We start from the raw sequence: 72,089 nt of genomic DNA on the forward strand, positions 1-72,089 counted from the left end.
AGAATATGAATTCGACCCTCCAATCAAATCGACCTTTACCAATAACCTTTAACTCTCACAAATTTCTTCAGTAATGATCCAATCTCCAACTCCAACAATAATAACCAATTTTTCCCACTAAAGAAGTGTCTTCCAAATAACCTACAATTGAAGCACAAATGGAAAACTTGTGTGATTTTCCTACAATTCCAACTAGGTTGGCAATGATGTCCACCAAAATTGGTGATTACCATCTAGGGTAGCAATGATTTCCACCGAAACTAGTGTGAGAATCTCGCCTAAAACCCTCGAGAGAAAATCACCCGAGCTCCCAATCAATCATCAAGAAATAATCATAAATCGAAATGATTAATAAATGGCCTTTTCTCCCTTTTTATAATCTTTCACTAATTCTTCTCCAATATTCTAGAAGTCTCCCATTATTATTTTGTTAATAATCCACCTAGTGCATTTTCCTCCTTTTCTCCAAGTAGCTTTTGCCCCTTTTTATTTACCCATTAGATAAAAACTTTTTTTCTCCTCTTATTTAATAAGTGACTTTTTAGTATCAATTAAAGTCATTTCTATCTCCATAAAATACTTAAACTGGCATCCTAAAACCCCTTTTCATCATATTTTCTTGTAGATCTTTCCATCCCAATTCCTTTGAGCTATTACACTAACATGTTTCTCTAAGTAATCAGCCTGAAACAACACCTTAAACATGATTAATTAAAATATGCTCGTTAATAACTTTGTTTTATGGAAATCGTCAAAATGTAGCGGAACCAAGATCAAACTATGGAGAAATGATCTTGATGATGAAAAATGGAAAGTGATCCCAGTCGAACCATGTAAAACTCCTCAAAAACCTCCAGGCCCACCAATAATGAAATCCAACTCCCGTGACCTGGCTAACCTAAGTTCTAGAAATATCTATTAATCGCATCATAATGTAATGCAAAAATTGGGGACATTACAATCTCTCGTCCCCAAAATTGCTTGTCCTCAAGCAATGTCGTCATACACTACCACTCCACAAGATGGTTCAAACGAATACCATGTGTTATAGACATTTTTGGGCACTTCAACCCCAAGAATAAATGTCCATAAACCAAGGGCTCCTAAGTCCCTAAAAGTGTTGTTCCAACCCCTAAAAGCACAAGGTCAACTGATTACAGCATCTCCCAGAAGTTCTCCATGAAAAACTACACAGAACTGGTCAAAACTAGACCATTTCACCTGCTCCATAGGCAAAGTGCGTTGCATACCACCTGAATACACACAGTAGGTGTGATGCATGTCAAAAAGCCCTTCTATGGGGTGCGATGGGCGAGAAGGGACAAATGGCAGGGTCAATTCGCAAGGTGGAGAAGCATGGAATCTTCCATAAACTTCTCCTGTGACACTTGCCTCTCTGAATTCGACCAGGGATGAGTAAGAGATCATCAATCTCCAAGTGGAATCAAGAACTATCAGAGGGAAGACACTAATCAAATCTCAAAAGCTAACTCACCTCCCTTGCAGACATCTATATATGGATCCCTCATCCCAGAGATCCAGAGGTTGGAATTTTGTATCTTGTAAGGAAGTGATGTTGGTTTCTTGGTGCAATATCATAGTGTTGGGTGATCTAAGCTTTTCATGAGGTGAAGAAGGGCTTACTTGCTTAGAGGATGATGCTGGGTCAGAACAATCGGTTTTAATCCTCTTTGCTTTTTCTTGATTATCAATAAAGCTATTCAAGTTTTCCTCCATATTCTTGTATGATTGATGATTTATGCATTTGTGTGGTCAATGTACATCTGATCCTATATTGTTTATGATAATAGATATATGTTCTTGGATAGTGTTATGCTGCTTTGATTCTACAGGTACTCTTTGAAGCTGGGTAGACAAGGAAGCGAGTGGCAAAGACCTACCAGAAGAGAGAGGAATCGAGCAAGGAACCAAGCGCAAGACAGAGGTTGGTCTCCTTATTCTTCTCTTATCTATTTCTCATAAAGGAAAACGAAAGTAGTTTTTAGTGTGTTTGTTTCTAAGGTAGCTACCAGCCTTAGTGGGATTAGCAGCTCTGCATAGACACTATTCCCGATAACAAAATGGCGACTCCACTGGGGAGCGAGTAGATTGTTTGTTCATCTACATTTGTTTACTTTATAAACTTGCAGACGGAGCCTGAAGTCAAGCCAGCTAGCCTTCAAACTGCATTTGTTATGCAAGTGAAAATTAGATCAACGCTGCTTCAGTCAATCTCCGGGTTTTGTTTATGAATTAAACGATTGATTTACAAGCTTTCTAATTGCCCTCGTGGTGGCTCTAGTAACCTCCTTAGATCTACCCCTGTGATTGATTTACTGATTACCACTTGCTCGGCCTAAATCCCTGAACTGAACTACAAACTGTGACCTGGAACCCAATCAAAGTCTCGTCCCTGGTCCAGCGCACTGTCTGTTCTGTGAACTTCAAATGCAGCGCACTTCCCAAGTGTAGTAGGTGCGTTGCATTTCAGTTTCACTGTGTTACAAGTGCGCTGATCAGACAAGGCCTTGTTCCTAAATTTTGGTTTCTATGTTCACTCTTTTCAGCTCTATTCAGGAGTTTTGTTGCCTGTAGTAAGTACACCTCTGTTTGAAACCCATTTCCTTGCTGTTATTCTGCCTCTATTGCGCAAAGAACTGTAAATTTTTTTATGAATTTTTGAGTCATTTTCAGTTCTCCTTTACAAATAAGTAGCGTAATTGTACTGTCGTTTCTTGATTTGAAAGTGTCGCAAGTTTCATTTTCAGTCATAGAAGAGAATCTAATTGTTCTTGATAGTCGATTACACTGTTACTCTTGTATTTGATCTGAATTAGTAGTTTTTCTAGTGTCGAAAACAAGTTTTCAATTCCAAATCGCAAAGTGTTGTCATTGTCCTCATTTTGTTTTGAAAAGAAACTTGTTAGTAATTGTCGCTTTGGAAAATAATTTAGATTTGCGCTTAGCTTTCTTTTTATCATTCACACATTAAGAAGGCTGAAAACAAATACATGCATGTGCATTTGCATTTAGACTGTTTGTTGGTTTGATTTAGGACAGTGCATATAGTGTGTGCTCTCTGCTCTTTGTTGAAAGAACGTTATCTCTCTTTCCTTAGTAGCTAGGATTTTCATTGCAAAAAGAAGATTAAACGACTGTTTATCATCTTAGATTGCATTTTAGGAATTGTACATCTACATCACACGGTGAACCTAAAAGGCAAATTTCTTAAGCAAGATCAACTATAAAATAAATTTAATGAATCTAAAAACGCTTTGGAACCTAACGCACAACATCTAGAAGTCTAGGCTAGATACGTATTCCGGCGTCGTAAAGCTTGGCAACTGTTGTTTTCACTGTTGGTTGGGTGATTCCTCCACTTTGAGACGATAAGTGCCAGTACAGACTTGTGCTCCCACGTACCGTCAAGTATATTTTGGGAGACCACAATAGGCTTTATCCTTTATCCATAGGAAGCCGTGTCTATCACCCTATCGATTGTAATGCACTGAACACAGCATTCGGGAAGATTGACTGTCGTACCGTAAAAAGTATTCTGCAATTTTGTGATTGGTTTGGTAATCCCTCTGTCTAGATTTCCAGAGCAGTCCCTTTCATTCCTTTTCAGACTCCTTAACAGAAAAGGTCCATCTGAGCACTTGTCACTTCAGGGTCATTAAAAATCGAAGGCGACTAGAGTCATCTTCTGTTTTTTCTCGACTCTTAAAATTTGAAAAAACAAGTTGTGTCAAAGCGTCTAAAATTTATTTTAAACAGAATAATCATCACCTTTCCTACATTGATCTTAAGTTGAGAAAAATGGAGTCCACCAACCAAGGAGTTCCCCTTGGAGGAAATCCTAGTCCCTTCTCCTCTTGGGGAGATGTTGGTGCACCCCATATGGCCACATTGTCTCTTCCAGGATTGACAATCGGCTTGCCCGTATGGCTCTTCTCAACTTCTGTCGTTCAGAACACCGTAATTCCTGAACAATCAAGTCAGCAACTAAACGATATTAGAGTTACCCCCCAACCCTCTACTTCGTCCAATTCTTCCTCTCCTCCTTCCTCTTCGCTTGATGAAGCTGGTAAAGCCCAAAATCAAGTAACTGAGAAGAAGAAGGAGCCAAAGGCGAAAAGGGGCAACCAAGCATCGTCTAGTGAAAATCCACACACTGCATCGACCAGGCCTAAATCGCCATGTGTCATTTGCAAAGGAGACCACTATCATCGAGATTGTCCTTGCATCCCTCGGATCTTAAGGGACTGGTCTCCTCGTTTGCACAATCCAGTGTCATCAACCTCTGACGATCATGTTGAGCATACACCGTCAACTAGGGAAAGTGACGCCCCTGTACAAAAAGGAAAGTATAAATTTCCTTGTAAATTGTGTGAAGGCGATCACGCCGTCCACCGTTGTCCCTTCTTAGACGAAGCTAAAAGAGTCTTGGACGACCGTCTGGTTTCACCGTTACGGCTTCCTCCTGGATACAAGAAACTCTTGTCGAGTCCGTCACTAGTTGAAAATCCAGCTAACATGCCCTTGTGGTCGGCCGAAGCATCTATCATTGAAGATAAACCATCTGAATCCATACCAGACGAAAGTCAAAAGGTCGAGGCGACAGTTGACCCGGTCGTGCCTTCAGAGGATCAATCTTCAAATGATACAGTCACCGAAGAGAACAAGAATGACACCGTTCAAATTCTCTTCGTAAACACAGACTCCGATGAACATGGGGGCAGTCTACCCGTTCCTTTACCGCAAGAAGGAAGTTCATCAGAGTCATACCCGGCCGTCTATTCGGTCCCACCTCCAAGCAACCTGGTTGTTTCCTTTGACTGGAATCTACTAGGCAGACCCCGTTTACCGGCTAGTGTACCATTCTGAATCATCGCTCAAGTATATAGAATGGTTATGGCCGGTACCATCATAGATGAGGGGGCTTCTGTGAGTATCCTTTCCTCAACTTCTTGGAAAGCACTTGGTTCGCCATCGCTTTTGCCTGAGATGAGAAATCTAACAAGCTTTGACAAAGGAACCAGTCGACCGTTAGGGATCCTTCCCGATGTGCCGATAACATTGAGAAGGAAAACCGTTCACATGAACGTAATGGTAGTCCAAGGACCCCTGGATTATAATCTACTCCTTGGATGAGACTATATTTATTGCTTGGGAGCCATTGTCTCCTCACTCTTTAGAGTAATGTGTTTTCCACAGGAAGGAAGAGTGGTCAAGCTCGTAGACCAGCTTTCATTCCCCGGTTCACACATAGAAAATAGTCGTATACCAACCCTGAATGGTCTTTTCACTCAAGGAATGTCTCATCAATCCCCAGTCCGTCCTCCTAATGAGCGCGAGTGATTTGGAGGGCATGACTAAAACCTAGGGGGCATGCACCCTGGCCTGTTTCGACAGGAAAACTTCAGGTATAGGGTAGGTTTTCGTGAAGAATATCTGACTAGTCTGACACACCCGTCCGTTTAGGAAAAGGGGATTAGGCTGGAATAAGATTCCCTCATCAAAGTTATGTGAGTGGAGGCGTTTGTGCCACTCACCTTTGTCTATTTCGGTAGACATCGCCGAAGAAGTGTTTTGTTTGTGGCACAAATAGAACAATCTTTGGTAACCTGAAAAAGGTAGGCCTTTCCCAATAAAACAAATGTTTTGTCTGCAAATTGAGGGGTAACCTGAAAAGGTAGGCCTTTCTCGATAAAACAAATGTTTTTTCTGCAAATTGAGGGGTAACCTTGAAACTCTATTTCACTATACCTGGGGGCATGCAAACCTTTTGGCATGCAAGCGAAGAGTGACCATTTATTTTTTAAATTTATAGGCCCTCTAACCCTTTAAACTCGTAGGATTGGTCGTTTCCTAACTTGCATAAAGAAAGGATGTGGGGCAAAGCTTTGAAATAATGTCATTTTTACATATGAGACATCCTTATTATACGACTGGATTAATCGAGCAATTTTAACGCGGAATTCAAGCTCGTTAAAAAATAAACATAAGCAATGAGCAAGTGTTTCCCCCAGCGTTTAAGCTCATTAAAAAATGAACCAATTTCCGGTAAATAACCATCGTGAATGTAGTACTTCAGCCTTTGAAGCCTTGGTCGTGTTCTCATCATCACCTCCACTCTGTATTGGCCGATCATTCACCTCCACTTGATTGTTTACCCCTTTTGAGGAACAGCTGCGAAGAGTGATCTTGTTAGCCATCCTTGTGACACTGTCGTGATTGGAAAATTCCAAACCTTACCTGGAATCAGCTGCTACCCGAATCTATCACTCGTTCCTCAAAAACGAGTCTCCTTTAAGCTCTTTTCAACTGACTCGTAAAATATGAAAATATTGCCGAGCCATTGGCCTCTCCAGCTCGTTAAAGTGACCGGAAGTGCTATCCCTCCTTTAGATTTTAATCTTTTTGGACCTGAGGGATTATTACACAAAAAGATTGAGTGCTTGTTTTGTTCGGCTCGTTAAAAGTACCGAAAATTCATCCCTTTTGTATTATTTTATACTTTTTCGGACTTAAGGGATTAGATGACGAAAAAGGAATTTTTGGAGTTTCCTTTACGTCCCTTTTCAGACTCTCTAAAAATGAAAAGGACCGAGTTATCTTTGTCGTTAAACTCGTTAAAACCTAATAGCGACAAACTTGTCCATAACAGACAAGAACGAGTTTCATTATCGCTAGGCTCGTTAAAACATAGTGATGGGTTTGCCCGAAGGGAAAATTATAGAACAAACATATGTTATCCTCCTCAAGCTTGACAAAAATAAAGAGGTACTGGTTCCTAGATTGACATCAGCTCATTATCCAAGAAGTCGATCTAGGAACAACCCTTTCAGTACTTTGAAGCTTGCATGCCTCAATGGCAAGTTTCTCACTTCCGACGACAGGTTTACATCAATGGCCTTCGACCGAAAGATTTTGCGTGGTGTTCGACGCCAAGTCCCTTATTCACACCACGTGAATTGTACTGCAGTACCTTGAGGATCATTATCATTATCGGTGATTCCTCTCGTGCCTATTAACAGCTTACATCATTGGCTGGTAATCAAGCGATGTCTTTCCATGTTCGACTCCAGAACATCTCTCACATGGATCGACTTGTACTTAGAGTGAAGATCGAACGAGATTGAAGACCCCAGATCTAGTTTCATCCATTCGGGCTGCGATATATATTCAGGAAAATAAAGACATCAAATGTACATCATTGCTGCACAGATAATCATCCAATCTAAGGGATGATGGCTCTACCAGAATCATCAGTCTACACTCAGACGATTGTCTGTCCTATGTACATGAACATGAATTTATAAAGTTGAGCATGGGAATGCCCGCCTCAGCTAGATCATGAAAATAAAATGAAGATAATGTATTGTATTGTATCTTATTACAGGTCGCCTTACAGCTCGAAAAAACTTTGGATCCTCATGATAACGCATTTCACCCGACATCAAAAATATTAACAACCTCATGCTTTAGGGGGCAACTGTTATAGACATTTTTGGGCACTTCAACCCCAAGCATAAATGTCCATAAACCAAGGGCTCCTAAGTCCCTAAAGGTGTTGTTCCAACCCCTAAAAGAACAAGGTCAACTGATTACAACATCTCCCAGAAGTTCTCCATGAAAAACTACACAGAACTGGTCAAAACTAGACCATTTCACCTGCTCCATAGGCAAAGTGCGTTGCATCCCACCTGAATACACACAGTAGGTGTGATGCATGTCAAAAATCCCTTCTATGGGGTGCGATGGGCGAGAAGGGACAAATGGCAGAGTCAATCCGCAAGGTGGAGAAGCATGGAATCTTCCAGAAACTTCTCCTGTGACACTTGCCTCTTTGAATTCGACCAAGGATTAGTAAGAGATCATCAATCTCCAAGTGGAATCAAGAACTATCAGAGGGAAGACACTAATCAAATCTCAAAAGCTGACTCACCTCCCTTGCAGACATCTATATATGGATCCCTCATCCCAGAGATCCAGAGGCTGGAATTTTGTATCTTGTAAGGAAGTGATGTTGGTTTCTTGGTGCAATATCATAGTGTTAGGTGATCTAAGCTTTTCATGAGGTGAAGAAGGGCTTACTTGCTGAGAGGATGATGTTGGGTCATAACAATCGGTTGTAATCCTCTTTGATTTTTCTTGATTATCAATAAAGCTATTCAAGTTTTCCTCCATATTCTTGTATGGTTGATGATTTATGCATTTGTGTGGTCAATGTACATCTGATCCTATATTGTTTATGATAATAGATCTATGTTCTTGGATAGTGTTATGCTTCTTTGATTCTACAGGTACTCTTTGAAGCTGGGTAGACAAGGAAGCGAGTGGCAAAGACCTACCAGAAGAGAGAGGAATCGAGCAAGGAACCAAGCGCAAGACAGAGGTTGGTCTCCTTATTCTTCTCTTATCTATTTCTCATAAAGGAAAACGAAAGTAGTTTTTAGTGTGTTTGTTCCTAAGGTAGCTACCAGCCTTAGTGGGATTAGCAGCTCTGCATAGACACTATTCCCGATAACACCATGGTCCCAAATGTGCCATCAATCCACTCTATACCACTGTACTACCTCATCACAAATGGATCTCATGATACTGGGGTCCCAAACCATATTGATCCTGGTGAAGCATTCCTTGCTCCACTCACTCCCCATCACGTCATAGATGCCAGAGGCCCTCTGCATGCTACCAATAAGTATATCATATCAATAATACAAAATCCCGATCAACTCCTTGAGAAATTGCTCTACTGGAAAACCAATCCCATGTACCTTAATAGCGAAATCTTAGAGGAAAAATCCAACTCCTGCTGAAAAGAGTCCTCATCCACATGAATTGACCACAACCTCCTCTTGTTGATCACATTACCATGCTAGTGAGGCATAGTTGCATAATATCAACAAATCACTGAGAAGTAAAAAACTCTCCATTAAACTGAGGTCCAATGGAATATCTAAGTGATCCTCCCATGTAAATACCAACTCATCCATAATGGTAAGTTGAATTGTCAAGCCCTATAATCCCAAGGTACCATGCAAGTCTCCAAGAGTAACCAACATGTACTACTCTAACCATAACCATCTATATGGTGTGCCCATACTAAACCATCTTCTCATGCAACTCAACCTTGTCAAAGCCTACCAATCCATGGCTGGTATTGATCTTAAGAAACAAAAAGGGAAGCCTGCCTCACCATATGGTGAAGGCCTTAAAAATTTCCTATGTGTCAACCCAAGAATGAAGTAGATCATTCTCTGCCATAATAATTCTTAATAAAAAGTAGGGTGATCCATCAATCAATTGGACGCCTAGATCCCATAGCCAAATATGTTGTTTCATAGTACTGATAATTGTTGGAACCCATCCATGCCTCATCTCTAATCCCTACATGTAATCAATATATGGACACCAAGCTTCAACAATCAAACCGGTGCATTTGAAATTTCCCTTATCTTGCAAAATCACAGAACGAACTTTGCTATCCCGTCTCCTGATGATGCACCCAAATATTGCATGGAGCCTACATGTCCTCATGTAAATGAGGTATACCATTTTTTGTGCCTCATGCTCATGAAATGCCTCAAAATTTCCTACTGAAGGTATGTCACGCAACTCCCTCATGATCATCTCCCCAAGTGTGTACTTAGGGGAAGAACATATGCTACCTCTACAGTAGACCATGCCATTCCTAATCTTGCACCTGCAAACTCACGCATTGACAATAAAGATCAACTGGAAAGCCTCTCTCCTATCTATGATTCTCTATATATCATCTAATTGTCTCAGGTGAGCCTCTTGCATCCTGCTACTCATGATGAGAGCATCAAGGGGTGACAACCAAATCCTTTGTGATAGTAAACAACACTAGAAAGTGATAGGTGTGTGAATCCCCAAGGGTATGATCGAGAGCCCATATGGATATCCAAGGGAAATCATGTGAATCCTCCTCTATCTATCTCTAATATGATGATATCTTGATCAAAGACATGATTCTACCAGATGCGCATCCATCTCCTCACTAATTCTGGGGAAAATTGAGTGGCATAACTCCTCACATGCTAATGGGGATGTCACTGCTATGTTGATCCTCGATGGCTCCTGTGCCCAATACATCAATGGAAAAGTATCGTCTCCATACAATGCCCTGCCTGGTGGCATACCAATCTCATCCCATATGAATGACTCCTGCTAGAGCACATTGATCATCCTACAATCTCATACACAGACAATGTGCCAAGACATCTCCTTGAGTATGCTTATTCGCATGTCAAATAAACTAGCCACTAGTGCTAACTAGAACTCCATGAATGAATGTGTGCGCTTAGTCATTAGGTCAACCATTTTGCCATAGTCATCCTGAACTTGTGGCATATGATGGAAAACCCCACCTGGATCCCAGTGTCAACTTGGGTTTCCAATTTCCACTCCACTTGTGTGAACTAAACCTAGATCCTAGATGGATGTACTCTCGTCTAAAATATACCTGTCTCCACATCCCATGGATGCATAATCAGAACCCTCTGGGACATACCTCTCTACAAGTGCCTATTCATCTAGGTGCTCCTCATGCTCAAATATCATAGGAGGTTCCTCTATCAAATCATGAGTGTCCCTAACATCCTCTTGTGTGATGGTTTCCATAGTTAACTAACTGTTTGCCATGGGGGATGAAGAATGTCCACAACTCAACCCCATACAAAGCTGCTCAACCTACAACTCTGATTCTTGAAGGGCCATCTGAGTGCTCTTCAAGGACTCCTAGGTAGTCTCAAGCTCATGGGTAAGCCTATCAAATTCCTCCTCTTTCCTTTTTAGCACATCATGATATATCTCAACAAGCATGAGTAAGTGATCTCTATCCAAAAGAAGGTGAAGGTAGTTAGATTTCATCTCTACCAATGCCTCTTTGAGTGTTTGAAAATCTGCTAGTGAAGGCTCTCCTCCCAAACTGTCATGTATCACTACATTTCTCCAACAATAATTTGCCACTAATGCTTATGTATCATCATAATGCCTCGTGGCTGCCATAATCTGGTCAGCGCTTACCTTCAATTGGTTTTCCAAATTATGGGCACAAGTAAGCGTATGAGCAACATCTTCTTCATAAAATAAATCATCTGATGGGTCTGAGTTCACATCACTGACTACCTGTGTGTTATCATCTTTGCACACCTCTTGGGAATCATCATCAATTGTCGTAGCCTCATGATTTTCCTCAACAATATCGTTAAATGACGATAGAAATTCTGCATCATTATCTAATTCTCCTTCATCCCAAACCCTTGTACCAACCTGCTAGAGTGAATCTGGGCTAGCTTCATCTTCAACAGGTATGACTTCTCCCAATTCATCCTATGAGGTTTTATCATAGTCCTCATTTCCAATCAGCATTCTCCTCCACTCACAACATTATGACTGGGATTTTGTTCAATCGTTGTGCTCCTTTTACCTTCATCATCTATAGATCTACAATTTTTTTCTTCTTTCACTACCCTTGATGATGCCCATGCTTTGAACTTCTCTACCAATCTTGTGAAATTCATCTTATATTCTTCAAAAAATTTAACAAATCTTTCTTACTACAACTAACTTAGAGGAATTTTCCCTTCCGATTCTAGTCTTGAAGAGCTTCTTCTTGATATCAACTTGATTTTGACCCACAACTAGCCAAAATCATGCTATGATACCATTGTAATATTCAGTGGCTAAAATATGCTAGAACAACTTGCAAATATATTAATTTTCTCTTTTAGGACTTTTGACAAACACTTTGTGTGCAAGCTTTTCTTCGAACAATGTGTATGCAAAACAAATAAACACTTACATTAGAAATATTTTAAGGCATAACCATAGTTTTATTAATTTGATCAAGATATTTACATGGAGAATATTAATATGAGAACCTGTAATAAAACTCCAACAAATGCGTCACTTATATTGTCAACAACTCTACCCTCCTATAATGATGAATTTGACCTCAACAAATAATCTCAACTCTAACAAATAATATCAGCCCCAACAAATAAGACCTCTAGAAAATATGTTTAATATGAAAACTTAATCAATGCATCATTCCTATTCTCGGCAACTTGACCCTCCTATAATGATGAATTCGACCTCAACAAATAATCTCAGCCCCAACAAATAAGATCTCTGACAAATAATATCGGCCCAAGAAAATAAAAATATTCAATAAATAATCTTGATCCTAACAAATAAATATCTCCAACAAATAATCTCAGTCCCAACAAATAAAGATCTCCAGCAAATAATCTCGGCACCAAGTAAATTTCTCTGGCAAATAATCTTGTCCCCAACTAATAAATTCAAACCCAACAAATAAACTAGGCTCCAACAGATAAACTCAACCTAACAAATAAACTCAACCCCAGTAGATAAATTCATCCCCAACAAATAAGCTCAATCCCAACAAATAAACTAGGTTGCAGCTAAAAAACTTGGCCCAACAAATAAACTCAGCCCCAACAGATAAATTCGGCTCTATAGAATATGAATTTGGCCCTCTAATCAACTTGACCTCAACCAACCTTCAGCTCCCGCAAATGTCTTCAATGAAGATCCAATCTCCAACTCCGGTGATAATAACCAATTCATCCCATTGAAGAAGTGTCTCCCAAATAACCTAAAAATGAAGCACAAACGAAAAACCTATGATATTTTTCCACAATGTCAACTAGGGTGGCAATGATGTCCACAAAAATTGTTGAATACCAACTAGGGTGGAAATGATGTCCACCGAAGCTAATGTGATTATAGTCTCACTTCAAACCCTCGAGAGAAACTCGCTTGAGCTACTGATCAATCAACAAGAAATAATCATAAACCAGAATGATTGAGAAATGGTATTTTATCCCTTTTTATAAGCTTTGGATGAATTACCTGATTAAGAATATTAGATTTTTGTGCTAAGATCCTCCTTAGATTAGCAATAAAATGCTTTCATTGTGCTTAAGGATTCATGAGTTTTGCAAGTGTAAAATGATTTTTTATGTTAATTTTATGAGAAATTTTAACATAAATAAGAGACTGAACAACAGCATAAAAATGTACAGAACATCACCAAAAACACATCACAACAGGAACATGATGAAGGATTTCACCCCTCCTGGGCTATGTCTCCTTGGTTCAACTTCCAATGGCTTGGGCCTCTCTATTATTCTCAAAAGTGTAAAAATATGTGTTTACAATGCTCAAATTCTTCTGAAACCTACTCCAATGAGTCCAGAATGTCCAAAAATGGCTACCTAGCCTCTTTTTGCATCCAATTTGGTCGAAAACTGGAGAAGTTATGACCTCTCCTAGTTTCTCCACTATTCGCTCTACAATTTGCACAAATCCGGCATCATCCTTCAAATTCTGCCCCATTTTCCACCCCAAATTAACTGTTTGATGCTAGCAAATGGTGTTCACATGGGGGGCGGTTAAGTCTGCCCGACCCCCCAACCTTCACGACATTAAACTTTAACATTAACCCAGAACCATAGTAGGTTAAGAAACATAGTGTGGGCACAATGGTAAGTCATTGCATTTGTGATTGGGAGGTCACAGGGTCTAGCCCGACCTCCGCCTTGTCTGCCATACAAAATGTTAAAGTGCCACTTGGAGGACACGTGGTGGCCTCAGGCTTAGCCATGTGTCACCTCCTCATTGGCCCAAACAAAAACACATGGAACAATAGGACAATGCCAATGAAACATAATATTTCAAGAATATTTTAGGAATATTCCCCTTGCCACCTAGGCGGTACAGATGCCCAGTCAACACCCCTGTCAGCCACCTGCAAATTTTTTAACTATTTGACAAAGTGAACACATCACGTTTCTGGGAGCATATGGTGTCTGTTTTGCGCAAAGCAAGTTGTGATGGATTCAAGATGACGAGCACTACGCAGTCATTCAGGTTCCACACCATTCTGATGACTTTGATTTTTTAGCATAATTTTGAGCACCTGGTCACTCCTCCTCTCTGGAAGCCTTTTGGACCCCAAAAGATCACTTTCAGTTGTCTAGCAGGTGAGAGTATAGTTCCCTCACCTTTCCAATCTCTATCCATTTTGCTTTTGAAGGATTTGTACCCTTGAGCCCCACTCGAAGATAATCGACACTTCCCCTTTTCGATGTTATTGTTCTTCTGTCATGTATAGTGTCTTGTTGAAGCTCATCAAGGAATTCTGGAGAAAATTCTTCAATAGATGGAATTTGAACATTCTCTCCTTGATCTTCAATCAAAGGAGGCTCATACAACCTTAAATTCTCAACATTAACAACAACATAAATTTTCATATATGAAGGCAAATCCAACCTAAAAGTATTGTTACCAATATTTTCCAAAATTCTGAATGGATCATATCTAATTGGTTTTAGATTTTTACCTTCTCCTTGGAGCCTCTCTTTGCTAATGTGAAGCCAAACTTCATCACCGAATTAGAACTTGTGATCTTCACGATGCTTGTCATGCCTTGCTTTGTACTTTCCTTGGCTCTTTTCAAGTTGTTCTTGAACTTTTTGGTGTACCAATTGGATTTGTTCAATGAAATTTCTTGCTTTGTCTATGTCGCTATGACCATCAATAGCAACATCTTTGCCAAAAATGAAATCCAAAGGAGATTTAGGCAAGTATCCCAAACATGCCTCAAATGGCGATGTTTGAGTTGAAGAGTGCTTGGCCCGGTTGTAAGCATGTTGAATATAGTGAAAATGTTCATCCCACAACTTAGGATGCTTGTTGCAATACCCACGAAGAAGATGTATCATTATTCTGTTCACCACCTATGTTTGACCATCTGTTTGTGGATGAAAAGTTATACTCTTTTTAGTTTGGTGTCCATGAATCCCCACAAGCTTAACCAAAAATTCCCAACAAAGTAAGAATCTCGATCACTAACAATGGATGTGGACAATCCAAAATGCACCCACATATTCTGAAAGAATAACTAAGCAGTTTGTTTAACTGTAACTTGTTTTTTGCATGGCATCAAAATACACATTTTTTTGAACCTATCCACAAATACATACAAATAATCATGACATCTTTTTTACAATGGAAGACCTCCTACAAAATCCATAGAAACACTCTCCCATGGTCGTGAAGGAACCAGAAGTGGTGTGTACAATCCTAACTTCCTATTTCTAGGCTTACTGATTGCACATAACGAACATCCTTTAATAAAACGAGACACACTTTCAAGCATACAAGGCCAATAACAATACCTTTGTAGATGTTCCATTGTCTTACTTACACCGAAATGACCAGCAATAAGAGAAGTATGTGCCTATCTTATAATGTTAACTCTTTCTCCCTGTGGAATACAAAGCTTGCTAGGATGGTACAACTAGTTATCATGCATATAATAATCCAATTCCTCTACTTGGTTACCTTGACTCAAGCTTGCATAAACATCTTGAAAGTCATTATCTAATCCATATTTCTCAATATAACTTTCATGTAAAACAGAATTATGCTTGATTAAAGCGGTTGCACTAACAATAGGCCTAGAAAGCATATCAACAACTTTATTGTAGATACCTTTCTTATACTTGATTACCAAGTGGAATTGTTGAAGAAAACCCTACCATCAGAAGTGCCTTGATTGCTGCAACTTTGATTGAGATTGAAAGTATTGTAATGGTTGATGATCAGTGTGAATGATTGTTTCCTTACCCATCAAGTAGTGTTTCCACTTTTTCACACTTTTCATCAATGCATACAATTCCTTGTCATATGTAGGATACTTAATCACTGCACCATTAAAAGTTTTCGAATGAAAATGGATAGGCTTACCATGTTGCATGAGGACTACACCCATGGCACAGCCACTAGCATAAGTCTAAATCTCAAATGATTGTCTCAAGCCTGGGAGTGCAAGTCATGGAGCTAAACTGATCTTTTCCTTCAATGCATCAAAGGCCTTTTTTTGTTTACCTCCCCACTAAAAAATTGTTTCACACTTGTCAATGCATGTAGAGGAATTGCTATAAGAAAAAAGTTAACAATGAATTTCCTCCAATATTGGATTTCTCCCAAAAAACTTCTTATCTCAGTAATTGTTTTAAGCCTTGGCCAATTCAAAATGACATCAACCTTGGAGGGATCTATTTTCAACTCACCTCCTCCAACAATGTGTCCCAAGTAAACTAGAGAAGTTTTTCCAAACTCACACTTTGACATCTTAAAATACAACTGTTCTTTTTTCAAGGCATCAAGTACTTTTCTTACATGCATGACATGTTCATCACGATATTTACTGAAAATTAAGATTTCATCTAAGTAGACTATAAAAAACTTATCAAGAAATGGACTCAACACATCACTCATCACACACATGAATGTAGCAGGAGCATTACATAAACCAAAAGGCATAACTAGCCATTCAAACAAACCTTGTTTTGTTTTGAATGTCATCTTCCAAATGTCTCCTTTAGCTATTCTAATTTGATGGTAGCCACTCCTTAAGTCCAACTTAGTAATATAATTTTCATCTTTCAATTTATCAAGTAAATCATCTATTCTAGGCAGCGGGTAATGGTTCTTTACCGTAATTTTGTTCAATGCACGAAAGTCTACACACATGCATCATGTTCCATCCTTTTTTAGCACCAAGATAATAGGTGAACCACATGGCGAGGAAGATGTCCTGATGATCCCTTTATCCAACACCTCTTGAATTTTCTGCTTAATTTATGCACTTTCCATCACTGACATCCTGTACATACCAATATTAGGAACAAGACAATCTTGTTGCAACTGTAGCTCATGTTGGATTCCTCTCTTGGGAATTAATCCCTTTGGTTCCTGAAGCATCTCATCATATTAGTTAACTACATCAACCAATTCAGATTTCAATTTTGAATCACAACCTTTAAAAACTTCATTATCAACATCATTCTTGGGTTTGATCATTAGAAGCATAAAATTCTTGCTTGAATTCACTAGTCTTTTCATCTGCCCCGCATTTACAAGTGAAATATTTATTTTCTTTCTATGAGCTCTCACAATATATTATACTCCATCTTTTAACAAATGATATTCGTTTTCATGTCTATGGAAGATATATTTTTGTCATAAAGTTATGAGTTTCCCAAAACTATGCCACCTGTAGCTAATGGCACAACATCAAGCTCCACTTCATCTATGAAATTTGCAGTAATGGTGAATTTCAGTTTACACTTTCTAGTAACTTGCAATTATGCATTGTCACACACCCATCCAAGTGGATATGGTTTATGATGTGGAATGGTTTCCAAGTTTAAACTTTTGACAATGTTTTCAGAGATAAGATTGGCTTGAGAGCCACTGTCGAAAAGTGTATCAATCTTGTTATGTTTTGATATCACCCTTGAATAAGTGGCCATAATTCTTCGTCCTTCTTCCATTCATCCCTTGCTTCGTTTATCCAATCTGGTTGGATAATAGAAATAGCACAAAAAAATGCTTCCACATCCTCATCCTTGAAGAGTCTTCCCATTCGGTAAGGTCGTCATTTTTTAAGTGCATGTAGTATTGCCAACATTTCCTTCTCAAAAATAGCTTGCTTGAGATGTAGCAATAAAAATACCTAATCACCTACATCAAAAAAAATTTCACTACGATGTTGATCTACCTGTTGCTTCATTTTATTTTGCACCGAAGTGGTGTTATCCTTTAAAAGTTGGAGAACTTCTTGTTGATGCTCGATGTGATATTTCATTGCTTGAACCCTTTTCTTCTTGATATGTCCTTCTATCTCTAGAGTTTGAGGAGTGGAAATTTCTTCCAATCCTTTACAAGATATGGTCGGATTCATTTCTTGATGCTCGATGTGATCTTTCACATCTTGAACATTTTTCTTCTTGATATGTCCTTCTATCTTGGTAGTTTGAGGAGTGGTAATTTCGACCAATGAATTACAAGATATGGTTGGATTCATTTCTTCTTTCTCGATGTGATCTTTCACTTCTTGCACCTTTTTCTTCTTGATATGTCCTTCTATCTTAAGAGTTTGAGGAGTGGTAATTCTTGCCAATGCTTTACAATATATGGTCTGATTCATTTCTTCTTTCCCTGGGGTGGAGTCCTAGTGTAGATCCTCTTCTTTTGATGTTTTTTTATCCTTTTCTTCCTCCTCTTCATATTCTATGTAAAATAATTTCTTCTCAGCACACTTATGACCTTTAGTGCATTTTCTATCACAATTGTAACAAAGCCCTTTTTCTCTTTTTTCTTCCAATTATTGTGGTGTAACCCTTGTAGGTTGTGGAAGGCTAGGAGAAACAACACTTCCATCTTTATAGTTGTGAGGGGTATGCTTCCTGGTTTCCATAATTTTTCTTAATACTATGTCACAAAGCCCTTTTACTCTTTCCAATTGTTGTGGTGTTGCTCTAAAGAAGGTGTTGCTCTTTGTATCCTCATAATGTGCTATCATTTCCTCCGTGAAAATTGACCACGTAACAAGTCATTTACGAGAACAAAGCCCTTCATACCATAAAAATTGATCAGGTTCTAAATATGAAGATGCAATACATACCTTTTGTAACAGTGGTACACCATGTAGATCAAAATATTGCTCCATCTGAAGTATCCAATTTACCGAATCCTTGCCATCAAACTTCCTCATCTTGGTTTTTCTTGATTTTAGGAGCTCGATCTTGAAACAACTGCAACTCTGTACTTTCAAATCTTTAAGTTCTGAAATTGTGACTTGTAGTAGCCCTCTGTGTCCCCTTTCCAATGCCACCAGACTGATCCAAATTGGATTCTTGAAGAAAGAGTTATGTTAAATCTCCCACAATGACTTGATTATAGACTAGTTCAGTAGAGCAAATTTGTACGACGTGCCACGAGTCACTGTTTCGACCTTTGGATCTGAAAAATGCACACAATAAAATATAGTCCGTCCTCTTTCTGTACCTTCTTATGAAATTTCAATCTGATCCCCAGAGAGAAAGTGATGACGATTTTCCCCAGGTCACCTGTTTGGAATGTAATTCAGGAGTCTACAAAAAAACCAACTTCCTCAGATCATATCTCCGCAAATATAGCGCGAAAAGCTCTGAAATTCGGACCCGAGGTTCAGCGCAATTTCTTCTCAAATGGGTTTTTTTTGCAACTTCTGAAACGTCGCAGAAAAGAAGTTATAGCGAAAATTCCACGATGACCTGTTTGGAGCAACGAAACCCTAGAATCCAAAGCTCTGATACCAAATGTTATGAAACCAGCTCAAGAAAATATAGAAAAGATAGATCAACGCCTTAGAATTAAGCCTCTTCGAAGGGGCAACCTCCTTTAAATTACATAAATGAACAATTCTTGGATGATACAAATGAAAAGACCTCCTTTCTATATATAGGAGTCTAAGGGGTCATAACATAATCATAGTCGACATAACAATAATAATGTAAGGGCACAATAATAACAATAGTGGGCTTCTATGGGGCACAATAGTAACAATATGGGCACTACATGGGTACATCGATATAATAAGTGGGTTGTACTAATAACCATAAGGGGTTACACTAGTGGTATAGGGGCCTAATAGACATGCTCTCTGGAGTCTAAACTGTAACTTGAGGATGAATTAGTGTTGCAGATTGTGGCAACCTTTCCCTCCTTCCCCTTGACCCAACTTCAGGGCTTCCAACCAGCTTCCCTTCTCCTCTTTTGAGTTTTAACCTTGTACGCATGACATAAAATTGCAAACAGTTAAATCCTTCTTTCACAAAGCAAACCTAGTGCTATGATACCAAAATGATCTGATTAAGAATATTAGATTGTTGTGCTAACATCCTCCTCAAATTAGAAATAAAATGCTTTCATTGTGATTAAGGATTCATGGGTTTTGCAAGTGTAAAATGAGTTTTTATGTTAATTTTATGAGAAATTTTGACATAAATAAGAGACTGAACAACAACATAAAATTGTACAGAACATCACCAAAAATATATCACAACAAGAACATTATGAAGGAGTTCACCCCTCCTGGGCTATGTCTCCTTGGTCCAACTTCCAATGGCTTGGGCCTCTCTATTATGCTAAAAAGTGTAAAACAATGTGTTTACGATGCTCAAATGCTTTTGAAACCTGCTCCAATGAGTTCAGAATTTCCAAAAATGGCTACCTAGCCTCTTTTGCATCCAATTTGCTCGAAAACTAGAGAAGTTATTACCTCTCCTAGTTTCTCCACTATTCGCTCTACAATTTTCACAAAATCTGGGATCATCCTACAAATTCGCCCCATTTTCCACTAACGGAGTGAAAAATTCTCCAGATTTCGAGCGGATTTGTAAGATCATTAATTTTTCCTCTGAGGCATTAAAACCAAAAGATCGGTCATATGGAGGCCATGCACATAGGGGCTAGCCCTCGGCACTGACCCCTTACCTCCGGCGGTCGCATAAATTGTATGCAGGACGTGTTCACATGTGGATGCTTGGTCTGGTGGTTAGGCGATGGTGGTGACCTTGGCGGTGACCATTGGCATTCACGTTAACCATTTGATGCTCGCGGATGGTGTTCACATGGGGGGGGTTTAAGTTCGCCCGGACCCCAACCTCGACGGCATTAAAATTTAACATTAACCCGGAACCATAGTAGGTTAAGAAACATAGTGCAGGCTCAATGGTAAGTCATTGTATTTTTGAGTGGGAGGTCGTGAGGTTGAGCCTAGCCTCCGCCCTATCCGCCATACAAAATTTTAAAGTGCCATTAGGAGGACATGTGGCGGCCTCAGGCTTAGCCACATGTCACCTCCTCATTGGCCCAAACAAAAACACATGGACCAATAGGACGATGCCAACGAAACAAAATATTCTAAGAATATTCTAGGAATATTCTAAGAATATTTCCCTTTCCACCTAGGCAGTACGGATGCCCAGTCAACATCCTTGTCAACCACCTGCAAATTTTTTACCTGTTTGACAAAGTGAACAAATCGCGTTTTTAGGACCATATGGTGTCCATTTCATGTGAAACAAGCAGTGGATTTAGGATGAAGAGTGCTACGCGGTCATTTAGGTTCCACACCATTCTGATGACTTTTTAATTTTTAGCATAATTTTGAGTACCTGATCATTGAATCTTCTCTAATCTTCTAGAAGTCTCCTTTTATTATTTTATTAATAATCTAGCTAGTGAATTTTCCTCCTTTTCTGCAAGTATCTTTTGTCCCTTTTTATTTACCAATTATATAAAAACTCATTTTCTCCTTTTATTTAGTAAGTGACTTTTTATTTTTAAGTAAAGTCATTTCTATCTCCAGAAAATACTTAAACTACCACCATGATCACACTAGCCTCCCAAAACCCCTTTTCATCATCCTATAATTTGGATATCTTTGTCCCATTTCCAATGAGCTGTTACACTAAAGTGTTTCTCCAAGTAATCAACCTAAAACAACACATTTTGCATAATTAATTAAAATGTGCCTGTTAATAACTCCCTTTCATGGAAATCGTAGGAATTCCATGGAACCAAGATTGAACTGTGTGGAATTGATCTTGATGATGAAAAATGGCCATTGATCCTAGTTCGGCCCCATAAAACTCCTCAAAACCCTCCAGACCCACCAATAATGCAATCCCACTCATGTGACCTAGCTGACATAAATTTTGGAAATCCATCCTAATCTCTATTGAAAAAATTGGAGGCATTACATATCTACATATGTATATGGACCACATGCCTCTAGCACATGTGCCATTGGAGAAATACTACAAAATTGGTTTGTACTTCTAGTCTTTCTTATGTCATTGATATCTCTTGCATAAACTCCAACAGGTTCAATTTTTTTAGTTGCCCATTTCAGAAGACAAATCCTTTTAGTTGAAGGAGTTCCTATACCAACATCACCATTACTATACTAAACAAGAGTTCCAAACTTTACGATCGACTTTACTATGAAATGATAATATTAAATAAGTTTAGATAAAGAAGTCCATTTTCTAGATGACGACCTTATGTACTAGTTAGTCGATCTAGAATTTTATAGAATTCATAAAGGTTCTTTTCTCACAAAGCTAGAAGGGAAACTCAATAGAGTGACACATGAGGTATTGTTGTCAAAGAGAACATCTCTCCCATAAATAACCCATTTGATTGGATCAAAAAATATGTAGGTCTTTGACTCCTTAAATTAGCCCATTATGATAGAAGCAAGACCTTTGCATCTAGTTTCTTACTTTTATCATCCGAAGTGTGAGTCTATGCTATGCAACCAAAGGTTCTACAATGTCCTACTAAGGGTTGTCTTCAACTCCATTTCTCAAATGGAATCACATCCCATATGTAATTTAGACAAAATTTGATTTAACTAATAGGTTGAGTAGTGGATAACTTCTCCTTAAGACCTAGTTGAAAAACCTTTTGCTTGAAGAAAACAATGTGTCATTCGTACCAAAGTTTGATCCTTCCTTTCTGCAATGCTACTCTACTTTCTTGACAATTTGTAAATTAAAGATGATGCATTAAAAAATATCCAAAAAAAACTTAATATATTTAATAACTAAAAACATTGAATAAAATATTTGATTTGATGTTGATGTATCCTAAATCCACCTAAAATTTAAATAAAGAAATCTTAAATACAACCTACAAATGCATCTCTTAATACCTTATTCATGGACACCTCACCAACCTTACATGTGTAATCTTCACATTCTTCACTTACATTTATGTTTAAAAATAATAACAACCACAATAATATGAATAATTACCCATAACCATTATAGAAACCTAACTATTTATGTTACCAAATCATACTATATATAAATGGTTACCAAATCATATTTTATATATATATATATATATATATATTTTGAAAATTTAAAAGAAATCAATTTCACATTCTTTATTTATACAATCTCCATTTTAATAACTAACTAAAAAAATATTTCATATTTATTACTAACTTATTTAATTTCTATATTTCTATGATTGTATAATAATTTATAACTTTATGATAAATGGCATTAACATTGAATTAAAATTGACTAACAATGCCAAAATTGTGGAGCATTAAACTAAAATTGACTAATAATGTTGAAATCGTGGAACATTGAAGTAATATGGATTAATAATGGTAAAATTGTGGAAAATATACCCCGTTACCTTCTGGTATTACATGCCAAAATTATTGGTCATAGTTGTGTGTTTTGACCCATTACTTGATAATATAACTTCTTTATGTTATTAGAGGTTTTTAATATTAAGACTTTATAGTCCAGGTGAACGAACAACAATTCAACTTATGGATGATACCCAAAAAAACTAATTCAACTTATTGCAAGTGGTATTAAATAACTCTAAACTTGTCATTTTATAATGTTTACTTTTTCTTCTAAGCATAGAGTTATTCAACCTATCAAGAGTGGCAGGCGGTTGTAGATAATTCTAAACTTGACTTATTTAAAAGTGAACATTTTATATTTGTCGCATTGTCAACAAATTGGCAAAGGTCAAAATAGACACCTATGACTTAAAATGGTTAGTACGAGATCCTAAAATATATCCTTTAGAATTGTTTAAAATTATTTTTCTTAATACTAAGTCAAAGCTCGTGAGGTAAGACTTACAACACGTATAAGGGTTTTAATCAGAAAGATAGGAAATAATTTATATTTTAAAAAATAATAATAATTTTATATATGGAAAGTGACGTTAGATATTTTTAATGTTAATTGAGGTTATTTAGGGCAGTTAGTTATAATGTTGTTATCTCTCTCACTTAGGTTTAATTTCTTAAAAATGATATGATGATGAGAAATATTGTTGGAATGACTACATGCTTATGGATATTGTTGTATTGATTCTTATTCTCACCCTCGGCTGAGAGAGAGAATGTTTGAGTCCCAGAACATGTGACAAAAAGATTAAGGGGAGGTGACGAGAATAAGGGATTACGTGAGAACGTCATATAGGGCAGTTGTTTGAGAAAACATTCAATAGGGTCAAGGTCAAGGGGTTTAAATGGATATATCATTATATCAATTTTTAGTTTTGAAAATGGTTTATTTTAAATATTATTTTTAAATGAAGGGAAAATATTTGGTGAGTTTCTCCATTTTGAATCCCTCTAAGGTAGTGACTATTATTTTTAGTTTTTCAATTAGTTGTTTTTATTTTTGGAAGGTTAATATTATATTGATTATTTAGAAAAATACGAAATAATATACTTATGACCTACCTTGGTCCATCATTGGAGAAACCAAATCAATGTCAATGCATTAAGCTCTTAGTTATCATAATTTGCAACCAAAATGGAACCCAAAAAAAACATAAGTTCTAATCCATAGATTGATGCTATCTCAACAAGTAACTAATACAGATTGATAAGTTGAAAGCCATGGAAACAAACTGCATAAAAGGGGATAATAGAAGCTAATATGAGTCTAAGAGCTCCACCTCAATTGGCTCCTTGCCTTGTTTTTTACAGCTTCCTAAGTCTAGTGGAAGGCCTAAGTGATCTTCAATCCTCTATGTGTGGCAATCTAAGTTCTTCCTGTAGAGCTAAAGCTCATCAAGCATAAGTAGAAGCTCATATTTAGCCACATTCATATCCAATAACACCCTTCATAATAGGATCTTCATGTGCCAATACAAGGCAATAGTGTGCAAATATTGATTATGCCTACCTCGGGTGTGGCTCATATTTGGTATCTAGGCAACCAACTTAGCAGCTATGTTTGTATTCAAAAAATAACCCCTTTCTCCAAGTATCTCCCATTCAATTTTGTTGAGCTCATACTATATATTAGGCATAGTTTGTTCATGATATTGTCTAGTAGAAAACTCCACATGATTGCATGCTCACACCCCTCCTCTAGCTTCATAATATGATGCACCATGTCAACAATGGCCTCGTTAGCGTGTCATACTCATGGCCTAAGGTTGGAACCAAGGCAAAGATCAAGGTTAGATAATACATAAGGAGTTGACGTTTCTAGTAGGAAAGCTATGAGAAATGCAATAGAGAGACCTACCCACTTTGACTTGTAAGTTAATGGATGGGTTCCGAGGAAGGCTAGTGATGGTTGCCAAGCAAGCAAGTGCAAGGGAAAGAGAGAAAACATCTAGAAAAAAATGTGAAATGATAGAAGAATCCCATGGGACATGCAAAGAATATTTCCAGTCAAACTATTACGGATTCAAAATGCAAGAGCCCATTAAATAGTCATCCAACCAAAATATTAGAGCATTATTATCGCATGTCGGAGTTAATATTTCAGGAACAACGTAATGGCATCTCATCGAAGTAATAGTTGATAATGGTAGGAGTATCTTAGTGGTATCTCATCAAAGTAATAGCCACTTATGGCAGAGGTGTTGGAGTGATATCTCATTAAAGTAATGGTTGATCATGGTAGGATCAGGAGCAAGTTGTGAGACTTGATTATGCATTTGGGGGAGGGGAAGGGGGAGTAGCCAAGAATGGCCCCTCCCATAATTGTTCCGTGGGACGACTGGCCTCCTACTCGCCACCTCCTACCTCACCCCATATAGGGAGTTTTTCAATTAGTTATATTATATAAATATTTACATAAAGTTTAAAATATTTTCAAATAATTTGTTATTAAGATATTTTTAAAAAATTCAAAATATACCCCAGATGCGGGTGTCAACATGCCAGGTAGTGAGGAGCCACATGCCAGACATGTGCCACCTCGTGAACGCAATGGGAGTTTAATGCCCCTCACCGCCGAGGAGTTAAGACGGGAGGCGCAGAGCAGAGCTCTTAATGAGGAAGCAAGGTACTATGGCGAGTCTGCAGAGAGCAATTAAAGCGGGCAAGAATCGAGGGAATGTCTGTAGTTTTAAGTATGAAGGAATGTTGCGGTTTCAGACTCAGAGTGCAGAACACGCAGTTCAGATCTCTGAGGGTAAGTGTCTCTTTAAGGATTCTGTTCTTGCTGGTAGTGACGGCATTCAAATTGCCAAAGAAAACTTCTTGCTTGTTTATTCGGGGGATTGCTGCTTTTGTGCGGCTGAGCTCTGTCACGGAACAGTTTGGGGACGAAATTCAGTTGGCGGGCGACTCAAACCAGACAAGCCCTCAAGCGTTGCCCGGTTACAAACCGTTGGCGTCCCTGCAACCATGGCACGACCCAGGGAGAGAATGCCAAGTAGAAGAGGTTTGGGGCGAGCTGGTTCTTCACGTCACCCTGCTGCGGATGCCCACCATCACTGTTGTTGTTGTTATTGCTATAGAAGGGCAGGGGCCACTCCTATATAGGCCAGTCAATTCATGGAGGCGGGCAGTTCCAATGCTAGATCGCACCTTCTCCCAGCGTTTGGCTCGGCCATATTCACCCTTGGCAGCTCGAGGGACAATTCTGGCATTAACGCGCACATATCGGTTCTTTTCACTAAGGCTCCTCCGGAAGATGACGAAGGAGCGCAACCGGGAATTGCAGAGGAACACCCAGAGGGCAGTGGGGAGAAACACCCAGTTGTGCAAATGGAAATTGCAGAGGAAGCGCCAGTGAAGGAACCTGAGCAGACCCCTATTCGACCTCAAGAGCAGAAGGCGTCGACATCCATGCAGAACCCCATGGCAATGTGGGAGGGCTACCCAGTAGGTCACGGGTGGTGCAGAATTATTGAGGAAAAGCTAGAGGAATAGCTTCCAGCGGCACACTCTGTCAACCATTTCTCTCATTCAGGTATGGTATAAGTCCTTGGTCTCTATTGGGGTCTGGATTAGGTTATATATCTCTGTTTGTGTCTCTCTAGTCCTTGTTTATGTCCATGTTTACTATGGTCTGGGCAGCAGGCCTTGCAAGGATACTGTTACGAGTCTTTTGATGCCCCCGCGAGGGAGAAATTTTGTTCTGAAGCCCCTGCGCGGGATATTTTGGTATGGTCTGAAAACAATTCTGTGTTATGTCATGTTGGTAGCGCTGCCCCTGCGAGGGCGAATTTTGAGTCGAGAAAAGCCACCCAAAGTGCCACGGTCGACCTTGGGCAACCTGTCTTTTTGAATGTAATGTTTTCCTGTACATAATATAATAGAATAGATAGATTTACCGAGAAAAAAAAAATCAAAATATAATAATTTAGTATTAAAATATTTTTAAAAAATTCAAAATATTATTTAACTATTATTTGATTTGGTAAAAAGAAAATGATATAAGGTAAAAAATAATATGATTTATTTGTTGTTAATTAAACATAGGGTTTGAACCAATCACTTTATACAAAGTGTTTTAAAATAAATAAATAAAGGTTTTAATATTATACATTATTATCCATGGTTCTACACTCCGTGGCCTTTATTTGTGAATTTATTGTTAAAAAAATTAAAATGTATGATTTTCGTATTATTATTATTGGTTAAGAAAATGATAAGAAAGAATTTGTGTGTTGAAGACAAATTAAAATGGAAATAAATAGGTTATGAAATTTATTATGTGAAATAAAATTATAATGAAAAGTAAACATTGATGGCTTAGATTAATTTTTAGAAGAAATAATTTTTTTCACTGGAATTTTGCGATACAATTTCAAGCAAGAACTTGAAATTTTATCGTTTAAAATACGTTTTTGAATGTACAAATGGATTCAACACCCTGAAAAATCCTAAAGCAATGAAATTCTACTTATTAAACAACTTAAAACTCGTGCTTTTAAAAATATTTGACAGATTTTGATTAAAATTAACCAGAAAAAAATATCATGAAAAAATCATTTTATCTATAAGCTAAACTACGACTATACTAAACAACATTTTTTATTTTATAACAATTATATTAAATATATTATTATATTAAATGTATTATATTTGTTATAATTAAATATTATTAAATTAATAAAATTAATTAATTCATAACAATAATTAAATATGAATAATTATTATGTTTGTTATAATTAAATATTATTAAATTAATATAATTAATTAATTTATAATAATAATTTAATATGAATAATTTCGTTTTAATGTATCATGCTTCCCATTCAAAACAATAAATTTTTAAGATTTATTGATAAGTTATATTTCAACTACAATTTATAATATTTATTCAATTTAATTTATAACATCATAAAATATCGATAAAAAATATTTTAGTTTGTAATTAAATTTGTTTTATATTTAATAATATTTGAACATGCATTTAATTTTATTTCGTAATGTATAGATATTTATGATATACGTTTTCTGTTTTTTATTTTAATGATATAACCTCTAAAGTTTTACCATTCTTATTTTGATGGGTGGTTCAAAAATTTTTGGGAGGGGGAGTTGGTTGACTTATTTTGCTAAATCTTAGTTTTATTTTAGTTTTGTTTTTAATATTAGTTTTGTTTTGTTTTTTTAGGTATTGGCCGTATTTCAGACTAGAGTTATTTGGTGATATGTCAGTGCTTATTAATATTAGTTTAATTAGTTATGATGTTATGTGTGAAGAAGAAAATGAATCTATAGCTCAAGTTCATATATACGAGGAAAGTTTAGAATTAACTAATTGTTTAAAAAAAAAGTCAAGTATTTTGAAACTAATACCAAATTATTATATTTTAATTTTTAATTTGAATCTAAATTTCCAAGTGTAATTTATAAATTGTTCTTAATTGAAAAAAAAACATGGGGTTTTGATAATATCATTTTTTTGTGAGTTGATTCTATTTTTATTGGTATTTATTTACATGGGATGGGAAAACAAGTTTTTTTTGCAAGAATTACTTTTAGCTATGTGTTTGCAAAATTTCATTTGTGTTGTTGTTTTTTTTTGTTAATTGTGTACTAATATTTACAATTATTGGTTTGATAGATAACTCATTTGTTAAAATAAATAGGTAAACAACTAGAGCAATTTGACATTTGCTTCACTTTGCATGAAATCAGCGAACAAGACTAGAGAGTACAAAAGGGTATTTATTGGTTATTAGTTTTCAGAAGTTTTATTGTCTATGTCATAGTCTTACCAAACGTTCATGTGATGCATTGTAAAAAGAATGTACATAGGATGTAATGTTTGGAATAACAAAACAAAGAGGTGACTTATTCTGAGGATATGGATTGTAGAGTTAGGAATAATGAATTCCTATTAGGGATGATATAGTTTATTAGGCAAAGAAGAAACTTGAACTTGAGGATAAGATTTAAATGCTTAGTGATGCATGAAGTAAAGGGGATGGTTCATGAAATTAAATGGCATTAGGAAAATATTCAGGTCCATGCTTTTTTGAAATAATAACAGGAGTAAAAGGGAACATAATTTATGGACTAATTGCAAGAACAAGGATGCAGTAATAAGGGAGGGACAAAAACTTCCTCCAAAAGAAAAAGAGGCACTTGGAAGAGATGATGTGGATAGAGTGCTAGTTTCAGTTTTACTACAGATAAAAAAGATAAATATTGTATGATTACAATTTCCAATTAATAGGTTATGTTGCATTGTCATTGTAACGTATATGGATAACTAACAAGGGGAATATGTGTTGTTTTGAATATATCTGTTATGCAACTGTGAACCAATATTTTCCTAATTTGTATATTGATTGTGGTTATGATTATGCATGGGCACATGTGTCCTATGGTTCCATGAAAAAGTAAATAAGTTAATATAGTAAACAATAGTAATTACAAAGTGTCTGAAGTTCAGACTGAAGAAGAGTCCCATAACAGTTTTCCCTAAATGCTTAGTGATATCATAAAAAAATTCAATAAATGAAGTTAAGGATCTCAACGATTTATTCAAATTGAAAAACAAGATCAGTTAGAACAATTGGGTTCTAAGAGTGTTTGTATTAATGTACAAATCTATACCAGAGACACTCTATTTGACATAGACGATCAATGTGTACATTAAGATATTTGTTTGCAAAATATTGTTCTGATAGGAAAACAATATGTGAAACATCAAACAAATGTACTTGGGCCGATTATGTCTTGTTGTAGTGTTTTTACATGCTTTAGCCTTTATTCTGCACGAGCTTCCATACCCGCCATAGGGAGAAATATGGAGGAGATATTGAGAGAGCTCCTAAGCATTCTAGAATAGTTGGTGTGGGGCAAGTGAGGTGGAAGCCCGATGTAAGGTGGCTCCAAGCTTTTGTCAAATAAGAACTGCAGGAGCACTTGTGCCACCATGTGAGGAATTCTCTATCTGAAGGCAAATAAACTCCATGGGATAGCAATTCCTTAATGTAACTATCACCCAAGCTTAGAAGGGGTAACGTTGTGGAACATCTTAGTATGACTTCGATAAAGTGGCGAGGTGCTCATTTAGATCTATAAGAGAAATTAATTCTTGAGAGCAGCCCGCAATCGAGAGGATTAGTTGGAGGTAGTTGATGCAACAATACACTTGGTCTCTGAGGACAGTACATAAATGTCAACTAAAGAGTATGCATGGTGCAGAGCCAAAGGGCAATGGCACAACCATTCTTGGAAAATAATAAAGGATGTTTAATGTCAAGCAAAGGGACAAAATGTTGAATTAATATAGTTGTTTGGATAAGGTTTATCATGTTTCAGTTAGGACCATGGGCGGGAAAATTTCTGATTGGGGCAGCACAATTCTACTCTTGTATGATTGGACATCATACATGGATTATTTGCAGGGTTCAACCGATGTGGTGGGTAATGAAGAGTTGGTAGAACAGACTAATAGTTGCATAATAGCATAAGAAAAGCAGTGCAAAATCCATTTACTTCAAGCCTAGGAGGTCCGGTCATTTTTGTTTGTAGTCACTTCGAGTTGGTAGTTGCGTGGTCAGAGCTTGGGTAGTCGGGAGGCTACATCTTTTTGTCAAAAAATTTCTGGATTCGATGTCCGACATAATATTTAGTCTATTGTACATTCGAGAGGTTGGACAATCGAGTGTTTTAAGTTTTATTACAATCATTTTATCTTCATCTGACTATACTATAGTCTAGCAGTTTCATTAGATCAGAAAATGCTAAGGTCGAAAAATCCAATAGTTTGATATTCGGGAATAATGAGGTCTGGAGGTCAGGTAGTTTCACAATTAGACAATACTAAGTTTGGGAGTTTGTTTGAATTATTTATAAAAATCGTAGTCACTAAGTGTTCTAAGTCAAGTAGACGGAAGGTCGGGTTATTTGATAGCTGGGTGGTTTCATTAGTTTGGTAGTTTCACAGTCAAGCATTGCTGAATTCGGGAGGTCAGTGGTTTGACATTCGACAATGATGAAGTCGGAGGTCAGGCCGATTATTCATAATAATAAAATCGTAGTTGCTCTGTGTTGGTAGTCGGGTGGTTGGAAGGTTGGGTAGTCGGAAGGTCGTATTTATTTTTTACAAAATGTTTCTGGATCTGACTTGTGACTTAAATTTATTAAAAAATAATAATTGTATAAGGCTCTTATTTTTTCATACATTTTGTGACAAACAAAATAAAAAATTGCATAACAAACAAATAAAGGAGACTAGAGTTTCAGTAACTCACTCTGAAAGCATGAAAAGTACAAGATCAATGTTGTTATTGTCACTTTTTTTTTGTGAGTCGAATGTACAGTCGGGAAGCAACATAGTCAGGCATTTCTTTTGTTTTATGATTCGTTTATTCTATCCTAACCTGGATTAGACCATAGTCGGGTGAACACTAGCTAGTAGTCTAACGGTCCGACATTGCAGAGGTCAGTATGTCGACCAAAAGTCTAGCAATGCCGAGGTCAGTAGGTCGGGCCGATTATTTATTAAAAAAATTATGGTCAGTTCGAGTTCGTGGTCATGTGGTTGGAAGGTCGGGTACTCGAGAGCTTGTATTTTTTCTACAAAATTTTCCTGAATGCGACCTGTGACTTAAATATTCAATATATATATATATATATATATATATATATATATTAATTCTTTTCTTTTTCTTGATTTTGTGACACACAAAGGGAAAAAAATCTTGTTGTAAATATGACAACACGAATGCAAATCATTCGGTGAATATTTAGATTATAAGTTTCATACCAAATAATTACAAAACGAAGGAATATAAAAAAGCTAGATTTGCCTCTGTCCAACAAATTGCGAAAAGAGTTTATTGTGTACACACTAGCAATTCTTTTCTTGATTCTCAACTCAGTTATTGATATCATAAGTCTATATGGTATGTGACAATGTAAAGTCTTTTTCGAATTTCAGCAATTGGTTCTCAAAGCCTATATTCCCTATCTACTTGTGTTTACATTCATATATAGTAATACATGTATATCTAGTTACAATTGTATTTAGAGAAAAACACCTAAGACAATTGAATACAAGAACACAGTGTAGCAAGGAAACACAAATTCTCAATATATTTTAGACCTCTATCGTGCAATAACATATTCCAAGTCTTATATGACAAAATGGAATGCTCCATTACAATTTCATTTAAACAAATTCGGAAAAAAAAAAGGTCTTGTCGAGACAACAAAGCTAAAGCTATTCGCAAACTTGGAAACAAATTGCTAAATATACAACAAATGTCAAGTGGACAAGAAATGCACATTGTTTTATGTTTGTCTTTGTATTCAACTGTTAGAAGAACAATTTTCATGAGCACTGATCGATCTGAAGAAATAACATATTTTCTCAAAAGAACTACTTTGTTAGAACAACAATCTGATAACTCTGGCTTCTATAGTCACAGTTGTATTTGGAGATAAATACTTGACACAAATGAATACAAGACCATAGTAATTGACAAAGAAGTTTTTGACAAAATGTGCAAGTATTTTCTCAATTCCTTGTGCTAGCTTTTTGTATAATAACTCTTTTGTTGTGACTCTGAGCATACTCAGTGTGCAACTAAAGTTCAACATGAAATTCACTGTCATGCCATGTTTCATCTTATAGGCATACCTGTTTTCATGGAAATATTGACACAAATAAATAACAAGAAACAACAATGCAACGAGAACTAGTTGAATTTATCTTGTTGAGGAAACATGTATAACAATGCTCAAAAGAATGGTAAGTTTAATGTGCCATATACAGTGATAAACATTTTAAAAAGAAATACATGAGTCTACTATATTATAAGCATTGTGAATGTGAAAAGGGATTAAGACACAATTATGACTAGAATAATTAATATGCTTGCATTCAATTTATAAAAGAAATTGTTCACAGGTGGAAAAAAATCCTCTTGGAACAAGTCGGTATGTGCTTGATCAAAGTTCCAATTTTTTTTTTTTTGGCATAACACTTGTAACAAGGTCCCACTATTTATCTAAAACTAAAATTAAACTAAGATCTACAGTTCAATCCAGCCATTGATGACCACGAATATAATATTTTGCAAGATAATCAAAATTTTGTATGTGGAAAATTTGCACCACTTATGTTACATAGCACAATAGATATCCTAGCTTCAATAACTAAAGAAACTAGGCCATGCAAATGTGCATACGAGTTCTCACTTGTACACTTTGACACTGTTATCACTCGGCTAGGACAAGTTGGGATGTATCAACCTTCAACCAAATGTAACTATTTCAAACCAACTTTAGACTGGAAGTTAGTCCTTCCAATCTGAGAGTGCTCTCTAAAAATATTTATAAAATGACTTGTGATAAACTCAAAATTCAGATGACTAACTCTGATCTCTTTTTGTGATTTTTGTAGGTGAAGAAAAATGTGATAACTGCCACCATTGGGCATGGAGTCAAATTAAAACAAAAAAATGATCAACAACAATGTTTAATGGAAGCTGAGGCATCTATGGCTTTAAAACTGATACAAATGAACACCCACAATGATACACAGTATATGAAGGAAATTGGAGTTGTATGACAGATTTCCAAGTAATCAAGATATTATGTAAAACTAATAACAATAGAATAAAAACTCATAAAAGCCATAATAAGAATCTCAGGTACAAAAAACAAAGTGTTGTAGATTTTCTATTACAACAACAAATATTACAGAAGGCCAGTTTCTCACATTCCAAATCATTCCTTCTCAGAGTTAGAAATCTACTTATTTATAGAAAAAAATCTCTTTACTTATCTTTCCACCTAGGCCAGATTCAATCCGTTGTTCTAGAGACCTGTTCCTATCTAATTAATAAAACTTTGAGACTTCATAGGGATTTTTGTTACAACAAAATTCGAATACAAATGGAAGTCAAATGAACAGAGCCTATCTAACAGTTACAATTTTTCATGGAAATAAAATTGTTGTAGCATTGGCGTTGTATTTGTGGAAATTCAGAGCATCCGACCTTTCAAATTCTGTTGCATTGTTTCTGGGATTTTAAATGAGAAATATTGTTTATCCTGCTGATAGACATGATGTTTGTTGTTTGAAACATATTTGAAAGTGCCATTATTGTTCCATTGTGTCTCTGCCCTGTTTTCTTGTTGTCTCTTTAATGACCATGTTGCTAAAGAAACGTCAAAAAACACTCTTGTTGTCTCGCAGAACGGAAGCGTTCATTGATCTTGGTCATTGATCAATATGGAAATCCCATTGCGGTTTGCTTTTATGAAGGAAAGAAGGAGGGCCACTTCTCTCATAATTGTTTATGCAGGATGGGCCACATGGCAGTTGGGGATTGGAGGGAATGAACATACTATTGGGACGGGAGTGGACGTCCATGGTTGGGTTGGCAAATTGTGGATGGAAGTTGGGAGCTGATGTGAAGGTGGGGTTGAGATCGTCGAAGGGAAGTGATAGGAAGAAGGAGCTACATGGTAGTATGGGAGTGGCAGTGAGGCGAAAGTGTAGGGTGACGTAACCGGCATTGTGGGTTATGGCGAGAGTGAGGAAAATCATTTTCAGAGGGGGGTAGAAGTGTTTTATGGTATTGAGAAGGGGGGTGTGAAATGACGATGGAAGGAAATTTAGTGGGAGGGAAACCACTTTTCGGACCCACCCCCGCTAATAAAGAGAAACATAGCGGGGGGACCAAAAAGGCCTTAGAGCCGTCGGATTAAAACGAGATTGCGATCGGTAGTGGAAAATGTGTGCTTTTTAACACCGATGGTATAACATGTCATATCACAAATGGTAGAGGGACTAGTGGTAATGGGGGGGAATGGCAGTAGGAGTTGGAAAAACAAAGGGTTTACGACTAGAGTTAAAAAACGGATCACTATGGCTAGAGTTTTTAGAACACAAAGGGAAAAAAAGAAAAAGAAAAAAGTTATCATAGATAACAATGGCTCCAATGGGGATGTTGTGCCCCTGTGGTGCAGCAAGGAACCAGTAGACCAGTTGCCTTATTGAAAAATGAAAATGACGACAAAATCTCCAAGTTTTATGGCCTTCACTTCGGGCTTAAACTTGTCAAATATATCATCCACAGCTGCAAATGAGAAAAACATAGGAAAAAAATGGAATATATACAATGGTATTTCCTTCAACTAGATCAAGAGATATAATGTTTGAGAAACCTACCATTAACAGGTCTTCCTGCATATAGTTGACCATCCATCTCTTGCAATATAAATGTATTATTCCCATGGTAAGCTGAAATTTTATACGGCCCCTTCCAGAGATTCTCGAACTTGTCGTGTTTTCCTTTATCTTCAATCTTAGCTTCCCACTTCAAAACTACGTCTTGAGGACTAAAATTTTCTTCTTTGGTATTTTTGTCAAAAGTATTTTTAATTTTGTTCTAAGATTGTTGATGATTGTTGTAGACTTCTTCTCTTTTTTCCTGTAGAGCAATTAGTTGGTTGATCCTCCTTTGGATAGCATTTGGTTCTTCTTCTAGTCCCTGCAACAGTTTCATGACCAGAACTCCAAGAGAACTAGGAAAAATAGCTTTAGTTCCATAAACTAACTCATAAGGAGAAACTCCTATAGATCTTTTAGTACAAATTATGTCAGCCCATAGAGAAAATTTGAGCTTTAAATGCCATGACCTTTTATTTTCCTGCAAAATCTTCTTAATGATTCTTACTAGACTTTTGTTTAATGATTCAATTAAGCCATTACCTTGGGGGTAATAAGTTGTAGAATGACCAAGAGTGATATTTTACTGGTTACAAAATCTTACCAGCCTCTTTGATTTTAAATCTTGGGAATTATCATTGATGATCTTCATTGGGCAGCCAAACCTTGACATGATGTTATTTTCCAGAAATTGAATAACGACTGCATCTATAGCTTGCCTTGTCAGAATAGCTCCAATCCACTTTGTGAAGTAATCAGTGGTGGTTAGGATCCACCGATGTTGACCTGAAGATGTAGGATGTATTTCGCCAATAAAATCTAGCCCCCACTGCTGGAAAGGAGCTTCAACAAAAATGGGCTTCAAAGGTAATGAGAGTAACTTCCTTTTTCCTTCAAATATTTCATATTCATGACAAGCAGCAACCTTTCTGTATACATCTTTGAACATTGAAGGCCAATAAAATCTTGCTATGAGTATCTTATTCATTGTTTCTCTCCAGTAATGATGTCCTCCACAATCACCTTTATGAAACTCTTCGATCACCTTTTCAGCTTCATCTTCCAATAGAAAATTAAGAAGTACTCCACCTGAATCTTTCCAATACAAACATTTATTCAAAATAAAATATCTCACTGATTTCAACTTAACAAATCTGGACTTTGACTTCGTTAGTTTAGGAGATCTATGATTTTGCAGTATAAAGATAACATCTTTATACCAATCTGACATTGTAAACTTTTCTTCAACAAGGATTAGCTCTTCATCTTCAATTGTATCTGAATTTTCTGCTACAAAATTAATATCTAGACAGTAAAATTTGATTGAGTCATCAACTTTGCTAACCCTTGTCCTTTTACCAATTTTGTAGGCTTGATTTCCAAATCATACTCCATCAGAGTAGAAATCCATTTACTTCTTTTACCATCTGGATCAGCTTGAGTTAATATGTCCTTTATTACAGCATTAGGTACATAGGAAATAATGTCTGAATGAATGACATACACTCTAAAATCTTTAAGAGCTTTCACTAAAGCATAAGCTTTCTTCTCCATGGTGTTATATTTCAATCCAGAATTTCCAAGTGTTCTCCTGAAAAATGAAATAGGTTGTTCATAACATTGTTGTCCTTTCTGCAACAATATTCCAGCAATTGTGTGTTCTGAAGCATAAGTAAAAACGAGAAATTGCTTTGAAAAAATAGGGTTTATAAGGAATAGAGCCTGAGTAAGAACCTTTTTTGTTTCTTCAAATGAATGTTTAGCCTCTACTATCCATTTAATATCACAATCTTTACTAAGAATCTTTGTGATGTGTTTCACAATTTCTGCAAAGCTAGGAACAAATCTTCTCACAAAATTCACTTTACCTAAAAAAGATTGAACTTCTTTTTGTAGAAATTCTGTCTACAAATCCAATTCTCTAGATCTGCTGTAGGTTAACCCAATAATGCAATATAACCAAAGCAAAATACAATAACCTACTTCTACTATCAATTTGTGGAAGCTTAAATGTTTGAGCAAGAACGAGCTAAACACATATAACCAGAAGAAGAATCAATGCACATGAAACACAGAAAATACTGAGGGGAAAGCCTCAACTAAAAGCCCCACTATCTGTATTATCAGACAAGGTGGAAATATATCAGAATAATACAAATCCTTAGCTCTCACAGCTAGCCATCTCTCAATACAATCCTCCTGGATGCTCATAGGCAAACAAGGCTTCTCACAAACCTTCTCCTCTGCCCTCCAAGCCTCCTATTTCCTTGCACAGTTTCTCCTGGGTGACACTACTGTTACCAAGTGTAACACTAATATCACACCCTATAAAACTGTACATTCCTCAAGGAACATTTACTTGACTGCATGGATGAGTTTCCTTTATAGGAAAGCACATGCAACTGATAGTAAACTGTCCTTGTCTTTAATCTCAACTGGGTCTTTCTCAGAATAGACATGCATGAGTTACTGATGAGGGAATCTTCAGTTATCTGGAGTACACTGGTTGAGTGCATGCATGCATCAACTGACTGATAACTCACAATCAGTTCCTCAAACAGTTTGGAACTAATTTAATTAGACTTAACTCAGTAAAGTGAGCTAACTAATTACAACTCAAATATAACTCAACCTTATTCCTTAATTAAGGGATAATCTCCTTAATTTAAGGGATAAATGTTGCATGACTTCAGAAGGACTTCTAACTTGAATTTCTCCAACCAATTAATCCATAATGAATTAATTAATTATTTTTCAAGCAGCTGGTGAGACTAAATTCGAATTTTAATTCACAATTCTAATTCAAGTACAAATTAAAATTGGAATATTTTGGATTCTATTTTTATCATTTCTTGTTGCTATTTTCAACACTCCCTCTCAACAAGAAAGGAATTCAACTCGATCCTGATCCTGAACCTTTGGAATGGTCTGCATGCAACACTTCTCTCTAGTTTTGTTGCTCCAGCAACTTAAGAAACAAAAAAAAAACATCCAACCTGAATCAGTATGATGCATCTGTCATCAAAGTCTCTGACTGCTATTGCCTCTGTCAACTGCAAACTTTGCGCTTCTGTTGACTCTACCTTTATACATTGTTGTCAATCCTTCTCTGTGTTATTCAGTATCAGATTTCTCTATCCTCTGTCACTTTGATCTCAGACTGCATCAATCCCACTGATTCCTCCCGCTATTATGTACTTTGGGCTCCCGTAGCAAGATATCGTCCATGAAATAAAACCTCTCAATGGACCCTACCTAATTTCAGCCTTATTGGGACTATCACTTCACATCACCCCACCTCACACTTAAAGGTATGGCTGCATTTTCTCCCTCTTCCCACTTGGTTCGAAATTCCCCCCCTACTGGAGGTCTCTGCATGAGTGGATGCCTCCACTCAGTCTCCTCTCAGCATCCCCAATTGTGGCTCCTCCACAATTGTTTGAGAATTCTTCTAGGGCTGCATGTTGAGAGGTAATTGACTCCCCCTCTCAACCACCAAGTCTCTAACATTTTCCTTGCTCCTCAAGGCTTTGCATGCAACTTGAACCTCAAGAGCATACAGGTTCTTAACTCGTGAACCGATATGTTTCACCTATCCCATGGTGATGTGTGTAAGGAAAACCTTTCCCTTACTGAATACAACATCGTAGCCTTTGTCTTCCAACATCGCAATCAATACCAAATTCTTCTTTAGTCCAGGCACATACTTCACATCTGTCAAGGTGATAAGAGCTCCATGCTCCCTCTAAAAAGCAATCATGCCCACTCCTGAAACACTATACCTTTCAACGTCACCCATCTCTATGTGCATCTTGAGGTCTTTCTCCTCCAAGGTATTGAATAAACTTTTATAGCTGGTCACGCGGAATGAGGCTCCACTGTCAAGTTACCAACCACAACCCGTCATCGATGACACCATGCATGTGATGAGTGTGAAGTCCATCTTGAACTAAGAGGCTAATGCCTCACCTTCAATTCCTGCGGAGGATCCATTCTTAGACTTCTTTGATGGGAAATTAGTCGCATAATGACCCATCTCATGACAATTAAAGCATCTCACTTTAGACTTGTCAACCTCCTTCCCTCCATGAGAAGAATTCGATTTGAAATGAGAATCCTTCTCCTTCCCTTTCCTTGCCTTATTTCTAAGGCTAGATTTTCTTCATCATCATCCTTGGATGAAGAACCATCTTGTGTGCTCCTCCTGATCTCCTATGACATGAGATACGACCATAGTCGTTCCCAATCAGGCAATTTCTCCCTTCCATTCATAGAGTCCTGGTAGCTATTCTAGCTCTTTGGAAGGCCAAGGAGAGCGAGGCTCACCATATCATCATCGACAATAGTTATTCCCACATTACTAAGCTCATCTCTGCAAGTGGTGAGCTTGTTCAGATATGTGGAAATAGTATCGCCATTCTCCATCTTGATTCTTCGAAGCTTGTCCTTAAGCACCAATTTCCTCTGGTCGCTACTGTTCTGGTAGAGGTCCTTCAATGTCTTCCACATTGAATACAGAGTACCCTTCCCATGGAGACTCGAGACAATATGGTCTCGAACTCCCTCAAGGATGATCCGTCTCGCCCTCACCAAACACTTCTTCCACTCAGCCAACTCTTGTGCATTAGTTGAACCTAGCTTTGGGATTTCTTGATCAATGAAATCCTTCAAGCCATTGTCTTCTAATATAGCCTCCATGCGATCTTTTCATTCTATGTAATTCGAGCTACCATCCAAGGCATACTTGAGTCTCAAGCCATAGAAAACCATTGACCAACCTGAAGTATGATATGAATTCGATTTGCACCTGCAACCCTGAACCTCAAACATCGAATTCTCTTCTCTGTATAATGTTCACTGCTTCGATAAACTTATCTTCGATACCATGTAGAAATTCTGTCTACAAATCCAATTCTGTAGATCTGTTGTAGGTTAACCTGATAATGCAATATAACCAAAGAAAAATACAATAACCTACTTCTACTATCAATTTGCGGAAGCTTAAATGTTTGAGCAAGAACGAGCTGAACACATATAACCAGAAGAAGAATCAATGCACATGAAACACAGAAAATACTCAGGGGAAAGCCTCAATTAAAAACCCCACTATCTATATTATCATACAAGGTGGAAATATATCAGAATAATACAAAGCCTTAGCTCTCACAGCTAGCCATCTCTCAGTACAATCCTCCTGGATGCTCACAGGAAAACAAGGCTTCTCACAAACCTTCTCCTCTACCCTCCAAGCCTCCTATTTCCTTGCACAGTTTCTCCTAGGTGATCCTACTGTTACCAAGTGTAATATTGATCTCTCACACTGATCTCACACTTTCTAAAACTGTGCAATCCTCAAGGAACCTTCCCTTGAATGCATGGATTAGTTTCCTTTATAGGAAAGCACATGCAACTGATAGTACATTGTCCTTGTATTTAATCTCAACTGGGTCTTTCTCATAATAAACATGCATGAGTTACTACTGAGGGAATCTTCAGTTATCTGGAGTACACTGGTTGAGTGCATGCATGCATCAACTGACCGATAACTCACAATTAGTCCCTCAAATAGTTTGGAACTAATTTAACTGGACTTAACTCAATAAACTGAACTAACTAATTACAACTCAAATATAACTCAACCTTATCTCCTTAATTAAGGGATAATCTCCTTAATTTAAGGGATAATTTTTGCATGACTTCAGAAAAACTTCTAACTTGAATTTCTCCAACTAATTAATCCATAATGAATTAATTAATTATTTTTCAAGCAGCTAGTGAGACTAAATTCGAATTTTAATTCAAGGACAGATTAAAATTGGAATATTCTGGATTCTATTTTTATCATTTCTTGTTGCTATTTTCAACACTCCCTCTCAACAAGAAAGGAATTCAAATCGATCCCAATCTTGAACCTTTGGAATGTTATGCATGCAACACTTCTCTCTATTGTTGTTGCTCCAGCAAATTCAGAAACAAAAACAAAAACATCCAACCTGAATCAGTATGATGTATCTGTCATCAAAGTCTCTAACTGTTATTGCCTCTGTCGACTGAAAACTTTGTGCTTCTACTGACTCTGCCTTTCTACACTGTTGTCAATCCTTCTTTGTGATCTTCAGTATTTTACTGCTTTAGCCTCTGTCACTTTGATCTCTGACTGCATCAATCCCACTGATTCCTTACGCTACTATTTACTTTGGGCTCCCGTAGCAAGGTATGATCCATGAGATAAAACCTCTCAATGGACCCTGCCCAATTTCAACCTTCTTGGGACTATCACTTCACATCGCCCCACCTCACACCTGGAGGTATGGCTGCATGTTCTCCCTCTACCCACTTGGCTCGAAATTTCCCCCTACTGGAGGTCTCTACATGAGTGGATGCCTCCACTCGGTCTCCTCTCAACATCTCCAATTGTGGCTCCTCCATAATTGTCTGAGACTTCTTCTAAGGCTACATGTTGAGAGGTAATTTACTCTCCCTCTCAACCTCCAAGTCTCTAACATTTTCCTTGCTCCTCAAGGCTTTGCATGCATATTGAACCTCAAGAGCGTACAGGTTCTTAACTCGTGAACCAATATGTTTCACCTCTCCTGTGGTGATGTTTCTAAGGAAAACCTTTCCCTTACTGAAGACAACATCGTAGCCTTTGTCCTCCAACATCACGATCGATGCCAAATTCTTCTTTAGTCCATGCACATACTTCACATCTGTCAAGGTGATAAGAACTCCATGCTCCCTCTAAAAAGCAATTGTGCCCACTCCTAAAACACTATACCTTTCATCATCACCCATATTTATGCGCATCTTGAGGTCTTTCTCCTTTGAGGTACTGAATAAAATTTTATTGCCAGTCATGTGGAATGAGGCTCCACTGTCAAGATACCAACTACAACCCATCATCGATGACACCATGCATGCGATGAGGATGAAATCCATCTCGAACTAAGAAGCTAATGCCTCACCTTCAGATCCTTCCGAGGATCCCTTCTTGGACTTCTTCGATGGGAAATTAGTCACATAATGACTCATATTGTGACAATTAAAGCATCTCACTTTAGACTTGTCAACCTTCTTCCCTCCATGAGAAGAATTTGATTTGGAATGAGAATCCTTCTCCTTCCCTTTCCTTGCCTTACTTGCTAAGGCCAGATTTTCTTCATCATCATCCTTGGATGAAGAACCATCTCGTGTGCTCCTCCTGATCTCCTCCTACATGAGATCCGACCACAGTCATTCTCAATCCGGCAGTTTCTCCCTTCCATTCACAGAGTCCTGGTAGCTATTCCAGCTCTTTGGAAGGCTAAGGAGAGCGAGGCTCACCATATCAACATGGGCAAGTTATTCCCACACTACTAAGCTCATCTCTGCAAGTGGTGAGCTTGTTCAGATATGTGGAAATAGTAACGATGTTCTCCATCTTGATTCTTTGAAGCTTGTCCTTGAGCGCCAATTTCCTCTGGTCGCTACTATTCTGGTAGAGGTCCTTCAATGTCTTCCACATTGAATATGGAGTATCCTTCCCATCGAGACTCGAAACAATATGGTCTCATACTCCCTCAAGGATGATCCGTCTCACCCTCGCAAAACACTTCTTCCACTCAGTCAACTCTTGTGCATTAGTTGAACCTGGTTTTGGGATTTCTTGATCAATGAAATCCTTCAAGCCATTGTCTTCTAATACAGCTTCCATGCGATCTTTCCATGCTATTTAATTTGAGTTGCCATCCAAGGCATACTCGAGTCTCAAGCCATAGAACGCCATTGACCAACTTGAAGTATGATATGAATTCGATTTTCCCCTACAACCCTAAACTTCAAACTTCAAATTCTCTTCTCTGTATATTGTTCATTGCTCCGATAAACTTGGCCCCGATACCATGTAGAAATTCTCTCTACAAATCCAATTCTATAGATCTGCTGCAGGTTAACCCGATAATGCAATATAACCAAAGAAAAATACAATAACCTACTTCTACTATCAATTTGCAGAAGCTTAAATGTTTGAGCAAGAACGAGTTAAACACATATAAACAAAAGAAGAATCAATGCACATGAAACACAGAAAATACTCAAGGGAAAGCCTCAGCTAAAAACCCCACTATTTGTATTATCATACAAGTTGGAAATATATCAGAATAATAAAAAGCCTTAGCTCTCATAGCTAGCCATCTCTCAGTACGATCCTCTTGGATGCTCACAAGCAAACAAGGCTTCTCACAAACCTTCTCCTCTTCCCTCCAAGCCTCCTATTTCCTTGCGTAGTTTCTCCTGGGTGATCCTACTGTTACCAAGTGTAACACTGATCTCACACCCCGTAAAACTATGCAATCCTCAAGGAACCTTCCCTTGACTGCATGGATTAGTTTCCTTTATAGGAAAACACATGCAACTGATAGTACATTGTCCTTGTCTTTAATCTCAACTGGGTCTTTCTCATAATAGACATGCATGAGATAATGAGGGAATCTTCAGTTATCTAGAGTACACTAGTTGAGTGCATGCATGCATCAACTGACTGATAACTCACAACTAGTTCATCAAATAGTTTGGAACTAATTTAACTTGACTTAACTCAGTAAACTGAGCTAACTAATTACAACTCAAATATAACTCAACCCTATCTCCTTAATTAAGGGATAATCTCCTTAATTTAATGGATAACTGTTGCATGACTTCAGAAAGACTTCTAACTTGAATTTCTCCAACTAATTAATCCATAATGAATTAATTAATTATTTTTCAAGCAGCTGGTGAGACTAAATTCGAATTTTAATTCAAGGACAAATTAAAATTGGAATATTCTGGATTCTATTGTTATCATTTCTTGTTGCTATTTTCAACACTTTTCTATTTTTGGGCAAACTAATTTTTTGGAGAGTAGAAGCCCTACTTGGATCAATCTTAATTCCTTCCTTTGATATAATGTGACCCAACAACTTTCGCTTTGTCAAAGAAAAAATATTCTTAGTAGGATTTAGAGAAATACAAAATTTTCTGCATTTTTGAAAGACTCTCTCTATGTGTTTGAGATGTTCTTCTTATTTTTTAGAAAACATGGTAATATCATCCAAATATAATACTGCAGACTTGTTTATCTCATCTGCAAATGCAATATCCATACCTCTCTGAAAAGTTGCTCCTACATTCATAAGTTCAGAAGGCATCTTTTCATACATAAATGTTCCCCAAGGTGTGGTAAAAGTTGTCTTCTCTTGATCACCATGATGTACCAATATTTGATTATAGTCTGAGAAACCATCTAGCATCAAAATCCTTTGTGATCCTACAATACTTTGCAAAATATGATCCATTTTGGGAAGTGGATAATTATCTTTTAATGAAGATTTATTCAATTTTCAGAAATCAATGCATATCCTAATTTCCCCATTCTTCTTTCTCAAAGGCACCAAGTTAGTGAGCCACTTGGAAATCTCAATGGTACTATGATCTTTGCTTCAAACAAATTTTTGATCTCCTTTTCAATTAATGGAAAAAGCAATGGATTTATCCTTCTCAATTTTTGCTTGAAAGGTTTTTCATTTTCTTTTATTGGTATGGTATGTTGAATAACATTTGGACCATAGATTTTCAAATCAGCATAACTCCATGCAAAAATATCTACATATTTATTCATCAAAACTAGATATTTTTGTTTTTCCTCAAGAGAAAGAAATTTGGACAACTTGACATTCTTTGGATTTCTGCAGTATCAAGATTATAAGTCTCAACCTCCTGATCATCATATTTCATCTTCGTATTTTGGGTCATGTCATTCTGGTCAAATAACTTCTCAAGAGGAATCAATCCCTTTGGAATACAATTATTTTTGAGCTGAACAACTTCAGTATTGGATTTTGTTTCAGCAAAGATGTTTTGTTGGTCAGCTTGAATAGATTCAAATTCTTCTTTCAATTCCAAGAAATTTCTGACTTGCTTATCATTATCAAACACTTGCCAGTTTATTATGTTATCAGGTATAGCAGATCTATGCCTAATTTCAACTTCATATTTATTATTGGAATGAGTTGGAATTGTAAATAAACTTCCTAAAACAGCCAAAGAATCTACAATGTTGTTATGTTCTCTAAGCTTGATGGTGAAATTATACTCTTCAAAATTTTCCAGTAATTCAAGAATCAAATTTCTGTATGCTCTCTTTCTAACATCGTTGGTTTGATAGGTGTTGTTAACTTGTTTGATGATCAATTCAGAATCACCAAAAACAGATATTTTCTTTGCACCTAAATTCTTCAATACTTCTAAACCCAAAACCAATGCTTCATACTCTGCCATATTATTTGTGCAATCGAAATTGAGTTTATAAGAGCAAAAATTACTTTCATCTCCCGGGCTAATTATCCATATGCCTGCACTAGCTCCATCTCTTCCTGCAGCACCATCAAATCTCATGTGCTACCACCCTTTCCTATCAATTTCTTCAACTTGCTGCTCCTTTTTTGCATGCTGATTTTCTGTGTTGTTGGTGATTTCATTAAAGAGTATAGATGAGCCCAATTCAGTCTCCATTGCATATACTGGAAAAAATTTAGGTTTTTCTTTGCTGCTAACCATTTATGCTTTATGCTATCCTAGAATCTCTATATAATCTCCTTTTTTCACCAAAAACCCGGATAGTAGCATAGGACATATCCATCTAAATAGTTCCTTTGACTTTGGCAGCCCATGATCTTGATAGTAACATGCCAAACTTTGGTGGAATATCAACCAAAATAATATCCATCAATATAGTCTTAGCAGGAATTTGACTTAAAGCAACAACCACATCTTTGAATAGACCTATACATTTCACCCCTTTTGAATCAAATGAAAACAAGTCTTTGTATGGCCTGGTTATGTCTAAACCCAATCTTTCCATGATGACCTTAGGCATTAAATTGTGTGATGCCCCTGAATCTAACATAGCATTATGTATTGTCATGTCATGGATGTTTAAACTCACATAGAAAGGTGGTACCTCTTCATTATGCTCATCTTCTGCTCTTGGCCCTAGGAACACAGTAGGATGATCTTCATGCAAATTCAAAATATCATATGATCAAGCTTCAACATTAAGCATTCTAACAATTTTCTTTCTGTATTTTGTAACTCTTATTATTTCTGCAAAGGGGATAGCAATCTTTATCTTTGATATTTCATTCTCTAAGTTGAAAATTGGTTGTGTCTTCTCAACTTCTTTTGCAGGGATTTCTTTCTTTTGTTCGATAACCTTTGGAGCATATTTCTTAGGCTATTTTTTATTTGCAAATACAAGAATCTTTCTGCTTCTCAAATTATACTGATTTTCCATCTCTAGAATAGCATGATGATAGTCTTCTAAGTATTTTGATTGTGGCTCAATTTCATCACCATGCAAGTCATTATAAGACTCATCATGTTCTTCTTTTGTTAAAAACATTCCTTTCTCCTCTTCTTGCAGACAATGAATGGTATCTTCTGGGACTTTTGGTGGAATTTCCTCATCATGTACTAGGTTTTGATGGAAAGGCCTAACTTGTTGGTCAGGCTAATTTCTCTGTTCTCTTTGCCTATGTTGAGTTTGAACCCTTCTAAAGTTTGGATTTCTAACTTGTGTCTTGGTTTGTGCAACAGGTGGAGTATTTCCAAGGGTTAATCTATCCATGAGTCTTTCCATTGTTCTCATCATGGTATCAAATTTAACATTAGAAGAGGTGGAAGGTTGTTCTTCCTCCTTTAAATTTCCTTTAGCCACTTTAGATCTTTTTGCTGCAGCCATATTAACTTCCCCTTTCACAACATCATTATGCATGTCAGCTAAGGTAACAAACTCTCTCTCTCTCTTAGTAGGATGGAAAACTCATAATCAAAAGCTTCAGCATAGTGTAATTGAGCAGCTCCTGGGGGAGGCTTAATGTGAGTAGGAATGGAATTGTAGAGTTTATTTAATCTTTTTGAAAAATCTTTCACTGATTCATGGCTAGCCTTCTTCAAATTATTATATTCAATCAAGGCTTGTACATGATTAACTTTACTTCCCCATTTCCTTAAGAAGGTGTCTTATAATTCATTCCAATCATGTAAACTCCCACGGGTTAAAGCTTTGAACCATTTTTTTACCTCACCAATGAAACTCTATACAAACAATCTCATTTTAATATCTTCATAATCTACCTCTTTCAGGTCTATCAATTCATTGAATTGGTCAACATGTCGTTCTGCAGTTATCCCCTACTCACTTCCAAACTTTTTTATGCTAGTGGAGTACCCTTGAGGTAAGTCATGAAGTACGGCTGGTAAAACAAGAGGAGCATATCTAGCAGGGGCTTGCATAGCAGAAATACTAGCAGAAAATCCAACAGGAGGGGTAAAAATGAAACTAGTAGGGGTAGTGATGAAAGCAGATATACTTGAAGGGGCTTAAGTGACAGAGACTTTTGTTTTCGAAGTAAAGTTACTTCTTTTAGGTAAAGGGAAACCAATTTGTTTTCTTAGGAAAATTTCAAAAGGATCAAATTATTTTATTTTTTCTAAAGACTCTTGTTCAAGTGACAATTATGATGTAGCAATTTCCCAAAACCTATATTTAACTTCTTTAGGATCTCAGAAATAGAATCTAACACTAGTTTTCATAAATCAATCTCTGATTTAGATCTGAGCAATATAGGCTTATACTCTTAATAAAATATAATACCTTCAATATCTTGAATATCTCCAGAGGGTAATGAGGTAGATCTTAAGAGAAATCAAGTACCTGATTTTGATGAGCTAGCATCCTTTCTGAGAAATTTTTCTGGATCATCAACTATTTTTGGTGGATTAGGGTCTAGATTGCTCCTCATATGAATCTTCTTAGAATCCACCTTTAATTTGAAATTACCAGTGGAGTTACCAAGGTAGAAATGCAGCCTCGAACAATCTGATCTCCTGCTACCCTCAAGAGCTCATCTTTTGAAATGAAACATCTAGGATGATATAACTTTCAGACTCATGGCATACGCAGCAAAATGTTATCACTCGACTGGGACAGGTTGGGTTGTATCAAATTTCAATCAAATGTAACTATTTCAACCAAAGTTTAGACTGGAAGTTAGTCCTTCCAATCTGACAGGGCTCTCTCAAAATACTTATAAAATTACTTGTGATAAACTCAAAATTCAGATGACTAACTCTAATCTCTTTTTGTGATTTTTGTAGGTGAAGAAAAATGTGATAACTTCCACCATTGTGCATGGAGTCAAACTAAAACAAAAAATTATCAACAAAAGTGTTTAATAGAAGCTAAGGCATCTATGTCTGTGGGGAAACCACTTTTCAGACCCCCCCCCCTCAACGATAAAGAGAAACATAGTTGGGGTGCCGAAAAGGCCTTAACGTCGTCGGATTAAAATGGGATTATGATCGGGAGTGGGAAATGTGTGCTTTTTAACGTCGATGGTATAATATGTCATATCGCAATCGGCGAAGGGACCAGTGGTAATGGGGGAGAATGACGGTAGGAATTGGAAAAACAAAGGGTTTACAGCTAGAGTTAAAAAATGGATCACTACGGCCAGAGTTTTCAGAACACAAGGGGAAAAAAAGGGGGGGTTATCATAGATAACAGACATATTGTCAATTAAGAAAATATTACTTGAACAAGGTCTGTAGATCTATGGACAAAATATCAATGACTATGATGAATGTTTATTTGAGTCCATTTGCACACCTGCACTATGTTTCGATATGTCTAATATGAAAAAAATAGTTTCTCGGGTTTTTTTTTTATAATTGTTTCATTTGCAGTAAGAATATTACTACCAATTGCTTAAAACAATGCCTGGATACTAGAAACATTAAACAAGAGCAATGTATCAATGATTCACAGGCTTATACTATAAACTAATTACTGCCATATCCATATCGACATATAGAGGAAAAAGGTTTTGCAATAAAAAGAATTTGTGAACTATTTGATGTTAACATATATATATGCAATATAGAAACAAAATATATTTTCTTGAGATTTTGTTCATCAAACACTTGCTCGAAAGTCTTGTACATTATGTATGTACCAATATCAACTACAATGCTCATCTAACAAATAATTTAACAAATCTAAATACCAGCAATCAAAGGGTTTAAATGAGCATAACAGTACGCATAATATATTGAAACATAAATTCCTAATTGGAATTAAATTCACAAGATTGAACAGATAAGTTTTGGCTAAACATTTAAATAAAAGATCCAAAAAAAAATTTGCATTTTGATACTATCCATCTAGCTTTTTTTAGTATTTTTTGGAATATCTATAGATGCATAATTTAAAGTAAATTAATAAGAACTTCCATGTCTTAAAGGAGAGCAAATTTGCCTATATTTGACTATTATACTGCAATGATAAACTAGGAATAATTCAATCTACAATTTTTTAATTTCTGATTATAAAAAGATGTAAAATGAAAAAATTTCATAAGGAATATTAAACAGAGTTATCAAACACTCATTGGGAATCAAATAGCACAAGTCAAAGAATAAAACCAAAAACATTTATTAAGTAATGAAAACCATGCACTGACATAAATGCCATAATTCATTACACATGAGCACAGTAAATGGTATTGAAAAAAGATGGCATTTCAAAATTGATTAAAAGCATTCAAGTCTGCAACCTTCACTGATTCTAGACCCTTTGCACCGATGCATAAAGATCCATAAATAACAAAATACAATAAAATAAAATAGTTCTTGGAGCATGTAATTCAACAATTTTCCTGAAACTAAAGATTGAATTCTAAAATATTGGTTCAATTGAAATATGGCAGGCAAGAAGTGATTTTTATCCTCATCTTCAAAGTCTTCATAATTGATACTAAGTAGCAGGTCAGGTGCATGTACTTTGACATAAGATTCCCATTGTGAATATATGTCATACATTGCAAAGAAATAAATGGGAGGAAATTGATTGGTGTTTATCTGACAGTTGGCAATTAATCCTTGTGCCTCTTTCTTCTTCCTCTGATATTTGACCTCAAACTTGGAAATAAACCTGATTTGCTCGAAAGGTAGTTGCAGAAATTTTTGGAAACTTTGTTGTGTCCAAATTGTAATGTTTTTTTATTTCTACCTAGTCCTTGACAACAAGACCTTCTATAGGCAATTTTAATTCTCCTGGAACTGCTTCCTTTAATGACTTGCTACCTGGCAAGTCAAATTCTTCTATAAAGTATGTTCATTTTTTCCAAATTGATAAAAATTTCTCATATGCCATTTGTATACATGCTCTTATTTCTTTTTTCTCTCTCTCCCTGCAACTTAGCGAAACAAGCATCAATCTTTTGTCTCTCTTAGAAACTCTTGGAATTTCAGTAGATTGAAATTCATTTTCCTAGTCAAGTATAGAGAGAAACTTCCTTTTAATTGATTTGTCTTCTTCTACCAACGAATCAATTCTTTCACTTAAATATTTAATTTCTTGATAAACCATTGAGATTTTATCCAATTTTTTTTATATAATTTTGCTTGATTCTTCCTTAAAATTAGACAAATTTGTAAAGCTTGATCTTTGAAAATATTGAGAATTTGTGTTTCCTATTGATTCTCATTCACTTGATACTTAAGAGATTCATTTTCCTGTTGCAAAGTTGTGAAAATATTGCCATAATTGTTTTCTATTTCTTCTTTCCAGATGCGGATTTGATCTTCATGTAATTTTTTCAATTGCTAAATCTCTTGTTCATTTTTTACATTTGATTATTCCAATTGTTTATGAAAATCATTCTACAGGTTTTATTTTTCTATAGAAAATCCTCGAATTAGCAGAATGCTGCTGCCAGTTTTCTTCACTGAACAATTCATTTTTTGTCACTAAACAATTTAATTTTCTTCATTTTTTCCTCCAAAAATTTAATTTTATGTAAACTATCATCATACGAAGTTGCAAGCTCATTAAAATGATACTGATTGTAATTGACAAAAGATCCTAAAGCTTGGGAAGATTCCTGAGCTTTTTCTTTTACATCTCGCTGAGCCTGCCAACCGAATTCAGATACAGTTTCTAGAGTATCATGTTTTATTTTCTTTGTTCTTCGGACAACTGATTTCGTCTGACTATTAAAATAATATTTTTTCAAAGATAGAATAGTATCTCCAATTGGCTCTAATTTCAAAACCGGTTTAAACAATAATGATTCCCAAGGAATCTTAGTAGAAATCAGTGTTATTGATGCCTGCATAGATACAATAGATATAGTATCCACTCTTGTTAGATCCCTATAATACTAGTGTATTCCCTCATTGTTATTGTTAGGGTAGACCCCTTATTGTTATTGTTGTTCCAATGTAGTCCCCATATTTTTATTATTGTGAATCATAGAAGCCCACTAATATTATTGTTGTGCCCTTACATTACTATTGTTATGTCGGCTCTGATTATATTGTGACTGTTATCACCCCAAGAAACTCTCCTAGGTTGTATCTCAGAGATGCTCGGGAACATTACAAACTCAACAACAATGTTGGAAAATGGTGGATGAATGGAAGGAATGATGCATATTCAAGCCAGATAACCACTTCTACTATGTTTAACCCCAGACATGGGTGAACACTCCTAGACTACAAGGCTTTAGACCACCAATTACTCACAGTTTCAGGATTAAGTGGAAATGGAGAATACTGATCACACCAGCAGATGCACAGGACCCTATGATGGCCAGCTGCAACCAATAAAGAGGTCTGCAAATCTATTTCCTAATGCACAGACAGGAGGACAGCTCTCTGGCATTAAAACAACAGAAACCTACATACACATTCAATAATACATACTATATTCTAACAGAAAGGTGGGATGACAGCCCCTCTAATGCTAAACATCAAGAGCACATGAAAAATTCATAACAAGCACAACCTGGAACAAAGAATAAGTGGAAAGTGAGCAATTAACAGCAAAAGAATTTTGCATTAGCTGAAAATGAAGACCAGACACTGCAGGTATCACAGTAGTTACAGTCTCCAGAAGTTGAACCTTACATCAAAACAATATCCATCAACCCCATTACATTCTCTCTTCTGGATATATATAGAGGTTGATTACAAAAAACACTCTGCTATGTTATACGAGGAGGGGTCATAATGGACCACCAACCACACTAATTCTTTGGAATGTGCCTCTGTTATGATCTACTTCTTTAATGGATGAATTTGACATTCTCTGGTATTCTGTTGTCCTTCCTAAGCAGGTGGACTGTTTCCTGAGAGGAGCGCCATAACTGATTAATACTTTGATCTTCTCAAGGTCGTACTTTCCTTCCTTGGCCATGTTGTTGCTTGATTGCAGTGGTTGAAGAGTTAATATAGACAATACCGGGACTGGTAGCCAGCCACCTTCGTTTTTCGGGAGCACAAAACAGGCTATGGGCGTGGACAGAATGGCGGAGGCATGGTGGAGAAAGATTAGCCGTTGGATCGAGTGAATGAGCGGCAAAGATCTTTCGGCGGGGGCTATCGGGGCGATAAGGCTACAGAGGATCGCAAGCCGTTGGATCTCAGGCGGAGAGATCCAACGGTCGTCGGGCAGCTAATGGGAGGAAACGGGCGGAGTCAATCGTGGGCCGTCGAATCTCGGTCGGGCAGATCCAACGGCAATCGGGTGCGAAAGGTGCACGGAGACTAACGGCCGGGGAACAGTGGTTTCGCGGGCGAGCGGTATTCCCAGCACCGCCTTTGGAGCCACGGCAGTATTCATACACAGGCTCGCGATACAAATCACTGGCCGACACGTGGCAGATGGGACGTGAACAAAACCACTGTGATCGCAAGTTAACATGCAGGCAATTAACGAAAGAAGGAAGTGCGATCAACGTCCAATCGCGGGGTAAGATGATCGAATTTGAGAACGGTTGCGCGGGTTTCTGCGATGGGAGCCGTTAGATCAAACCGGCGGAGATCAACGGCTGGGGTTGGAGAGCGGCACTATGAAGGCAGGTAAGCGTGCAGTCACGGATTTACAAGGTTTTGTGTGTATCCAAGCCCGTGACAAGAAAGGGCTTGACTGAGGTTTTGAACGAAAACACGAGAAGTAAAGACGAAGGAGGGTGAGAGAGGTAAAGGGGAAGGCGAGGGCGACCACTGTGAGCCTTTCTTTGAGCACGACCATGGGCAAAGTTGGCCTCCAGCTTTAGAGAATGTAGCAGAGCTAACACTAGCTCCTTCTGGGGATGAGATCCTCCCTATGAGGTCTCAAGAACCTGCAGACCAATGCCTTCATACAAAACAAGCCTAAAAACAGTGCCTAGTATCCATTGGGTATGGAGTCAAACTAAGTCAACACTAAAACCTGTAAAAGAAAATGCTTACAATAATTAAGGCCTGAGGACCTTAAACAACACAAATATTCAAAAACTGGCCAACTGATGAGCCATCAAAATTGTTTCTCCTTCTCTCGACCCCTTCATCATAGAGCTGCAAAACAGGATTTATTTGATCCTCTACCTCAAAGAATTTAGGATATTTGACCTTGTCTAGTAGAGATGGACCAAATTTCATCCCCTTTCTGTATACTCTCCTCCTTGGATGTTCTTCATGGGAGCTTTTGTACACCTGCTGAATAATCATGGCTGCTGTGTACTTGCATGTGTCATATGTGGCCTGCACAATTAATATGAATGGCAAGCCAACGTATTCTTGTGTGGAGGACTCACAGACATCACCTGCTCCTGCATCTTTTTTAGAACAGTCCACATCCAAGGAGGAGTCCCAAAATTGTGCATCCTCCTCCTCTATCATCTGATAAGCAGCCCTTTCATTCTGTGTGGAGGCCATCTGAGCAGGCCTTAGAATATCAAGACTGAGATGATCAGTATCAGCCTTGGGCTTTGAATTATGGCATGTCTTATAGTTCAGGGGGAAACTTTGAGGGACTGTCACTTGAGCAGACAAAGAAACATAAGATGATGGGGAGCTTTCCTCTCCCTTATTGATCAGTGGGCAGGGGACAAAAGCAGGTTGGAAAATTTGCAGATCTGCATAGCCATGTGAAGATGAGCTGGCATCGAGCACAGATTCCTGGAGGATGAAGGGGTCAGCTACTGATTGTTGCTGTTGATAAGCCTGTTGTTCTGCAGGTACAACAAATTGACAAGCAGTGCCTCTGGATAATGCCTCTTCATAGGTAGCTCTGGTTAAGAAGTGGGCACTTCCTTTGTCTTCCAAACCATGGACCTCCTCCTCTCCTTCCATGACTATATTCTAAAAAAGGGTCTTCACCCTTTGATCTTTGTTTATAACTTTATTTCTTTGCAAAATCTGCAAATGCTCACTTGCTCCTCTATATGGATTTGGAGTTGGAAAAGAAAAGGAACAATGAGCTCCTACCTCTTCAGAACACTGCTCAGCCTTTAGTTTGGAAACTTCAGAGGCCAATAACTCAATCATCCTAGCTAATTCATCGATCTCAGGATCTGAGGATGATGAGGACTCACCCCCTGTCTTCTCCTTTCAACATCACCTTCGAGTCTTTCTGCAGCAATGATGTTTGCTTCTACTTCAAAGGATGCAATTTGCATATCAACCAAAGAAGCACATCTTCTTTCTCTTAACAGCAGGCAGAACTGAGAGTCGAAAGCATTGGCATTAGTAATCATAGCAGAATTAGGGGTAGGCTTTATTTCACATGGTATTCTGTTGTACATATGGTTGAATCTCTTGTTAAAATCAGACAACAGCTCACATCTTCTCTCTGCAAGTTCCCAAATTCAGTATAATAAAATAGCATATCTTTATTTTTCCCCCAGTTCTTTAGGAACACATCATCTAAGGCCTCAATATCTATTATAGATCTCTGGGGTAATTCTCTAAACCACTTTCTGGCCTCTCCATCAAGGCTTTGGACAAAAACCCTCATCCAGACATCCTCTTCATTGATATCTAGATTATCAGCATAGCTATAAAAGGATTCAAGGTGCTCTTCAGCTGATACTCCTTCTGTACCAGTAAACTTAGGCATAAATTCTTGATAATCTCCTGCAGGCATGGCATTCAAAGGGACAGGCAAGACCAGGGGTCCATACCTAGCAGCAACTATTCTTTCTATCTTTGTGAGGGCTTGCTGGCCTGCCATGACTGAGGTAAGTGGAAGGATACTGGTAGACTGAGTGGTATGAATCAATGAAAAGAATGACAGAGACAGAGGAATATGATGGACAGCATGGATGCTTCTTTGAACTGAGGTCCGAAAGGGAAATGAATGACTAAGGAGCTAAATGAATCTCTGAAGGTGACTTTCACTAACAGAGATACATGGAATATCTAAGGCTTACCTGGTCCTGATGCTCCTTTCTACAATACTTTCTTCTGCTTAACGATCTTCTTAGGATTAGGCACTGGTTCAGCTGGTGATTTCTGAAGATTTCTCCGAGCATGCCTCACAAACTGAGCCAGGTATGCGATGTGGAGTCGCCAAAAATTGTTCTTCCTCCAGTGGAGTCACCAGATAAATGATTACAACCAGAAATAGGCCCAGACCTTGTCTATCATCAAAATCTGGAACTCTATCGTTCTCCCAGGGAAGCTGAGCTTCAATCTCCTCTCCCTGACAACAGTGCCAATTAATGTTATCACCCCAAGAAGCTCTCCTATGTTGTATCTCATAGATGCTCGGGAACATTACAAACTCAACAACAATGTTGGAAAATGGTGGATGAATGGAAGGAATGATGCATATTCAAGCCAGATAACCACTTCTACTATGTTTAACCCCAGACATGGGTGAACACCCCCAGACTACAAGGCTTTAGACCACCAATTACTCACAGTTTGAGGATTAAGTGGAAATGGAGAATACTGATCACACCAGTAGATGCACAGGACCCTGTGATGGCCAGCTGCAACCAGTAAAGAGGTCTACAAATCTATTTCCTAATGCACAGACAGGATGACAGCTCTCTGGCATTAAAACAACATAAACCTGCATACACATTCAATAATACATACTATATTCTAACACAAAGGTGGGATGAAAACCCCTCTAATGCAACATCAAGAGCACATGAAAAATGCATAGCAGGCACAACTTGGAACAAAGAAGAAGTGGAAAGTGAGCAATTAACAGCAAAAGAAGCTTGCATTAGCTGAAAATGAAGACCAGACGCTGCAGGTATCACAGTAGTTACAGTCTCCAAAATTTGAACCTTACATCAAAACAATATCCATCAACCCCATTACATTCTCTCTTCTGGATATATATAGAGGTTGATTACAAAAAACACTCTGCTATGCTATACGAGGAGGGGTCATAATGGACCACCAACCACACTAATTCTTTGGAATGGGCCTCTGTTACGATCTACTACTTTAATGGATGAATTTGACATTCTCTGGTATTCTGTTGTCCTTCCTGAGCAGGTGGAATGTTTCCTGAGAGGAGGGCCATAACTGATTAATGATTTGATCTGCTCGAGGCCATCCTTTCCTTCCTTGGCTGTGCTGTTCCTTGATTGCAGTGGTTGAATAGTTAATATAGACAGTACCGGGACTGGTAGCTGGCCACCTTCATTTTTCGGGAGCACAGAATAGGCTATGGGTGTGGACAAAATGGTTGAGGCATGGTGGAGAAAGATTAGCCGTTGGATCGAGTGAATGAGCGGTAGAGATCTTTTGGCGGGGGCTATCGAGGTGATAAGGCTACGAACGATCACAAGCAATTGGATCTCGGGGAGGGAGATCCAACGGTCGTCGGGTAGCTAACGAGAGGAAACGGGCGGAGTGAATTGTGGGCCGTCGGATCACGGTCAGGCAGATCCAACGGCGATCGGGTGCGAAAGGTGCATGGAGACTAACGGCCGAGGAACAGTGGTTTTGCGGGTGGGCAGTATTCCCCGCACCGCCTTTGGATCTGTGGCAGTATTCGTACGCGGGCTTGCGATAAAAATCACTGGTCGACACGTGGCAGATGGGACGTGAACAAAACCACCACGATAGCGAGTTAACGCGCAGGCAATTAACAAAAGCGGGAAGTGCGATCGTCGTCCGATCGTGGGGTAAGATGATCAGACGGTGGCGAACGGTTGCGCGGGTTTCTGTGACGGGAGCCATTAGATCAAACCGGCGGAGATCAACGGCTGGGGTTGGAGAGCGGCACTATGAAGGCAGGTAAGCGTGCAGTCGCGGATTTACAAGGTTTTGTGTGTATCCAAGCTAGTGAAAGGAAAGGGCTTGACTGAGGTTTTGAATGAAAACGCGAGAAGTAAAGACGAAGGAGGGTGAGAGAGGTAAAGGGGAAGGTGAGGGCAAGCACCGCGAGCCTTTCTTTGAGCACGACCACGGGCAAAGTTGGACTCCAGCTTTAGAGAATGTAGCAGAGCTAACAGTGACCCCCGATCCAGGTGGATATTGGTGGCCACTTGCCAAGTCCACTTGGACCCCCACCATTGTTTCTTTCAGCTTTTTAGTTTCCTTAATTAGAGCACAATTTAATATTTTAAGCAGTTTTTCGGGTCCTGAACTACCGGAGCCGTTTTGAGGCCCTAAACGATGTTTTTTGGGAAAATTTGGAGCAACATGGGTCCATTTTTCATTGTTTCTCTTCCCAAAGTTGTAGCTCTCAGATAGATCTTTCTAATGAGATATTGTGTGCGTCAAACAGAGATCGTATGCCAAAGTTACGGCCCCAGGAAGTTGATGTACCAATTTACCCAAACGGGGCCCAAAGTTTGGCGTTTCATCTTCTAGGGTTAGGTTTTTGGATGTTTTGGGTTTTCCATTATTTCTCAACAATAAATAGGCCTTCGAGCCTCAATTTAGCACAGTTCAGAGGCATGTAGCCACCACATCTCTTCTCAGAGATAAGCTACCATCGCCCTAGCTGGTTTATTTCCATTGTTGTTTGTAAGCATATTTTAGTATTTTACATTAATGAAATGAAGTATTATTTCCGTTGCGTCTCCGTGTTTATGGTTATCTCTGTAATTTATTGCGTTCTTGTTTAAATCTGGATCAGTGGTATCAGAGCAGTCTGCTTTTTCTCTGTTTTTCTTTTCATGTCCCCAATGAGGTCGGGATATAAGGAGTTAGGGCTTGAACTGGTCGAACCTTTGCAAGACCATCCTCGCAAATCTCGACGGCCTCCCATGGTGGATGAAAAGAAAGATGAGGGGGCAGGATATCCTATCAAAATCTTGCTTGAAGAAGCCCTCGAGTGATAAAGGAACGTGATGATGGACAGCTTTGCCCATATCCTTCAGTGGCTACCTAGGGGCGACGCATCGACTTCCAACAGCTACTCTGGAAACGCCACACCATTTAAGGTACAAGTTAATTTTGGAATCCCCATATTCAAGGGTAAGATAGACGCAAATGTCATCAATAAATGGTTAAATCTGCTAGAGGGTTATTTTTCTGATCATGATTTTCTAGGCAGGAAAAGATTATTTTCGCTCTTCTCAAAGCAGTCCCCCCGTTAAGGACTAGTGGGAAACCTACTATGAGCAAAAGGATGAAAGTACAGGCTCACTATTTTCAGCCGCACCCACTTGGGATTCATTTCGAGATGCCATCAAGGAGGAGTACTACCCTGTCAGAAGCTATGAGGATCAATACATAAAGTGGAGCACGCTGCGGCAGGGAAGGGACCAATATGTGCCAGAATTTACCAATATTTTCCATACCCTTCGCACAAAGTTGGGTATCAAGGATTTGGAGCAGCATTTGGTACTCAAATGGTTACTTGCACAAGTACATCCAGGAAGAAACATAATTCCTAAACATCCCCTCTCTCAGCACGGCATACCGATATGTCGTCAAGGTCGAGCAAAAGTTTAAACAGAAGAAGCGAGACTTTGGATCTGTGAATCTGAAGCAAGGGAAAGGTGCCCCCAAACCACAGAACAAAGGACAAAGCCAAGAAGGGGAGGCACAAGACAACCTGCCAAAGCTACAAGCAAAGAACAGCGTCGTGAAGCCAAAAAAGGACACGAGAAAGTGGTGTGAGTTCCATAAGAGCTCCACTCACAACACAAGTGAGTGTCAAGCCAAGCAGTCACTGGTGGTCGAGCTAAAGGTTTTAGAATCAGATGCATGTTCTGACTCTGAGTCAGAACCCGACAAGGGGAATGACAAAGGGAAGCATATTATCAATGCAGAGCCCAATGCCACTGTTGCCACCACGAATATCTAGAAGGAGGAACCCGAAGATCCAGAGGAGGAGGAGCGTCTCTTCCACTCCCACATGTGGGTAAAGGGCTCCCCGCTAAAGTTCATTGTTGACAGCGGGAGCCAAAAGAACCTCATTTCGGTAGAGGTCGTGAAGCGGTTGGGCTTACCGACCACAGGACATCCACAACCGTACACCATCGAGTGGCTTCACCAAGGACGGGATCTTCGCGTGAGCCAGCACTGTCGCCTTCCTTACAACATCAAGCCCTTCACGGATGAGTATTTTGTGACATTGCTCCCCTTGAATGTGATGTATTATTAGGACAACCATACTTGTGCAAGCGACATGCTGTGTATGAATCAAGGCCATGTGCTGTTATTGTTACTTTCGGAAATAAGATGTACAGGATACCGAAGGTAGCACCACCTACCGCCATCTCTTTGGTTACTGCAAAACAATGCAGTAAGCTCGTTTCCAAAACCGGGAAATTTGTTTTCCTTATGATACGCCCTCAAGGAAAGAAGAAGATGGTGGCCACGACCTCCAGACAGGGCCCCTCCACATGAAAACTATAGATGGAAAAGGTCGTGGAGGAGTACGAGGACATCTTCACCTCCCTCGCAAGGGTTCCTCTACATTGTCAAGTCAAGCACTCCATCGATCTGACCCCAGGTGCGTCGCTTCCCAATGGACCATTCTATCGGTGCTCTGTTCTAGAGAATGATGATATCAAGAGGCAGATTCAGGAGATGCTACTAGAAATGTCACATCCATTCGAGTTCATCGCCTAGTGGGAGCACGATCGTGTTGGTACAGAAGAAGGAAGGGACTTGGAGACTCTGTATTGACTATCGGGCGCTGAACAAGATCATTGTCCGTAATAGGTACCTGATCCCACAGATTGATGACCTCCTGGACCAACTGAAGGGGGAAAAATATTTCAGCAAGATCTATTTGAAGTTAGGATATCACCAGGTACCAATCGAACCCTCCGATCTGTGGAAGACTGCCTTTAAAGCCAAGGAGGCCCTTTTCGAATGGTCGGTTATGCCTTTCGGATTGACGAATGCTCCTGCAACCTTCATGAGGCTAATGGATGACATCTTATGGCAATTCACCAAGTCATTTGTAGTGGTATACTTGGATGACATCCTGATCTTCATCCAAAGTTGGGAAGAGCACCTCCACCACATCCGATAGGTTCTCCAAACACTGCAGCAACACAAGTTATGTGCCAATTTGGAGAAATGAACTTTGGGCATGACCCAGGTTCAGTATCTGGGATACATTATTGATGAACAGGGGGTGCATGTGGATCCAGCCAAGATCCAAGTCATTCGGGGTTGGCCATCTCCAACCACTCTAACATAGCTCCGCAGCTTTCTAGCTCTTGCCAACTTCTACTGCAGGTTGGTGTTGGGATTTTCTCATATCACTTGGCCCTTGAGTCAAGTCACCAAGGGAGGATCGAAAGAAAAATTCTTTTGGTCTGAATCTCAACAGAAGGTATTCATAGAGTTGAAAGATCGCCTCTGCACGGCACTAGTGCTCACATTACTAGACTTGCAACAACCATTTGAGGTCGAGACAGATGCCTCTGACTATGCTATTTGGGCAGTCCTTACTCAACACGGGCAACCAGTGGCATATCACAGTGAGACACTTTCAGACACAGTCTGGAAGTATCCCACTTATGACAAAGAGATGTATTCCATTGTGCAGGCCTACCGAAAATGGAAGCATTACATTTTGGGGAAGGAAACGGTCATCCACACAGACCACCGACCCTTACAGTTCATATAGACCTAAGGGAAACTGCAGAATAATCGCCATCAAAAGTGGTCCACATACCTGCAACAGTTCCATTTGAATATCAAGTATAAGAAGGGCAGCACCAATAATGTTGCAGATTGCCTCAGTCGACCACCGATCATGGCGTTAACCACTGTGCTCAACTCTTGTGGGTACGAGACTTCTGATTGGCCACTTCTCTACAAAAGTGACCCAAAATTTGGCCACACATACCAGACACTCTTGGAGGGTTAGCATGTTCCAGATTTTCACCTCCAAGATGCCTTGTTATGCCACCTGGGTCACCTTTGTGTTCCTTCAAGTGAGCATGCTAAGATGATTTGGGAAGCACACTACAGTCAGGTTGATGGGAATTTTGGGGTCTAGAAAACGGTGGCAGTATTGTAGAAGTATTTATATTGGCCGAATCTTCGACAGGATGTCAGGAAGTACATCAGATCATGCACTGCCAGCGCCATTGCCAAACCGACCATCAAGAAGCAAGGCCTCTATACCCTGCTACCTACCCCTAGTCGACCTTGGGAATCCATCTCCATGGATTACATGTCAGGCCTTCATTCCACTGAGCATGGAAATTATTGTGTTTTTATGGTCACCGACAGGTTCTCGAAGATGGCCCTTATGGCGGCTTGCAAGAAGAATATCACAGCGGAATCCACTACTAAACTCTTCTTTGAATGAGTGTGGGTACACTTTGGGATCCCACAGTCTATCATCTCATATAGGGATAGCAGGTTCCTCAGTACATTTTGGTCCAGTCTCTGGTCGATTCTGGACAACAAACTCACTAAGTCCACAGCCTTCCATCCTCAAACTGATGGCTAGACAAAGGTTGTCAACAGGATGATCGTACACATTTTGCACATGTATAACTCAAAGCATCCACGCACATGGGATGAGAGCCTCCCTTATGATCAGCACAACTACAACCGGGCTATCCATAGCTCGACTAGCCACAGCCCTTTTCAGGTGGGTTTGGGATTCCAGCCACTATGTCCCATTAATGTGGCCATGCCATTTGCAGCAACTCACGCAAATTCGACTCATGTCCAGTCCAAAACAGATAAGGAAAACAACTTCTTTGAGCACATCCAACATATTCGCCATGAGGTCCATGACATTCTGGAGAAATCAAATGCCAAGTACAACCAGCGACATGATCAACATCGGGTGTCACACAAGTTTTAGGTGGGCGACAAAGTTTGGTTACATTTGCAAAAGGAACACCTTACCGGAACCTATCGAAAACTCAGACCACTCTGATATGGTCCTTACACCATTACCAAGGTTGTGGGAGACAATGCATTTGAGTTCAGCATTCCCCCATTCCTTGGCCTGCACCCAGTGTTCAATGTGGACCGCCTTCAGCCATACTTTCCACCATTACTAGACACATCTGACATTGCAGAACAGCTCAAACCCACATAGTTAAATCCAGATTGCATGGAAAAAGCTGAAACTGATCAGATCATGGACACACATATCAAGCACACTCGCCAGCAGAATATCCAACTATATCGAGTTGTCAAAGTAGGCCAATTCCTTCACCAGGGCAAGTGGCTCACCAGGGACCTAGTTCAGCAGAATTTTCCTCATCTCATGGTGGAACTCAACGCAATGGGGACCATTGCTTCCTAAGGGGGGAGGAATGATCCAGGTGGATATTGGTGGCCACCTACCAAGTCCACTTGGACCCCCACCATTGTTTCTTTTAGCTTTTCAGTTTGCTTAATTGTAGCACAGTTTACTATTTTTAGCATTTTTTCGACTCTTAGACGTCTAAAGTTGTTTTGAGGCCCCAAATGACGGTTTTTGGGAAAATTGGGAGCAACATGGGGCATGGACCAATGTTTCTATTCCCAAAGTTGTACTTCTCGGATATATCTTTCTAACGAGATATTGTGCACATCAAATGGAGATCGTATGCCAAAGTTACGACCTCAGGAAGTTGATGTACCAATTTACCCAAATGGGGCCCAAAGTTTGGCGTTTCATCTTCTAGGGTTAGGTTTTTGGATGTTTTTGATTTTCCATTGTTTCTCAACAATAAATAGGTCTTCGAGCCTCATTATAACACAGTTCAGAGGCATGTAGCCGCCACATCTCTTCTCAGAGATAAGCTACCATTGCCCTAGCTAGTTTATTTCCATTATTGTTTGTAAGCATATTTCAGTATTTTACATTAATGAAATGAAGTATTATTTCCGCTGCATCTCTGTGTTTATGGTTATCTCTGTAATTTGTTGCATTCCTGTTTAAATCTAGATTAGTGGTATCAAAGCAGTATGTTTTTTCTCTGTTTTTCTTTGCATGTCCCCAACAAGGTCGGGATATAAGGAGTTAGGGCTTGAATTGGTCGAACCTTTGCAAGACCAGCCTCGCAAATCCTGACGGCCTCCCATGGTGGATGAAAAGAAAGATGAGGGGGCAGGAGATCCTATCAAAATCTTGCTCCATGAAGCCCTCGTGTGACAAGGAACGCAATGATGGAAATATTTTCCTAGATCCTTAAGCGGTTACCTAGGGGCGACACATCGGCTTCCAACAGCTACTCTGGAAACGCCACACCATTTAAGGTACAAGTTAATTTTGAAATCCTCATATTCGAGGGTAAGATAGACACAGATGCCGTCGATAAATGGTTAAATCTGCTGGAGGGTTATTTTTCTGTTCATGATTTTTCCAGCCGGGAAAAGATTATTTTTGCTCTTCTCAAAGCAGCCCCCCACATCAAGGACTAGTGGGAAACCTACTGCGAACAGAAGGATGAAAGTACAGGCTCACTATTTTCAGCCGCACTCACTTTGGATTCATTCTAGGATGCCATCAAGGAGCAGTACTACCCTGTCGGAAGCTATGAGGATCAATACATAAAGTGGACCATGTTGCGGCAAGGAAGGGACCAAGACATGATGGAGTTTACCAATATTTTCCATACCCTTCGCACAAAGTTGGGTATCAAGGATTCAGAGCAGCATTTGGTACTCAAATACCGCGACTGCCTACACAAGTACATCCAAGAAGAAATAGAATTCCTAAACATCCCCTCGCTCGGCAAGGCATACTGATATGCTGTCAAGGTCGAGAAAAATTTTAAATAGAAGAATCGAGAATTTGGATCTGTGAATCTGAAGCAAGGGAAAGGTGCCCCCAAACCATGGAACAGAGGACAAATCCAAGGCGGGGCGGCCCAAGACAGCCCACCAAAGATGCAAGAAAAGAACAGCACTGTGAAGCTAAAAAAGGACACGAGAAAGTGGTGTGAGTTCCATAAGAGCTCCACTCACAACACAAGTGAGTGTCGGGCCAAGCAGTCACTGGTGGCCGAGCTAAAGCTTTTAGAATCATATGCATGTTCCGACTCTGAGTCAGAACCCGACAAGGGGAATGACAAAGGGAAGAAGATTATCAATGCAGAGTCCAACTCCACCGTTTCCACCATGAAGATCCAAAACGAGGAACCCAAAGATCCAGAGGAGGAGGAGTGTCTCTTCCACTCGCACATGTGCGTAAAGGACTCCCCACTACAGTTCATTGTCGACAGTGGGAGCCAAAAGAACCTCATTTTGGCAGAGGTCATGAAGCGGCTGGGCTTACCAACCATAGGACATCCACAATCGTACACCATCGGGTGGCTTCACCAAGGACGGGATCTTCGCATGAGCCATCAGTGTCGCCTTCAAACAACATCAAGCCCTTCATGGATGAGGTATTGTGTGACATTGCTCCCCTTGAAGTTTGTGATGTATTATTAGGACAACCATGCTTGTGGAAGCGACATGTTGTGTATGAATCAAGGCCCCGTGCTGTTATTGTTACTTTGGGAAATAAGTTGTACAGGATACCAGAGGTAGCACCGCCTACCGCCATCTCTTTGGTTACTGCAAAACAATGCAGTAAGATTGTTTCCAAAACCGGGAAATTTGCTTTCCTGATGATACGCCCTCAAGGAAAGAAGAAGATGGTGGCCACGACCTACAGACAGGGCCCCTCCACACGACAACTACAGATGGACAAGGTCGTGGAGGAGTACGAGGACATCTTCACCTCCCCCGCAGGGGTTCCTCTACATTGTCAAGTCAAGCACTCCATCAATCTGACCCCAGGTGCGTCGCTACCCAATGGACCAATCTATCGGCACTCTGTTCTACAGAAAGATGAAATCAAAAGGCAGATTCAAGAGTTGTTGTAGAAAGGTCACATCTGTCCCAGTTCATCACCCTATGGGAGACCGATCGTGTTGGTACAAAATAAGGATGGGACTTGGAGACTCTGTATTGACTATCGGGCGTTGAACAAGATTACTGTCCATAATAGGTACTCGATCCCATGGATTGATGACCTCCTGGACCAATTGAAGGGGGCAAAATATTTCAGCAAGACCGATTTGAAGTCAGGATATCACCAGCTACCAATCGAACCCTCTGATGTGTGGAAGACTGCCTTCAAAGCCAAGGAGGGCCTTTTTGAATGGTTGGTTATGCCTTTCGAATTGACGAATCATCCTGCAACCTTCATGAGGCTAATGGATGACATCTTGCAGCCATTCACCAACTCATTTGTAGTGGTATACTTGGATGACATCCTGATCTTCAGCCAGAGTTGGGAAGAGCACCTCCACCACATCCGACAGGTTCTCCAAACACTGCGGTAACACAAGTTATGTGCCAATTTTCAAAAATGCACTTTTGGCATGACCCAGGTTTCGTATCTGGGATACATTAATGATGAACAAGGGGTGCATGTGGATCCAGCCGAGATCCAAGTCATTCGGGGTTGGCCATCTCCAACCACTCTAACATAGCTCCGCAGCTTTCTAGATCTTGCCAACTTCTACCGTAGGTTGGTGTTGGGATTTTCTCATATCACTTGGCCCTTAAGTCAAGTCACCAAGGGAAGAGCGAAAACAAAATTCTTTTGGTCTGAATCTCAACATAAGGCATTCATAGAGTTGAAAGATCGCCTTTGCATGGCACCAGTGCTCGCATTACCAGACTTGCAACAACCATTTGAGGTCGAGATAGATGCCTCTGACTATGTTATTGGGGCAGTCCTTGCTCAACACTGGCATCTAGTGGCATATCACAGTGAGACACTTTCAGACACAATCGGGAAGTATCCAACTTATGACAAATAGATGTATTCCATTGTGCAGGCATGCCGACAATGGAAGCATTACATTTTGGGGAAGGAAACGATCATCCACATAGACCACCGACCCCTGCAGTTCATACAGACCTAAGGGAAATTTCAGAATGATCGCCATCAGAAGTGGTCCACATACCTGCAACAATTCCATTTGAATATCAAGTATAAGAAGGGCAACACAAATAATGTTACAGATTGCCTTAGTCGACCACCGATCATGGCGTTAACCACTGTGATCAACTCTTGTGGGAACGAGACTTCTGATTGGCCACTTATCTACAAAAGCGAACCAAAATTCGGCCACACATACCAGACACTCTTGGGGGGTCAACATGTTCCATATTTTCACCTCCAGGATGCCCTTTTATGCCACCTGGGTCACCTTTGTGTTCCTTCAAGCGAGCGTGCCAAGATGATTTTGGAAGCATACTAAAGTCGAGTTGCTGGGCATTTCGGGGTCGAGAAAATGGTGGCAGTATTGCAGAAGTATTTCTATTGGCCGAATCTTCGACAGGATGTCGGGAAGTACATCATATCATGCACTGCTTGTGCCATTGCCAAACCGACCATCAGGAAGCAAGGCCTCTATACCCCGCTGCCTACCCCCTGTCGACCTTGGGAATCCATCTCCATGGATTACATGTTAGGCCTTCCTTCCACTAAGCATGGAAATTACTGTGTTTTTATGGTCGCCAACAAGTTCTCAGAGATGTCCAATATGGTGGCCTGTAAAAGGAATATCACAGCAGAATCCACTACTAAACTCTTCTTTGAATGAGTGTGGGTACACTTTGTGATCCCACAGTCTATCATCTCAGATCGAGACAGCATGTTCCTCAGTACATTTTTGTTCAGTCTCTGGTCGATGCTGGACACCAAACTCACTAAGTCCACAGCCTTCCATCCTCAAACTGATGGCCAGACAGAGGTTGTCAACAAGATGATCGTACACATTCTGCGCATGTACAACTCAAAGCATCCACACACATGGGACAAGATCCTCCCCTATGTTCATCACACTACAACCGGGCTCTCCACAGATTGACTGGCCACAACCCTTTTCAGGTGGGCTTGGGATTCCAGCCAATATGTCCCATTGATGTGACCATGCCATTTGCAGCTACTCATGCAGATTCAGCTCATGTATAGTCCGAAATAGATAAGACAAACAGCTTCATTGAGCACATCCAACATATTCGCCAGCAAGTCCATGACATTCTGGATAACTCAAATGCCAAGGAAAAGCAGCGACATGATCAACTTCGGGTGCCACACAAGTTTTAGGTGGGCAACAAAGTTTGGTTTTATTTGTGAAAGGAATGCCTTACCAGAGCCTATCGGAAACTCAAACCACTCTTATATGGTCCTTACACCATTACCAACGTTGTGGGAGACAATGCATTTGAGCACAGCGTTCCCCCATTCCTTGGCATGCACCCAGTGTTCAATGTGGACCACCTTCAGCCATACTTTCCACCATTACTAGACACATCTAACATTACAAAATAGCTCACACCCACAGAGTTAAATCCAGATTGCATGGAACAAGCTGCAACTGATCGGATCATGGACACATAGATCAAGCACACTCGCCAGCCGAATATCCAACTGTATCGAGTTTTCAAAGCAGGCCAACTCCTTCACCAGGGCAAGTGGCTCACCAAGGACCAAGTTCAACAGAAGTTTCCTCATCTCATGGAGGAACTCAACGGAATGGGGACCATTGCTTTCTTAGTGGGGAGGAATGATCCAGGTGGATATTGGTGGCCACTTGCCAAGTCCACTTGGACCCCCACCATTGTTTTTTTCAGCTTTTCAGTTTCCTTAATTGTAGCACAGTTTACTATTTTTAGCAGTTTTTCAGGTCTTGAACTTCTGGAGCCGTTTTGAGGCCGTAAACAACGTTTTTCGGGAAAACTGGGAGCAACATGGCTCCTTGGATTGGTGTTGCTCTTCCCAAAGTTCTAGTTCTCGGATAGATCTTTCTAACGAGATATTGTGTGCGTCCAACAGAGATCGTATGCCAAAGTTACGACCCCAGGAAGTTGATGTACCAATTTACCCAAACGGGGCCCAAAGTTTGGCGTTTCATCTTCTAGGGTTACGTTTTTGGATGTTTTGGGTTTTCCATTGTTTCTCAACAATAAATAGGCCTTCAAGCCTCATTGTAACACAGTTCAAAGGTATGTAACTGCCACATCTCTTCTCAGAGATAAGCTACCATCGCCCTAGCTGGTTTATTTCCACTGTTGTTTGTAAGCATATTTCAGTATTATACATTAATGAAATGAAGTATTATTTCCGCTGCATCTTTCTGTTTATGGTTATCTTTGTAATTTGTTGTGTTCCTATTTAAATCCGATCACCCTTAGACTCCTATAAATAGAAAGTAGGTTTTGTCATTTGAATCATCCAAAAATTGTTCATGTGTGTAATGTAAAGGAGGTTTTCCCCTCGAAGAGGCTATTTGAAGTCGTTGATCTATCTCTTCTTCTATTTTGTGAGCTGGTTGCTAAACATTTGGTATCAGAGCTTTGGATTATAGAGTTTCACTGCTTCAAATAGGTCAACGTGGAATTTTTGTTATAACTTTTCTTCTATGAAGCTTAAGAAGTGGAAATTGAAACCATGTGGAGCCGAAATCTTGGTGCACCTCCTATACAAATTTCAGATATCTTCTCATTAAATTTTTGGAGATATGATCCAAGGAAGTTAAGGTTTTTGTAGCTCAAACAAGTGACCTTGGGAAAATCGTCATCACTTTCTCTCTGAGCATTGGATTTAAATTTCATAAAATCAATAGAAAGAGGACATACTTTAGTTTGTTGGGTATGATTTTTAGAGCCGAAGGTCAAAATAATGACACATGATACTTCGTACAAGTTCACTCTCTTGAACCAGTCTTACATCAAATCATTGTGGGAGAGTGGGCATAACTATTTCTTTAAGAATCCAATCTTGATCAAACTTGTGGGTTTGAAAGAGGACTCAAAGGTATACCATAGGATCAAATTTCAGACCTTGGAGATCCGAAATTACAAAGATAAAACAGATTCAATATCGATCTCCTACAAAGCCAAAAAAAAAGGTGTGAAGTTTTTAAAATTTGCATAAGTTTTGTTTGAAAAAATTGTTTGGAGTGATTCAAAGGGCATAGTGAAGCATAATTGTCATTAATTGATGCCCCAAAGAAAGAAAATCAAAACACATAGTAAGAAACCCGAAAGATCTACTATGACACATGAAGCGGAAGAAGAAATGCAACATGATATGTCAAAATTGCGAGACCAAGTGCAACAAATTTCACTCTCACAAAAAGTAACAGAAGCTAAGATCGATGGTATAGAAGAAAAACTGAAAGGCAACATGGAAGATTTGAAGAAATTCTTGACAAAGTTGCTACAATAAATGCTTCCTAATGGCAAAAAGGTAATAGAGGAAACTCATGATGAGAACAAAAAAAATGTTAATCATGATTTCATAGACTCTAATATTGGATTGAAGACCCACAATATTCCAAAGATCAATATGAGGAAGTTTGATAGAAAGGATTCCATCACATGGATACTACATATGGAGAAAAATATTGATCTCCATAATGCGCAAAACACAAAAAAGTTATGCATTGCAACTTTATATTTATAACCCAATCAGTTTTTATGGTATCAATGGCCTTGCTCTCGTAAACAAATTGTCACTTTGGCAATTTTTACGGAGGAAATGATAGCACATTATGAGGATACGAAGAGCAAAACCTTCTTTAGCCAATTGATAAATATCAAACAAAAGGGTTCAATGGTGGAGCACATTGAGGACTTCCAAAAATTGAATAATAGGGTAAATGATATTTAATAGGAGCATAGGATTGATGTCTTCATAGGGACTTTAAAGGATAACATCTAACATGAGGTTTGCCTTTGGGAAACTGATTCATTGGAGAAGACATTCAGGTTGGAAAGAAAAATTGAAAGCAAAATTATGGCAACAAGGAGGCCTACCACTCACAACTATAAAGATGGAAGTGTTTTTTCTCATAACCTTCCACAACCTACAAGGTTGACACCACAACAATTGGAAGAAAAAAAAGAAAAAGGGCTTTACTTCAGTTGTGATAGAAAATACATTAAAGGTCATAAGTGTGCTCAAAAGAATTATTTTATATATATTGTGAAAAGGAGGAAGAAAAGGAACAAGAAACGTAAAAAGAATAGGATACACACCAGGAACCAACCCCAGAGAAAGAAGAAATCAATCTGACCATATCTTGTAATGCATTGGCAGGAATTACCACTCCTCAAACTCTCAAGATAGAAAGACATATCAAGAAGAAAATGGTAATAGTGTTGATTGATTCAGGTAGTACCCATAAATTTATTCATTGTAAGATAGCCAAGGAATTGAATTGCTTCCTATATCCAACACCAGAGTGTCAAGTGATGATTGCAAATGGAGGAACAATAAGTTGCTCTAGAAAGTGCCATAATATCAATCTGGGCATGGGAGAATATGTATTGAATATTCCAATGCTTTCCATTCTAATGGGTGGTGCTAATGTTGTACTAGGATTTCAATGGTTACAATTTTTGGGTACAATATCTTTTAATTTTCAAGAACTTTTCTTGAATTTTTTTGGGAAGGAAAGGAAGTTGAATTAAGGGGTATTGCAAGGAAACCAGGAAATATAATCAACTTTAGTGGCATGAAAAAGATTCTAAATAAAGAACAATGGGGCGTAATTGCACAATTATGTTCACTAGATGTTCAAACATCGAAATCATCTATTTCTCAGATCTCCAAAAAGTCTTGGACAATCATTCCAAGGTATTTGAGACTCCCAAAGGCATCCCACCTATTCGTGATCATGATCATGCTATTAATTTGATTCCAACAAGTGTTCCTCCAAACATCATACCTTACAGATATCCCTGTGCCCAAAAGAGTGAAATTGAACGTATGGTTGCAGAAATTCTAGAGGTTGGTATAATTCAACCTAGTGAAAGCTCTTTCTTTGCTCCAGTAGTATTGGTGGATAAGAAGGATGGATCATGGCACATGTGTCCAAAATATAGGGAGCTCAACAAGCTCACTATTAAAGATAAGTTTCCCATTCCTGTCATTGATGAATTACATGGACCAATTTAATTTACCAAGTTGGATCTTCGTTCAAGATATCATCAAATCAGAATGAAGACTGAAGACATTCGGGAAACAACATTTAGAACTCATGAGGGTCATTATGAAGTTTTGGTCATGCCTTTTGGCCTTACCAATGCACCTTCGGCATTTCAAGGTTTGATGAATTCCATTTTCAAACCCTTCCTTCGAAAATTTGTGTTAGTATTTTTTGATGATATACTAATCTACAATAAGTCTTGGAAGGATCATGTTCAATATGTTGACAGGGTGCTCAAACTATTGGAGGAGAAACAATTATATGAAAAAAATCCAAAGTTTTCTTTGGAGTACAGGAGGTGAAATATCTGGGTCATATTGTATCTCATGAGGGTGTTAAGGTAGACCCTAATAAAATTAAAGTCATTAAAGAATGAAAAATTCCCACATCCATAAAGCGTCTGCGAGGATTTCTCAGGTTGACAGGGTATTATCGCAAGTTTGTTAAGAATTATGGGATAATAGCAACACCTCTAACAACATTACTGAAGAAAGATGCA

This window comes from Pinus tabuliformis, chromosome J (assembly GCF_031772625.1).
Source record: "Pinus tabuliformis cultivar Carrire ecotype Pingquan chromosome J, CPIR1, whole genome shotgun sequence".
Classification (NCBI taxonomy): Eukaryota; Viridiplantae; Streptophyta; class Pinopsida; order Pinales; family Pinaceae; genus Pinus; species Pinus tabuliformis.